Source organism: Cibotium barometz, chromosome 14 (assembly GCF_041138505.1).
Source record: "Cibotium barometz isolate CiBa-2024 chromosome 14, ASM4113850v1, whole genome shotgun sequence".
NCBI lineage: Eukaryota > Viridiplantae > Streptophyta > Polypodiopsida > Cyatheales > Cibotiaceae > Cibotium > Cibotium barometz.
The window spans coordinates 39,680,098-39,752,186 of NC_141059.1; positions in this window are offsets into that span (position 1 = coordinate 39,680,098).

The window sequence follows — 72,089 nt, forward strand, 5'->3', positions numbered from 1 at the left end:
ATGCAAAAATATAAAATAGACACACCACTTACACACCCAATATGAAATTGCCTTTTTTTCATATTCATCTATTTTCAAGATATAATTGGAATAAAACCACAGTGTTTCCATCATAATCCTCAATATTCCAGTTCCATTGTTTTAACAATCAGTGTCATCCAGACTCTCCGTTGTTGAAGACTAGCTAGTCAACCAACGAGATCCAATTTCATAGTTTCCAGTTCACTTAAATAATTTATCGCCAATCCATGAATATGTCCCTCGACATACGCATGGGTGTCCTAGCAGCCCGCGAGCCTATGCATTGCTTGGTTAGAACCCTCTAGGATCCTCCCCTTAGGTGTCCTAGCACTTCACTCAAAGACCGCTTCGTCGGCCTTTGCCCATCATACTGGAAGCGTACCATTTTTAACCGTACTGAGGCTGGTCAAGACCTTGGTAGGCTTCGCCGCGTGAGAGACATCCTTCTATGACTCCTCGCCAGCAGTTGCAACGTAAACTCTCCTTTAAACAATAAACCAAATGCTTCCTCCAGCATTCTGGCATAAGATAATCCTTTACAAAAAACAGAGTTTCTATGCAAATAAGATTTTCCCATTGAGTTTGATTTCCTCTCACCAAAAACCATTTCACGAGAAAACATCTCTACTATTGATTTAACAAGACCCTTTTTTTCAAACCTAGACTTTCTCTATGAAAATCACAAATCTCGTATCTCGGTGATCCATCCATCAATTACAAACAATTTTCTAACTTATTTCTAGATGATTTCGGGTCTTCGGGGAAATTCTCTAAATCAGACAGTTATCCCTTCGTACTGAAGAAATGGGAATGGTCACAAGTCTTGGCTTAATTTACGATTCAAGGGATGGGCAGGCATCTTACAACCCACCTTTGCTACGTGGTCATGGTCTAGCACTGAATTACTTGAATTTATTCCTAGATTTAATTCCTAAAGATAATTCTCCGTTTATCTAATAAAATAACTATGATTTCTAATCATAAGGGTAAACATCCAATAATATAAAAATTCCTTGTAAAAAGAACTATAAATAATTCTACTCGTGAATATTTAACAAGGATATTTCTTTTTCTAAATGATCCTTTAAAAAATATGCATACATCATTTTATTAAAATATTCACATAGAAATATTCTTAAATATTCTCTTCTCCATTTGAACCTGGGCATCAACATGCCATAATTATCTACATAGAAATATGATGAAACATTCTCTTTTTGATACCAAAGTTAATTATGCATATTCCTATTTAAAGATACGATGGAAATTCCTCTTTTGAAAAATAAAAATATTTATGTATATATACATACCATGAATATACATATTTAAAATATAACAAAAATTCCTCTTTTAAATATTTGGACATTTATGCATACATACTATAAATTGTATTTTCAAAAATGTAACCAAAATCCTTCTTTTAGCATTTAAAATGTTTATGCATGGAATATCATGAAAATTCCTCTTTTTACATTATTAAATTTATGCATAACATAATTACATAAAAATATGATGAGACTTCCTCTTTTAATATAAAAATTCTTTATGCATAAACCTAAGCATAAATATGAGCATAATTACACCTAAACATAAATATGAGCATAATTACATCTAAGCATCTTGTTTATTAAAAAAATATATCCAAATATAACTTCCTTATGAAAATAATTATAAGAATGTTAGCATAAGCTCTCTTTCATCTTAAAATGAATAAATATGAAATTTCTTAACATAAAAACAAGCTTAAATGAATTAACCTCATTTTTAAGTAGATTAAAAATCATAAAAATGTTTAATCTCCATCTCTAGCTTGTTAGGCCTAGAGTTTTGGGTAAGAAAATGAGATTAGAATTAAAGCTTATCCTTACAAGAAGGATTTAACCATAATTCATCAAAATAACATAAATGAATCAAGGCATGGTTTTAAGAAGAAACCATGAATTAGAATGCTTCCCAAGCATGTAGAGAGGTTACCATCCAAGAAGAGAGTAAAACACCATTGTTTTAGGCTTACCCTTGGTTTTTGGCTTGATTATTTAGGGAGATGTGTAGCCCTCAAAGAAGAAGCTTGGCCACCAAGAAGAAGAGGGTAATCTCCAAGAGAGGAAGAGGATTAGTGAAGCTCCAAAGCTTCACAATGGAGAGGCAAGGTAGTAGAGGGATAATGGAATTATAATAAATTAAAAATTACACTAGCATGTAAATACACTAAGATGAAAATACAAAGGAATGGGGTTCTATTTATAGGAGAGGGAGGCCACCAACCAAGTCCAACTGGGATGTAGAGGCTTCCAGCTTTAGTTTGATCCAATTTGGACAAGTTTTGGACTCGTTAGGCCCACTTTTTTGATCTAGTTTGAAAGAGGACAGAGGAGAGATGAAATATCTCATTTTTTTTAAATTAAAAATTGGGAGTAATGATGAGATTCTAGGCGCCTCCTTCATGAGCTCCACTCACCCTCCCCGAGGTGTCAAAATTTCTTTTTTTTACTAATAAATCCCAGTACTAGTCAACTCTTCATCTTATGTGAGAATTTACTCATTTTTGGTGGATTTTCTTTTATTCTTGCATTTTTCTTATTCAAACACTTGGATTAACCCCATTGGCCCTTTAGAACACTCTTTGGACCTTAATCCATAATTTTTTGAAAATGGGTACCCTTAGACTAAGGTGTCTAATGCACATATTTAATTAATTTATTAGAAAACTCTTTTTAAACTTTTGTTTAAGGGGAATTCATCTTAAATTTAAGGGATAACGTTATATCCAAAAATATCACAAAATTGTATTCTCTCTCTCTAGACCAAAAACAAAGGAAAACAATGTTTTCTTGAAACGCGAGATATCCTCATCTTGTAAGGTGGGGGTAGTCCTTTATTAAGTTGATCTTCTTTTTCCCAAGTGGCATCCTATAAAGTATAGAACTTCCACTTGACCAAAAATTCTCTAAGGACTTTGTTCCTAAGATCCTTCTCCCGAACATCTAGGATTTCTTCGGGTTGGAGCTCCATCTAGCCTTGATTCGAAAAAGTCAACTCTTCATCATCCAACACATGACTCTAGCTGGGTACATACTTTTTAAGTAAACTGACATAGAACACATTATATACCTTGAGATGGGGAGGTAGAAGAAGCTCATAGACTAGATCTCCTATTTTCTTTGTAATGGAGTATGGTCCATATAGGAGATAACTTTTTGTACTTCCCTAGAGATAAAGAACTTCTCTTAGGTCATACACAAATGAAGACCATATCTAATTCTTCAAACACTCTCTCCATTCTCTTCTTATCAGCATACTTCTTTTGTCTATCCTGGGCAGCCTTAATATCTTTGCGGATTGCCTGCATTTGCTGCTCCATATATCATCAAGCATCTATTTGGACATCTCGACCACCCTGATCAATGGGTCAGACCAAGTTAATGGTGTGAGGCAATCTTGTCCATACAGAGCTTTGAAAGGGCTCATCCTGATACTTCGGTGATAAGAGGCATTATAAGCAAACTCAACTAGATGTAAGTAGCTTAACCACTTCTTGTGTTCTCTGCCATAGCATGATCGAAGAATATCTTCTATTACTTGGTTCACTCTTTCTGTCTGGCCATCTGTCTCGGGATGATAAGCAGTAATGAGATCTAAGGAAGTTCCCGTTGCTTCCAAGAATGCAGTACATGTGAACTTAGGCTCTCTATCACTTACTATTCTTCTGGGTAAGCCATGCAACCTGAAAATCTCCTTAAGGAAGACTCTGGAAACATCCACTGCAATGTAGGTTTCTTTTACTGGAATCAGATGGCCAACATTGGTTAATCTGTCAACTACCACAAAAATGGATTTGTAACCTGATTGCACTGATGGTAATCCAGCAACAAAATCCATACTGACACATTCCCACTTCATCTGTGGAATGTTTAAGGGATGCAGCTTTCCTGGCATCTTAACCCTTTTTGCCTTGACTCTTTGACATATTAAATACTGACGCACATGATCAAGTACATCCTTTTTGAGTCCTGGCTAGAAGAAGCTCTTCTTTATAGACATGTAGGTCTTTATGAACCCTCGATGTCCAGCTATTGGGCTATCATGGGCTTCTCTCAGAATTTTTCCCTTTGTTCCCTCATCATTGGGAATGCATAGCCGATTATTGTAATACATGCATCCTTTGTCCAATTTGTACCCAAGAACTCGACTCATTTGCTGAGGAGTCTTGCTTTCCTACATCAGCAGGGTAGCAATATAGGGGCAAAGAATTTATCCTGCATGATTTTCTCTCTTGCTTCACTAATCAACGAATTTGACACCAATGTTATTGCAAGCAAGGAGGCTTTCCTACTGAGCGCATCAGCTACCACATTTTCTTTCCATGGCCGCCGGTACTTAATCTACAGGGTCTGCATCCACCTTCTTTGATGCATGTTGACATTATTTTGGGTGAAGATCTACTTCAGACTTTGATGATCTGTCATCAAGGTGAATCTCTGTCCCCAAGAGATAATGTCTCCATAACTTTAGAGCATAAATTACTGAGAGTAACTCCAAGTCATGGACATCATAATTTCTCTCATGCATTCTGAGTTTTTCGGATTCATAGGCTACTGCATGACCTTCCTGCATAAGTGCACCTCCTAGGGCGAAGCCACTGGCATCTATCTCACTACTTCAAAGGGTATGAAAAAATCTAGCAATTTTAGAACAGGGTTGGTTACTAGGCTGTCTTCAACTTATCAAAAGCACTTTGACACATAGCGGTCCAATGAAATACGGTACTCTTTTTGAGAAGGTTAGTCAAGGGGGATACTATCTGAGCATACCTGGGTATAAAGATTCGGTACCACCCAGTTAATCCCAATAATCCTCTGACTTCTTTCACTGTTTTGGGCTCTGGGCAATCTACGACTGCTTGGATTCTAGTGGGGTCAGGAGAAATCCCATCCTTAGATACTATAAATCCCAAGTATTTGACATGGTCAGCAGAGAAAGTACACTTGCTCTTTTTGGCAAAGAGTTGGTGCTTCCTTAGGATCTCTAGGACTTTACGCACATGATCTTCATGATCTGCTACATTCTTAGAGTATACCAGGATGTCATCAAAGAAGACAAAAACAAATTCATCCAAGTATTCTCTGAGAATGTCCTGCATGAGTTGATTAAATATTGCTGGGGCATTTGTTAATCCGAATGGCATGACTGTAAATTCATAATGCCCATAGCGAGTATTGATGGCTATCTTGGGGATATCTTTATCCTTGATTCTAATCTAGTAATATCCATATTTGAGATCTATCTTTGTGACATTTGGGTTCCACTTAGCCAATCCAAAAGTTCATCAATCCTATAGCGATAGGATATTTATTTTTGACTATCACCTGATTTAATCATTAGGGAAAAAGGGAGCTCATTTTGGGGCCATGTAAGAAATTCACTATTTTTTGATTTATTTCTCTCCTAAAAGACCTCAAAAATAGTAAAATACAGAAACGTGGCTTAGAACTGTCAGTTCAAAAAGGAATAAGATAATCTTTTGTCTAACACGATTTTGCATTAAATATCTCCTTAGTTTTTTTTGTTTCCCGAAGATTTCGCATCTCTTTTGACGACGTGTGCAGGCCTCTCATAAAGAATCTATCGCTGAACTTAATGATTGCATGGATACCGCCACACTTCCACGATTCATGTTACAAAAAGACTATGAGATTGACAAGCAAACTTTGCAACCTTAGAAGCACAAAAAATGGCCGATACTAGTGAGTCACAATCTCAGAAGAAGCGATTACACCATCTTCACATCGACTTAGAAGAACAATATGCTCCAGCACAAAAAAGACGAAAGGATACGGTGCTGAATGCTCAACAATGGGAAAATATGAGAAGAGAAGAGCTTTAACATATTGACTTATGGTAGTGCGATGGAAGCATATATCCAAAATGTTACACCTCCATTTGTCAATCCAACCACACTAATGAGGTTTACGGGCGATGGACAAAATGGACTTCTTGGTTATATTTCAGCACAGTCTGCATTTACAGAAACATATAAAACGATGTACCTACAAGAAAAGGGGGCCAGGATGCAAGAGATAGACATTCGTGCAAAATTGGAGCAACAAAATGAAATTGAGGAGCATTCAAAGAGTAAAAAAAGAGTTGACAAGAGAAAGAAGGAAGAGAACCGTGCTTGGAGACAGTCAACGAAGCAGGAAGATTAAAAACATTGCAAATTTGAAGGCTGGGACTGATGGATGCAAGCGAAGAATTCAGGAAGCAAGGCTAGTTTGAAATTTTTTATTTTTATACTCAAAAAGGCTCTCAAATGACTATATCTATTTTGTCAATTAACGCAAAACAAGAATGGAGGTGTTGAATAATATAGGCATATTGTGTTGTTACTATAGGAAACTATTGGAGCCTGCAAAAGAAAATATGGATCCCAACCTTCTTCCTGTTAAACAAATGAAAGGATTGCTTTCTTGTGGTGTAGCAAAAGGTTTGATTGAAGAAAAAAAATACAAAACAATCAAACGCAATGTTGTAGAGGGCTTTATATCCAATAATCAAGTTGATGGCGCTACAATCCAAGAGGCTCTTGATGTTAGTGGAGTTAGCAGGAAGGGATATAGTTTGATTTTCCATGCGATATCCTCAACTTTAAGAGATCAAAGGATTAAACGAGTTTTACTGCCAAATCCAGCAACCGTGTGGAGGATAAGAGGTCATTTGAATGAAAGTATAGATGAGTTTATTGGGCAATATATCCATATTGAAGAAATATTTCATGGTGGTAAAGGAACCACTGTGTATGACCCTTGGAACAATATATTTGTAGATCTACAACTTCAAAGAAGAATGGTCAAGTTTTATGGAATAACATTTGAGGAGTGCAAAGGCATTTTGAAATTTGTTATCAAACTGGATGAGTGTGAGGTTGTAAAGGAAAAGAAAATGGAAAGGATTACTATTACATTGATGAATGGAGCACTTGATACATCATTGACTGAAGCGAGTTTGAAGTATTTTAGTGTGCAGTCGGAGAAACACATATGGTGGTTAGGCTCGTTCCAGGTATGATCATTTTTTGTTTCGTACTTGATTTTAGTCATTGTTTTCAAATCTTTTATAATAAGACTTTTGTTTTCTATAATCACAGGTGAAGACAGAAGACCATGAAACACTAGATTGGGTGTTTCACCACACGAAAATACCAAGAATAATTAAAAGACAAGTGCAAGGAGAGAATCTCCATGTTGTAAGAAAAGGTGATTTTCAAGTAGAGTGGCACATGGCGGGGGATCTTAAAATACTTAAGTGCATGTATAACATTAGTAAAGGAGGCAACTCAAAGTCTCCTTGTCTTTAGTGCAAAGAATCAGCTCAAGTAATGGATTCCAAATGGTGGAAGAGAGCACCTAATAGAGATAAAGTTGACCCTGACTTCAAGGCCATTCTTGACATTCCACTATGTAATGTTCACATATGCACATTGCATGCTCTATGTCGAATTATTGAGAAATTGGTATTTTTGTATATTGGATTTGTTTGGAAACTCCGTCCCGAAAAAAATAGAAAGGATACTCTTTAAGCATTGGAAAAAGTGTTATCCGATATAGGTCTGCATGGAGGTGATGTTCATATCACAAAGGATTTTAAAAAGTCTACCAATGGCAAGGAGGTACCAATCAAGCCCTCTATTGGTGGTGTTAAGGCAAGAAGATTCTTGTCTCGACCCAAACACAGTAGTAAGCAAGTAAGGCAAGGTAGAACAATTTCAAGGATTAATTATGGATTGTGGAAGCAAGTCCATAATGCCGTGAAAGATCATGAGGCAAATGGGGAAGCACGAAATGTGAAGGCAGAGGTGTGGAGGTCTCTTGATCAACTCTTCATGTTCTATGACAATGTAACATGGACAAAGAGTGATTACAAGAACTTTAAAGAGGCAATTAAACTTTTTGGGAAGTCAATGAAAGATGCATGGACAGCCTGCAATATAACTCACTACATGGTAAAGTTCTGTCTTCTTCTTTTACTTAAGTGTGATCCTCTTTTTTTTTTATAACTTACTATGCATTCTTATGTCTCTGTGAAAACAGCATATCATCTACAACCACCTTCCCTATTTTGTCAAAAAGTATGGATGCCCAGCAATTTGGTCTACCCAAGGCATGGAGAAGTCTCACTACATGGCATGTAATGCATTTTTCAGACACACACAACACTACGGAGGGAGTCAAAAGGCAAATAGTCTGAAGGAAGTCTTCCAATGGTTTTATCGAGGCATTGTACAGAGGCTGCATGCTAAAAGAAAAGTTGCTAGTTCCAAAGTCAAGCTTGCTTTTATTCTAGCCCAAAAGCAAAGACGAAGACAAACTTTGGACAATTCAATGGCAGCAGAGAGACATAGACAATGGAGGGATTTGAAGATATTTAGAAACCATAAATGGACAAGTAAACATGAATAGCAGTTTGTAACTTATTGGTGTTATGTCCACATGTTTTCAAACTCAATCAATAGATTTTTATTTTGTGGAACAAGTGACTCTTGGTGTTATGCCTATATGTTTGAGACTCCATCAAAAGTATTTCTTTTGTGAAACATGTGATCTATATTAACAAGCATCAATACATCCATGAGCTACACACAAAAAATTCAATCAATACTACTTAATTATGCTAGACACACTATTGATCCTTACCAATAAGGTACTGAGTGTCAAACGCTTTTAGAAGCTACTGAGTGTGGGAAGAGTACTGAAGTGTTGTACGGTGATGGGACAAATGCAAAAGGGTACTGATCGTCTGTACGGACAAGAAACTGATGAGGATCAAAGACTTTGTACAAATCAGTTCAACTTCAACATAATGTTTGTGCTATATTTGATGACTAAATCCTATTACTCCCAGGGCCTGCCAATCAGAACTCTTTTTTTGATCTTGATTGGACTCTTTTTCTTCCTTGTTGGCTTGATGTCGACTGTCTGTTTATCAATGCTTGCCTCTGTTGCTTGTCTGGGAGGGGTATCCTTGTCTTCAGCTATCTCCACGTGTTCTTCTTCTTGGATTGTGTCGCCTGATGCAATCATGGGTGGCTCTCGAAACCTTATGAGCTTGTGTTTTCCATAGCCCTCCAGACATTTGGGCTCCTTAACACCACATGCTAATGCATAAGAAGTGTAAGACAAAAAGTAAGAGGCCCTAGAGGCCTGCTTATTCACATAATCCCCAAATATATCTATGGCACACAACCTCTCTATTAAAATGATCTTTTCCTTTTGCCATGAAAGATCATGTCCACCTAAAACCCTAGACAAACATTTAAAGAAGTAAACAATGGCTTCTCCATTGTTGCTCAACTGCCTATGGTAAATCAAGATCTTAGCACTGCCTAGATCATGAATATAATGAGCTAGGCTTGACATTTTGCCAAACCCAGTCGGCCTGCTTCCACTTGTTCTCTGGAAGAATGTGTCATCCTCAATTTGTAGCTGCCACATATCAAAAGATTGGAGTGAGACAATAATACACAACTACAAAACATTTAAACACAAGATAAAGTATTTGATTTGAAGTAACAAGATCATACCTTTTCATTTTCATCAGCAAGAAGTTCATCTTTCCAAAGATTTATTCCTCTCCCCTCCAGTCCAGCCTCTTCTTTAAGCTTTCCCTTGTATAGTGCTGAGAGATTCATAGCTTCCTGTGTGAGCTGGAAGGCAGCTTCATCTGGCTCTTGGAACTTTTCAGCCTCTTTGAAACAAATAGTAAGGGCCTCTACAGGATCAAAAGTTGTTTCCAAAGCCAATAGTGAATGGTCATCCTCTATGCCAACCTCCTTGTCAAGCCTTGAAGCCTGGGCAATAAGGGAAATGGCATAGTCCTCCCTCAAATTGAACATAAACTCTATATCATGGAGGAAAACATAATCTTTACCACCAATCAAGACACCTGGAAGCATGGGCACTGCATAGTTGCTGCTCTGAACATCAAAATCTTCAACTGGCTGTGCTGCCCTAAGAGTTTCAGTCCTCAGTTGAACAAGGTCAAGAGCAGCCACTTGCAGCCCCTCATCCTTGAGGTTGATATCTTCTTCCTGCTCTGCCATTTCTGTTGCCACAGGAACATCCTCTTTTTCCTCTACTACAGATGTGTCTTCTTCTTCAGCCTCCTGCCCTTGCTCTTCTAGAGAGCGCTGATGGAAGACAATGTACATAAGGAATGCCATGGTTTCCTCAAGCACTCTACACTTTCTGGTGTGCAAGTTACAGCTGAATTTATATTCCTCAGGCAGGCTGTCAAATCTTCTATTCACATGGTACCTCAGCCTGTCAATGGAGACAATATGATTTATATGCACAAAAACCTTTTCACCTTCCACAATTCTTCCTGCCTCTGTTAGTTGTTTGAAGGTATCCCAATGGTCTGAAAGAAAATCTCTGTGATGCTCCAGTACAGAGCTCATAGTAGTGAACTCCCTGTTGAAAATACTGTGGTATATGTGGAAGTTCCTCTGAGCCTTGCACTTGTGAAGAAAGTCAAATAGGAGCAAATCTGGAGATTTGTCCTCTTCTGGTTCCTTTTGTTTTGAAAGGGAAGACTCAGCTTTCTGCTCCAGTCTCTTGCTTTTGCCTGAACAAAAATTTATATATCATGAATTCTATATGCTGACATATGCAATCAGGGAATGTATAGGATATCACCAAAAACAACTCTCTTCATGAGCACACATGACTCACCTGGTGATTGCTGTGGTCTAAGTATAGCAGCAGAAAAGTCCAGCTTCCTCTTGAAAGGAGGGGCCTGAGAATCAATTGTTCCAAAGCAAAAACTTTTCTCATCATCAAGGAAGAAATCCCTAGGGCCAAAGAAAGCAAAACAATGAGGAAGAAGTGAAAACCAAAAGGGACACAGGAATTTGCAAGAAAACGCGATGTAGGGCCATTTGGAAAATGTCAAGTACTCTCCTCGCATTTTGTTGCAAATTCTCCATTTCTATTGATATCCATCTCCAATCAAATGCTAGGATCATCTCACAGTGTCTATCCTGGACAGTAGATGATACTAGGAAGAATTTCCCAGGGCCAAAGAGAGCAAAACAATGAGGAAGAAATGAAAACCAAAACTAATATAAGAATTTGTAGGAAAACGCGATATAGGGCCATTTGGAAAATGTTAAGCACTCTCCTCGCATTTTGTTGCAAACTTCTAGGTCCTATTGATATCCATCTCCAATCAAATCCTAGGGTGATGTACCAGATTCCTGGGCAATAAGATTCAAGAATTCTATGGATGGAAGAAATATATATCAAAAAACATTGAAAAGAATATAGATCTCTCACCTTTCTTTTCCTTTTCCATGCTGTTGGAGTTGCACTGGTGATTCTTCTGCTCTCTTCCAAACTTGAGCTACAGCCTAGGTATCCTAGAGATCTGGCAGTGGTAGTAGTCTTCAGGCAGGTTGCAGTCTGGATGGAGTGTGTTGGGTAGGAAGGGATCAGAGGGGGAAGGAAAAGGATGATGGGAGGGTCCTGGCAGGGATGAAAGACGGGGAGGGAAGAGTGTTTATGGATCTGATTATGAAATCATGATTGGCACAAGTTCCAAGGCAAAAAGTGCCATTCACACGTACCAAGTTTCAAACTCCAAGAGATCTGGGTCCCATCCACACGTGTGAAAAAACGACTCCATTCCACACGTGTGGTATTTATTAGCTGCTTTGTTTGTATTTTTCACTAATCTTTTCTCTCCTGTTTAATCTCTCCTGTCTAGGCCCTCCCCTCTCAGCTCTCTTGCCTCTCTACCTCCCTACTCTGCACCATCAGCATCCTGACTAGCAGCAAAGGTTCATCCCCAGCACAGGGTACTCATCACCAGCACATCACACCTACAGATAGCTTCCAGGTCCATAAGACTCTCTATATCCTTTTCTTCTTGTTTAATAGTATATTAGGATAAGGTACTGAGTGATGTGATGTAGCTTAGATATTAGGATAAATATTATATGCATTCCTTAGCTTTTTCCACTGCAACCACAAGCAGGAAGACTTTTGAATTGGGCTGGTTGAGTGAGAGATTGATCACTTCTTGCTTTCCATAGACTCAATCCATCTTGCACCAAGTTGCAAACACAGTGAAATGACTGAAGGCATGTTCCAGTATGCTGCCTCATGAATTTGTAGGAAAACGCGAGGAGAAGGCTTTAGGAATTTCAAATAGCCCAAATCGCATTTTGTTGCAAATATAAAACTGTTGTGTCATCCACCCCTATCATTGTGATTTTGTGTCTTAATAAGCTATCCAAGGCTGTACATTCCTTGCATAAACTCAATCCATATTGTTTTTAGTTGTAAAGACAGAGAAATCACTGTAGGAATGTAATAGCATGTTACTTCAAGTATTTGTAGGAAAACGCGAGAGTGAGCTGTTAGGAATTTCAAACTGTCAAAATCGCGTTTTGTTGCAAATTTATAAATGTTGCTTCATCCACCCCTATCATTGCCTTCTTGTATCATTCCATGTTCTCCATGGCTGTAATCTCTTTCCATTTCTTTGTATGCATCTTGTCAGAGTGATGGCAAGAATCAAGTCAACTACAAGGAGGGCTAGCAAGGGCCCAGGGCTTGCAGCAGCAGGCAGCAACTGGGGCAGGTATCAAGGAATTTAGTGTGCCTCCAAAGGGAAGAGTTGCACATGGCAGGAAGGGGAAGCCAATGAGCCTCCTCCAGCAAAAGGCCAAGAGATTGAAACATGGTGCAGGTGTGCTAAAGGAGATCAGGAAGCAACAGAAAGCTATAGGCTTTGCAATCCCCAAGGCACCTTTTCAAAGACTAGTGAGAGACATATATGATAGTTGGCACCTTGGTTTCAGGTGGAACAGGACTGCCATTCTTTCCTTACAGGAAATGGCAGAGGATTACTTGGAGAAATATTTTGAAGATGCAATGCTGGTAGCAACCCATGCTCATAGGGTAACTCTGATGGGCAAAGACTTCAACACTTTGTCGAGAGTGAGATGGAGGTATAACAAGCTGGTCCATCCTGTGGAATGGCAGGACATCAAAATTAGAGACATATTATTAATTCCACCTACAAGAAAGTTGAAGATCCTGCCATTTCCTTCAAGTTAAGAGATCCAAAGGATACTCCCATGGATATTTCTAATTGGTTCAGACACTGCGATTTTGATGTTGTCGATATTTTGCTACTTCCATACCATAACAAGTATGTGGGTGACTGCTTCTTTTGGGATTTTTCTTCAAGATTGAGAACTCTTGTAGCCTTTGATTTCTTAATGCTTTTTTCCTTACACAGTGACCACTGGAGTTTTGCTTCTATTGACATCCAGCAGAAGCAATGCTTTTTATTCAACTCTCTATTCAACTCTCTTAAAAACACACATAGAGAGCTGAAATTGTAAGTGGTGTGTGTGCTATTTTTAACTTTAAACTTCATTATTTTGATTTAATGCACACTAACTGAATTATATGTATTGTAGTTGTATTAAAAGGCTTCTAGATGCATTGGATCACTGTCCTCCTAATGTCAATCTTTTGGATTCAATAGAGCCAATAGATTTAGAGGTAGAAAGTCGTTCCCTCTACTGATGTCTATTTCATGCTATGCCTTTGAACTTATTGAATAATTTTGTTTTGTTTAGATATTAACAGTTTCTAACATATCTTTCCAACTGTACAGACACCACAACAAGATGATTCAAGTAGCTGCGGCGGCTGGAGAGTGCTGATCAGTGCCAAATATATACTTTCAAGCTATTTTGAGATAAGACAGCCAGAGCTTGTAATAAAAAATAATTTTCATTTAGCTTCAAAATAATTGATATTGGTACAAAGTGTTCTAAATCATCATATCTCATTGCAGATGAGAGAAGATAGCTTCAGCTCGAACTATGTATATAGTTTCAGAGCTGATACAATTTGGAAGTTTTTGAAGTATGCCTCCCCCAAACCTATTATACCAGCTACTGTCGAGTTGGGTGAGAGCTCTAAAGTCCGGGAAGGTGTCATACACCTTGATGACACAGATGATGCTGATGTGGTGCCACAAGAACAAGGACCTAGTGCTGATGAGGAGAAGCCACAAGAACAAGGACCTGCTGATGTTACTGCTGATGTTATTGAGGAGAGAAGATGGAGCAACAGCAAACAGATGCTCCACGGGTAGTAGAGGAGACAATGGAGCAGCACTAAGAGACTATACACGACAGGATGGAGCGGCAGAAAACAGATTCTCCAAAAAAAGATGATACGGTGAGCTTGGACCATGTAGAGCAGCCTCTGGATCAGCCTATAGATAAATAGAAAATAGTTGTCAAGAATATGTTCTACATATATAATTCAACACTTCTGTACAAAATTTTACTTTATTAAATATAATACCTTTGTTTATGGAGTCTGTGTTATCTCAATTTTTAAATTTTCAATGTCTTTACATTTTATTGAACTCTCTCTTCTTTTGAGCACCTGCAAAAAAGCAATATGAAACAATAAGATAAAGTAAACTAATAGCAGTGCTTAATGAGACTAGGATAAGTCAGATGGTGTACCTTCTTATTGTTGTAGATAAATAAAAAGTCCTTTGAAATATAACCTTCTATCTCAAACAGAATGTCATTGCGCAATTGAGCTAGGGAGCAACGTTGTCTTAATGAGATATTGACTAGCACATCACCATTCTCAACAACATCAATATCAAGAAGTTTATTTTATGCACCAAAAGAATCTTCATCTTGATCCATTGGGACTAGTTTTGTACCTAGCATTCGACTGCGCTTATAATAAAAAGGAAAAATAAAATTTTGTGATGCAACAATGTACTTCAGTTGCATCCATGTACTTCAGTTGCATAGAAGGTTGGACAACCTCACAAAACAGTGAACTACATGTCTTCTTATCCCAACCTTTATCCAAAAATTGTGGCATGCATGCCAGACTTGTTGCTTTAATTGTGAACATTGTTTTTGAAACCTTCACTGGAAAGGTATTAAACAAGTCTACAAAAACTGTGAGAGGCATGCATAAAGAAATTTTTATTATCCTTATGGCAATATTGGGCCTCAGAGCTTTCTGTACTTCTTTGAAAAGCTTAGCCCTATATGCCTCTGTAACACTAAAATGTGGGAGAGGCCAATCCACTGAATTCCATGCCGGAAGGTCTTGTTTTCTTAACACACCATGTGTGTTAGTTGGAAAACAAGACCTTCCGGCATATAGGGCCTCTGCAGGATCAAAAGTTGTTTCCAAAGCCAGTAGTGAATGGTCATCCTCTATGCCAACCTCCTTGTCAAGCCTTGAAGCCTGGGCAATAAGGGAAATGGCATAGTCCTCCCTCAAATTGAACATACACTCTATATCATGGAGGAAAACATAATCTTTACCACCAATCAAGACACCTGGAAGCATGGGCACTGCATAGTTGCTGCTCTGAACATCAAAATCTTCAACTGGCTGTGCTGCCCTAAGAGTTTCAGTCCTCAGTTGAACAAGGTCAAGATCAGCCACTTGCAGCCCCTCATCCTCGAGGTTGATATCTTCTTCCTGCTCTGCCATTTCTGTTGCCATAGGAACATCCTCTTTTTCCTATCCTCTTTTTCCTCTGCTACAGATGTGTCTTCTTCTTCAGCCTCCTGCCCTTGCTCTTCTAGAGAGCGCTGATGGAAGACAATGTACATAAGGAATGCCATGGTTTCCTCAAGCACTCTACACTTTCTGGTGTGCAAGTTACAGCTGAATTTATATTCCTCAGGCAGGCTGTCAAATCTTCTATTCACATGGTACCTCAGCCTATCAATGGAGACAATATGATTTATATGCACAAAAACCTTTTCACCTTCCACAATTCTTCCTGCCTCTGTCAGTTGTTTGAAGGTATCCCAATGGTCCGAAAGAAAATCTCTGTGATGCTCCAGTACAGAGCTCATAGTAGTGAACTCCCTGTTGAAAATACTGTGGTATATGTGGAAGTTCCTCTGAGCCTTGCACTTGTGAAGAAAGTCAAATAGGAGCAAATCTGGAGATTTGTCCTCTTTTGGTTCCTTTTGTTTTGAAAGGGAAGACTCAGATTTCTGCTCCAGTCTCTTGCTTTTGCCTGAACAAAAATTTCTATATCATGAATTCTATATGCTGACATATGCAATCAGGGAATGTATAGGATATCACCAAAAACAACTCTCTTCATGAGCACACATGACTCACCTGGTGATTGCTGTGGTCTAAGTATAGCAGCAGAAAAGTCTAGCTTCCTCTTGAAAGGAGGGGCCTGAGAATCAACTGTTCCAAAGCAAAAACTTTTCTCATCATCAAGGAAGAAATCCCTAGGGCCAAAGAAAGCAAAACAATGAGGAAGAAGTGAAAACCAAAAGGGACAAAGGAATTTGCAAGAAAACGCGATGTAGGGCCATTTGAAAAATGTCAAGTACTCTCCTCGCATTTTGTTGCAAATTCTCCATTTCTATTGATATCCATCTCCAATCAAATGCTAGGATCATATCACAGTGTCTTGGACAGTAGATGATACTAGGAAGAATTCCCCAGGGCCAAAGAGAGCAAAACAATGAGGAAGAAATGAAAACCAAAACTAATATAAGAATTTGTAGGAAAACGCAATATAGGGCCATTTGGAAAATGTTAAGCACTCTCCTCGCATTTTGTTGCAAACTTCTAGGTCCTATTGATATCCATCTCCAATCAAATCCTAGGGTGATGTACCAGATTCCTGGGCAATAAGATTCAAGAATTCTATGGATGGAAGAAATATATATCAAAAAACATTGAAAAGAATATAGATCTCTGACCTTTCTTTTCCTTTTCCATGCTGTTGGAGTTGCACTGGTGATTCTTCTGCTCTCTTCCAAACTTGAGCTGCAGCCTAGGTAACCTAGAGATCTGGCAGTGGTAGTAGTCTTCAGGCAGGTTGCAGTCTGCATTAGGAAATTTTTGAGGTCATTTTGTGGCCCTGTAAGGAAGTTTAACCGGAATATTCCCTCCAAAAAGGGGCACCGGATAAAATTTTTGCAAACAAACTCCAAATTTGTCGGACCTCACATATTTAGATTCTACTCTTCAAAAGCTAATCTTTCCTAGGCAAAAAGGAATCTTCTAGGTATCTATCTTGTCCCTTCTCCGAACCCTATCGTGTTATATATCACATATTTAGATTCTACTCTTCAAAAGCTATCCATTGATATATAACACGATAGGGTTCGGAGAAGGGACAAGATAGATACCTAGAAGATTCCTTTTTGCCTGGGAAAGATTAGCTTTTGAAGAGTAGAATCTAAATATGTGAGGTCCGACAAATTTGGAGTTCGTTTGCAAAAATTTTATCCGGTGCCCCTTTTTGGAGGGAATATTCCGGTCAAACTTCCTTACAGGGCCCCAAAATGACCTCAAAAATTTCCTAATGGATGGAGTGTGTTGGGTAGGAAGGGATCAGAGGGGGAAGGAAAAGGATGATGAGAGGGTCCTAGCAGGGATGAAAGACAGGGAGGGAAGAGTGTTTATGGATCTGATTATGAAATCATGATTGGCACATGTTCCAAGGCAAAAAGTGTCATTAACACGTACCAAGTTTCAAACTCCAAGAGATCTGGGTCCCATCCACACGTGTGAAAAAACGACTCCATTCCACACGTGTGGTATTTATTAGCTGCTTTGTTTGTATTTTTCACTAATCTTTTCCCTCCTGTTTAATCTCTCCTGTCTAGGCCCTCCCCTCTCAGCTCTCTTGCCTCTCTACCTCCCTACTCTACACCATCAGCATCCTGACCAGCAGCAAAGGTTCATCCCCAGCACAGGGTACTCATCACCAGCACAGCACACCTACAGATAGCTTCCAGGTCCATAAGACTCTCTATATCCTTTTCTTCTTGTTTAATAGTATATTAGGATAAGGTACTGAGTGATGTCATGTAGCTTAGATATGAGGATAAGTATTATATGCATTCCTTAGCTTTTTCCACTACAACCACAAGCAGAAAGACTTTTGAATTGGGCTGGTTGAGTGAGAGATTGATCACTTCTTGCCTTCCATAGACTCAATCCATCTTGCACCAAGTTGCAAACACAGTGAAATGACTGAAGGCATGTTCCAGTATGCTGCCTCATGAATTTGCAGGAAAACACGAGGAGAAGGCTTTAGGAATTTCAAACATCCCAAATCGCATTTTGTTGCAAATATAAAACTGTTGCTTCATCCACCCCTATCATTGTGATTTTGTGTCTTTCTAAGCTATCCAAGGCTGTACACTCCTTGCATAAACTCAATCCATATTGTTTTTAGTTGTAAAGATAGAGAAATCACTGTAGGATTGTAATAGCATGTTACTTTAGGTATTTGCAAGAAAATGCGAGAGTGAGCTGTTAGGAATTTCAAACTGTCGAAATCGCGTTTTGTTGCAAATTTATAAATGTTGCTTCATCCACCCCTGACATTGCCTTCTTGTATCATTCCATGTTCTCCATGGCTGTAATCTCTTTCCATTGCTTTGTATGCAGCTTGTCAGAGTGATGGCAAGAACCAAGTCAACTGCAAGGAGGGCTCGCAAGGGGCCAGGGCTTGCAGCAGCAGCAGCTGGGGCAGGTATCAAGGAATTTAGTGTGCCTCCAAAGGGAAGAGTTGCACATGGCAGGAAGGGGAAGCCAATGAGCCTGCTCCAGCAAAAGGCCAAGAGATTGAAACATGGTGCAGGTGTGCTAAAGGAGATCAGGAAGCAACAGAAAGCTATAGGCTTTGCAATCCCCAAGGCACCTTTTCAGAGACTAGTGAGAGACATATATGATAGTTGGCACCTTGGTTTCAGGTGGAACAGGACTGCCATTCTTTCCTTACAAGAAATGGCAGAGGATTACTTGGAGAAATATTTTGAAGATGCAATGCTGGTAGCAGCCCATGCTCACAGGGTAACTCTGATGGCCAAAGACTTCAACACTTTGTCCAGGTATAACAAGCTGGTCCATCCTGTGGAATGGCAGGACATCAAAATTAGAGACATATTATTAATTCCACCTACAAGAAAGTTGAAGATAGATGAGGTTAAGGTTGTTGAAGTAACCCACTCAAAGAGCACCAGAGCTGCTTATGAGGAGTCACTGAAGCAGCAAATAAAAGAATCCAAATCTGTTATAGATGTGGAGACTGTACAGATGGAGCTGCAGATACAGAGAAGGTTGTAGGAGCTGGGCCCTAACATAGTTGTCCATATTGAGGATGAATTTTTAGTGAATAATTTTGACTTGACAAAACCATGCTTGGCAGAATTGGCTCATAAGAATGAGTATTGCTTAGATACTATCATTCTTGCAATGCTCTAGTAAGTGTCTTTTCTTTTATCCTTCTTGTACCTCCTTTACACCCTACCCTAATTATTGTTTGGTCCAATGCAACATGATGAGAAGCTGGCTTAACCACGCTATACAGCATACAGTTCATATTATTGATCCTGCCATTTCCTTCAAGTTAAGAGATCCAAAGGAAACTCCCATGGATATTTCTAATTGGTTCAGACACTGCGATTTTGATGTTGTCGATATTTTGCTGCTTCCATACCATAACAAGTATGTGGGTGACTACTTCTTTTGGGATTTTTCTTCAAGATTGAGAACTCTTGTAGCCTTTGATTTCTTAATGCTTTTTTCCTTATGCAGTGACCACTGGAGCTTTGCTTCTATTGACATCCAGCAGAAGCAATGCTTTTTATTCAACTCTCTTAAAAACACACATAGAGAGCTGAAATTGTAAGTGGTGTGTGTGCTATTTTTAACTTTAAACTTCATTATTTTGATTTAATGCACACTAACTGCTTTAGATTGGCCATCTGCTCCTGAATGATGATGCATAATTTAAGGCCTTTGTCACACTTGTTTTGAGAGAGAAAAAGATTGAGGAGATTTTGTATATGACCAAAGGCACTGTTATCGTGACCCACGTGTTTGTCATCCCAACAAACCTGGGGTACTATTACATATGAAGCGCTATGAGGATATCCAACATCCCTATGATCCCACAAATACATTATTAATTGATGATACCCCTGAAAAGGCAATGTATAATCCCATTGAAACATGGATATCACCCCTTCCTTTCGAAGGTAACCCAGCTGATGTTTATTTGGAAGAACAATTGATTCCATATTTAGATGGATCGTACAAATCAAAAGACTCTGTACAAGATTATGTAATGAGAAACCCATTTTTGTAATGTAATGTTTTCAACTGTCCTATTCTCATTGAAGTAATGTGTCAAGTAGGAGTGTCATTAACAAGATGAACTTCATTAATTATGTGAGAAGAGTACATTGAAATGGGTAGAGTCAAGTAGGAATGATCTTGACTATGTTACCCAATTCTTTACATTATATTAGTCGTTTCCTTCTAAGGAGGGCCTTTCTTCCTTTGTGAATGAAAGTAAAGTGTACCGGCATGTCTTGCAACAAGGATTCTTCGACAATATCCTTCCTTAGCTGTTGTAGATTACATTTCTCCCGTATAGAAACAATTGTCACCAGTGTTGAAGCTTCATCAATCACTTCAATGTCTATGACTTTGTTGTCCATTGCACTTGCGGCTTCTTGATCCATTGGCACCAACTCTCCATTGATGTAACGGGACCTGCTATACCAAAAGGACAAGATAAAAGTCTGAGTTGCAATCATGTACTTTGTAACTATTGTCTCCAAAGCAATGTTACAATGGATATCATCAAAAACTTTAATCTGCCATCCCTCATCAAGAAGTGTTGCTAAGAGGAATGTATCCAAATATTTGTAGACGAGCATGGTTCTTGCTATCTTCACCTGGAATAAGCTAAAAAGCTCCACAAACACAGTAATTGGTAGGTAAACCACAATTTTCACTACACGAGTTGGAATGCTCCCTCTCATAGAGAGCGTTGCACATCCTTGAAGAGCTTGGTCCTTGGCTCACTCCATTACTGGTGAGTCTGGGATAGGCCAATCCATGTAGTTCCAGCTTGCAAAGTTATTTCTTCCAAGCAGCCACAATTTGTGTTTTTTGTTTGGTAGACGGTAGAAATGATCATAGAAAAAGATATCTACATCTACAAGGCTTTTGTTACTCCTACCCTCATACTATAGCCGACCAATGTGTGTGTGAACCACATTCATAATTCCAGTGATGCACTCAACTGGCTCCCACTCCTCATAGGATGAGGGATACACATTTGCAACCATAGAGCTGGAGAGTTTACATAGTTCATGAGACCATTATGAGAAATGAAAGATTGACAAGCGATATATTAACTTACAGTTTGGTCTATGTGAGGGCAAAGATATGTCATCTTGACTCTCAAGCACAAGCTTATTATGCATATATACATGCTGCACTAGGACCCCCTTGATGGTTGTCCTTCCACCAGCCTCTATCTTCTTGAAGTCTTTCACTCTTCCTTTCCATGACGCCTTGAAGATATTCTTGTTGCTTGTATTTCTTCTCTTCCTTGGTTGCATAAGCCAGGTGCCCTTGGTGATTAGCACTTCGGTCCACTGATTTTGTGCATTGATAGAGTTGGATACAAGTATGGCAAACACTGTTGTCTTGGTCTCCTTGCCCTAGGAATTGAATCATCTATGATGGCATTAGTGGGGCAGAATCAGGATGATAAAAAACGACCCATCGTTTCAAGAGGAAATGGAGTGCAGAAGGTAGAGGAAATGAAAAGAGCGCAAGAAATTGTTTAACCCAAAGAGGAAGTTTGAGAAGGAGGGAATTTTCCTCCTCTACAAAGATACGTGTATTTAATATATGGATAGGAATAGAGGTTTCCCTCTTTAGAAAAGTGCAGGTGTGTTTAATGCATTCGGGTGTGAAAAGTGACTATCAAGTGTAAGTAGAATACATTTTGAGGTGGAAAAGATGAATTTTTGGATTTAGGAAAAAGAAATAACCTATTTTTCAACATAACATTGCTTTCTTCCTGATTGGATGTGCTCCTTTTTCTCTCTCTACAAAAGGCCCTACGAATGACCTCCAAAATATCCTAATGTGTATTTTATTTTAGAATGTTATAGTTGTTGGATTAGATGTGACAAAAATGATGCATAAGCCAACATTTATATCGGTGTATATACCTTACAGTTATGTAATGACGATTTTGTTGATGAGATCTCGGTTGAGAGCTTTCAAACAAAAAAATATCTAATTATGTAATGTCACAACAAACGTCGATAATAAGTCAATTTGTAGTGTTTACAATCCACCTACAATCCATAGTAAACTTTCCCATGGTCAATTTGTAGTGTTTACAATCCACCTACAATCCATAGTAGACTTTTCCATGGTCAATGTTTAAAAATACACCACAATATTATACATATGCATATACCTGAACAAAAGATGACACTGTGCATAGTCATATCCAATTGATTTATTTTTTTGGAGTAAGATTTTGTTTCATATCACCTTGAATATCAAGAAAGAGATGACTATGAAAATAGCCTATTAATTTTAGAGTGTGGGATCACCATCTATAAGTGAACTTCATGCTTGTAGACTAGAAGATGGCTAAGTGGCACTTTTGCAACTCTAGTACAAGGTGTAAACATCACAAGCCTGGTACTAAATTTGATATATGCTTCCCACTGTCCTTCCTGCAATACCACTTCCATTTCCTTCTACATGAAGCACTACTTTCTTTATTAGATCATGCAATGATCCGGCAACCACAGCAAACCACTTGATGAACCTTCTGTAGTGAGAGCACAGTCCCAAAAATCTCCTAACTTCATGCACACTGATAAACTGTAATCATTCCATAATAGCCTTGACATTGTCTTTGTCCATCTGAATCCCATCTTTGGACACTATATGGCCCAAATAGTGAATTTTTTATAAGAAGAAATCACTCTTCTTGCTGTTCGCATAAGCTTGTGCTTTCTCAATTCTTGGAGAACAACATCCTTAATGCTCTTCCTCATCATTAAACTGTTGTCTTTTTCCACACTTACATTTGATATTATCTTTTTTCTACTCTTACATTTACCCTCTCAACCTATCGTATAGGATTAAGTATGGTTGTGATACTCACTTGGGATCCCAAGTGAGTATCACAACCATACTTAATCCTATACGATAGGTTGAGAGGGTAAATGTAAGAGTAGAAAAAAGATAATATCAAATGTAAGTGTGGAAAAAAGACAATATCAAATGTTAGTGCATATGTTAGTGTTGTATTGTGTGTGTGCGCGCGCGCACGTGCGAGAGAGAGAGAGAGAGAGAGAGAGAGAGAGAGAGAGAGAGTTTTAGTGCATATGTCAGTGTACTATTTTGTGTGTGTGTGTGTGTGTGTGTGTGTGTGTGTGTTTGGGGCGGGGGGGGGGGGGGGGGGGAGGGAGAGATATTTAAGTTAACTTAAATCTAAGTTCTAGCGTAAGGTTATTTGAGCCAATGTGCATACAGTACCATAGCATAATAAACACAATCTCAAGAATTTAAGAACCATTTAGTGGCTAGACATTCGTATTCATGGCATGTAGACTCTTTCCATTCACTAAAGATACTACACATCCTCCCATGTTTCTAGTGGTATACATACTAAATGCATGTTTTTGGCCATTTAGCTTGTTCATACTATATGAGGATGTTGTGAATTCGTTAGTAGCACAAGGTTTTCATGTCATTGTTCATGTAGTACTACCAACTGTGCAGTGGAAAATATTGTCGATTACGGATCACAAAAATGTGTGTGTGTGTGTGTGTGTGTGTGTGTGTGAGAGAGAGAGAGAGAGAGAGAGAGAGAGAGAGAGATTTAAATGAAATTTAAAGGTAAATTGGCTAGTGTAAGGTTAATTGAGCTAGGGTGCACACACTGAAACATAATAAACCACACTTCAACTATTCACGATAGCTATAGTTATATACAAGTGCATTGTGTTTCTATCTACGAAGGATACTAAGCCTCCTCCAACTATGGAAGCTCCTTTACCGATGAGCAGAAAGTTTATTGAACGAGAGATTATAAGTGATTGAAGCGTGCATGCATCATTTAGATTTTCGCTTAAAGGTAATTGTGAAGAGTTAAATACAGCCAAAGAGTTGAGAAATTGTGTTGCATATGTCAAGAGAACGTGTTATGTTGTGCATGGGGATGAGTGTGCTTGCAATGCAGGAAATCACGTTTGAATTCTGTTGCAGTGATCATAAGGACCATTAACACGAAAAGGGCATATGATGAGAGTACTAGGAGTAGAAACTTGCACTAATTACACTAATTAATTGTGCAGGAACTTACACTAATTACATTAAGTAATTATGCAGGAGCTTACACTAATTAATTATGCAGGAAACGCCATAGTACTAGGTTGATCAGTAGGTTGAATGTTGTCGAGAGAGTTGATGATCGGCTTAAGATTCTATAATGATCATCTACATAGCATCATGTCTCGGTGCATCTCACGTCTCATTTGCTGCCGGAAACTGGCAATGAAGTCATCCGCTTTCTTGTTGATCTCAGCACAGTCGGGGTATAAGTCGTCGTCTGCAAAAGCAGATTCTTGTCTTAAGAGGACTTGATAATGATCATGCACCATGCTAGCGTCTGCCGAGGGCACATTATTCATGCAGCTAGGCTGCTCGGTAGTGTATGTTTGCTGCTGTCGATCTTCCTGTAGCTGTATCACGCAGCTTCCGTCAACCTGCACATGGTGATGATCACCTGCGCCATTATCATCTTCACATTCCACGATAACCCCTTCTTCATCAGAACTGCGCACGGACGCATCATTATTGCTGCCTGCGCCATTCTCTGCTTCCATGGCGTAGCTTTTGCCTGGCTCTGCGCACCCGACATCTTGTGATATCAACTGTTGAGAGCCTGGACGGCTTAGCCCTAGCATCAACTCATTCATGAAATCCAGCGTGGGATTCTCATGATGACGATGATGGACTCTTGTTGTCTTCCCTCCAAGCAAGCCCAATGAGATGGCTGCCATAGCCATCACCAAGCAGACTGCATCCCAGGTGTGTTCTGCAGCGGCACGAGCTGTAGCAGCCACGATTAGCAGTAACAAATCACGGTTAGTGTAAAGGGCGACTAGACCTAGAGCAATGAGGCTCGCAACAGAGAGAAAACCTTGTTGGAAAGCCATGGATGTGATCAAGAGCACAGGCGCTCTCTCTCTCTCTCTCTCTCTCTCTCTCTCTCTCTCTCTGATCTCTCAACCCACCTTACAGTGCATGGGGCATATCAGCTAACTGTCGTTTTCTCATGGCACAACCGTTACTGTATCACGAGAATTAACACCACCCACCCCTATACTATCTATCTATCTATCTAATTGACACCACCCCTCTCTCATAGTAATTTGTTAATGATTGATGAACCTCACCCACCCTCATTATCCTTGTGCATTTCTTTTCAGCAGCCATGCCCTTCCCAACCTTAATTCAGACCTCCCTCTCCCATCACCTATTTATATGCCACCACAACCTTGGATTACACTAATCCTCACAACAATCATTCAATCCTTTATTAATCCATGATTGAGAACCTTAGCTTCATGCACCCAGGAGCCCAATCATATGCTATGCTTCTCTCCCCTACACCTCAAATCATTTGAGCGGTGGCCCCTTAATCTATTACTTCTCAACCAGCAATCTCGCCTTGAAACGTGATGAATACTTGATGTTCCCCAAACGCCCATTTGAAAAAAAAAAAAACAGCGCCCAATCTTTGGCTTGAAATCTAATCAAAACCGTTTACTCATTGCCCAATAAAAAAAATTATTCGTGGCAATCTTTATTTCTTGGGGACATGCGTGGACGCTTTTGGGTCGTGTAGCCTTGTTATTTGTGTACACCCCACTTGGCCAATTGGGAGTCATTTCCATTGCTAGGTTGCTTTCAGTTCCATCACCAAGTTTGACACCAACGGCTATGGTTTCTCCCTCCCCTCTCTTACGTATTAATGGAACTAGACTTGTATCTTGCCTAGGGCCCCCCTTGATTCCCATGTGGATATTTTATAGCTATTAACAGCCTCCAAGTTTCATATCTCTCACCTTTGATTTGCCACTTCTTCTTGAAAACATATGAAAAACTCATGATAATTACCAAAATAACCACTTCAATTTTAGTAAGAGCAATCATACCTTCAACTCTCTGCAGAAAAACCTATAAGAAATATCTCCATTTCACCCATATAAGAAACATCTCCATTTCACCTTGAGAGACAGCGATATCTCGGAGTTTTTTTAAATATAAATCGAGCATTATCACATTCAACCCTTTGAAACGACTTTGAATGGCTAATTACCAAGCATGATACCTTCTCATAGCCATTATGTCATTCCCATAACTCTTACAACCTTTTGCACATGCAATACTTTGTTTTTAATGAGTTTAATTTTCTTTTCTTTGTATGTTGCAAATAATGAATTCCCTATTGTGACAGCTAACATCAAAGTTCATTTATTCATCAAACAAAGGCTTCAAGATTCTTTGAATTGTTTTTAACCATCTATATATAAGTTTACAAATCTCCAAATGGACCCTTGTCTATTCTAGCTAGAAAAGAATAAGCTACAATATAGAAGCCTTCCAATTTCATTTTTAATTCACTTAGCATCTAATGTCCTTGAGGCACAGAACCCCACAGAGACTAAGAGATCATAATATTCATGCAATATAACCTTTAAATCATTGAAGTTTTCAATCAATGTCTTGCTCTCTCAATGTTTGAAGATGTATGTGTTGAATTCACTTTTTTCATTTCAAATGATTTCTTTATGAAAGCATGGGTCATTACCTAGAAGATTGATGTTTTTTGAGGGGGCAATCACAAGGAACATTAAAACCCGAGTCAACTTTTACACTTCATATTATATTGAGTCATGTAAAATATACATCAATATGAATGGCTTCATTTTCTAACTAATTTAATATAAACAAATACATCCAAAAAACTTTATAAGAAAACCCAAACAAGAACTTATTACAAAATAACTAGGTTTTTGGATACATAATAATGCAATAACAAAATTTAGTCAGAAAACAAAAGATCCACAACAAACAAAATAAAAAAATTATCATTATAAATTTGAATAGTTGAAGACATAAGATAGCTAAAAGATCTTCTATAATTTTAGTTTTACTACACACTAATAACAAGCCTCAAGAAGTAGGTGTTAGAATAGGACATAATGCATAATCTATAGAAACCAATTTTGATACATTTTTTTGAACGTCATAGTGGAGGAAAGTGACTAGGCTCCATAGATTGAATGTGAAATTTACCAAGAAAATAAAACTAAAACACAAAGAAAATTAAAAAATATAAAACATATTATGTTTTACATTTTGAAACATCCTTGGCTTTATAAACAATCACTATCACGTCATGAGCTTTTGAGAGTACATAAGAGCCTTATGCAAAAGCCCTTTATGCATGAAGCTCTTATGCAAAAATGCTAATGTATAGTTTATGATATGTTCAATGAGTTCATTGGTGATAAAATGCATATATTGGATTCAACAAAGTAATTATACACCTCTAATAGACTCAAATTTGCAATGTCTTAGGGGTTGTGAAATTTATCCAAAGGGGATCATTTGTATAATGCATAATGCATTATACAAAGTAATTAAACATCTTTAATAGTCTCAAATGTGTAGTCTTTAGGGTTTTAGCCTCTCTAGAAATTTATACAAAGGGGATCCTTTATATAGCTACCTCTAGCAAGTCAAGATTCCATTAACTAACATAATGACACCCTAAAGAGCAAGGTATGTATTATTCAAAAGCTAAGAGTGGAAAAACATGGACATCCCTCAAAGATTTGGTTGCATTATTCTAATATGGTTAGGTCTAGTAACTTTGGATGTGTGGAGTCAAAAAAGTTATGAGATTTACTACCATCAATCTCTTATTCCAAATTTGAGTTGTATTTTTCTACCCTCCCCCCTTAACACTTTAGCCATATTGGTCTTTATATCACTAATTGAAAATCTTAAAAGACCTCTCAATCAACATTTTATTGCTTGAATCTATGGCTTATAGTTTAGTCATCCACTAGTGATTTTCTAAAATTGTATTCATATAGATAGAGTTTTTATTATACTACTCAGTAATTTTCAATGTGGACATTATTTCACACCAACTATATATAATAACTGGATCCAATAGACAAGGGTATCACGTAATTACTTTATCTCATAATTATTAGAGGAAATGGTGCACTAAAAAGCATGGATTAAAAAGAAATTTCTAAGGCACTATTGACATTAGGATTTTGATCATGCTAAAATATACAAATATTGTTTTCCCACTTAAAATTCTTATTTATCAAAAAGAATGACATGTTCTTCAATAGTTTCATTTTATAGTGCTTGCAACAACTAATGAAAGCATTAGCACAAATCATGCATATAACCAATTGCATATTCAAAAATGTATGTTTATACTAGACTAGATAGATTTATACATACTTGTTTATAGGTCAATACAATAGTTTTCTAGTGCTAGACAAAGTCAAAGGATGTTTGGTAGTCTTGTCATTCCTCTCTCTCTCTCTCTCTCTCTCTCTCTCTCTCTCTCTCTCTCTTTGTTGTTGCTACAATGATATAAGTTGGGGCCTATTGTTGTTACAAAAATCACTCTTGTGTTATTGGAAATTACATTTGTTATTTATATATCGGGCACACCTATATGTGCGGTGCCAGTGGGTACATGTGGGTTGGTACTATGGTTACCTATTTCTCAAGACAGCATTGGGACTAATTGATGTGACTTTCACTTGATTGTTTAACTAATGTGGATTATTTCTATGAGTATAGGTGGGGAAGATATATGAGGATACCGATTGAGATGTCGCACTATGCAAGGGTACTGACGGATAGTGGACTTAGTGATGGGTTGTAGAAAAAGGTCATGTGTTAATTAAGATTTAATTGATTATTTTATAGGCTATCATATGGCTAGAGTTTACGTACGTGTGTGCACAAGATGGTTTAATGTGTGTGTCAGCACATTGAGTGACTTTGTAAGCATTGGTCCATTTGTACATGTTGTTGGGCCATTGTTTTATCATGTGGAAACTTAGACCTTTGGACATAGTTATTTATTATAAAACAAAAGCCCCAAAAGTGGAGTAGGTGCTATCTATGGCTCTATGGACTAAAAATATATAAATGATTAAAATATTATATGTGGGAGAGGGATCAACTAGAGCCACATATGTCATGGTGGGGAGATTACACCCAATGCTTTTGTTCTTGGTGTTGTTGAGTATTTTTCTTCCTTATGCTATTTTGCTATGGTGAAGTGTTACTTTTGATTGTGTAATTTACATGATTTTTTTAGAGAGAGAGGGCTTACGTAAATTCTTGGAGAAAAGATGCTATAATAGTGGAATCAGAGAGCAAAGGCCAAGTACAATAAGAAGGGTATGATCTAGAAAAACCAAATTCATGATTTTTTTCAATTATAATTTATAAAAAAGAAACAAGGTAAGCCATGGTAAGAAAAGGAGGCTTTTAAAAATTCTTTCTCTCACACTACTTGAAGAAGGTGTAGAGTCCGTTTATGAGAACTTAAGAAAAGAAAAAGCTAGTTTAATGATAAGCCAACAAACTAAGCTTGTTTAAGGCTTAATGATACACACCTTTTTAGGTGACAAAAATAAGAAGAAAGAAAACCAAGCCTGCCTAATGAAAAGTGATTTTCTCCTACCAATTATCTTCTTCGAAGAACTGGAGCTAATAGATGATCTCAACCAATTGTGTAAGCCTTGGCCCTGTCCTCAGAGCTAGGGAAGACCAACTTTTTCCTCCCTCTCTCTTTTCGACATCTATGCATGACATTCTCTTTTTGGTTATTTGTTTCTATGCTGATTTCTATAGGTGGGCCGGTTTCACTATTACAGGGGAGTTGATTTTTGACATTTTTGTAAAAATTACATAACTCTATCGCCGCACGACCATTTTTCCTATTTCTTGAAGTATTGTGTTGGATTCAGAGGTAAAGACTTCTCACCCCCTCCTTTTTTTTCATGTTTCCCTCCTTGTTGCCATGGATTTACTAATTTGTGTGTGTGTGTGTGTGTGTGTGTGTGCACGCGTGCATGCGTGCATGTGTGCGTGCATGTGTGTGTGCGTGCGTGTGTGTGTGTGTGTGTTAGTATGTGTTTGTTTTGTTTTGCAGGTTTTTTTCCTTCTTCTTCTTCTCTTGTCCTTCACTCACTACTCAAGGTAATGGTGTGAAAAGAAAGGGTCTTTGTTTCCTTTACCATCCCCAACTCTATAAATGGTCTGATTTGCACTTGTTGGTTTGCTTATGTTGTGTGTATTTGTAGGTCAAGATCTTTACACAATCTCGTCACTTCCAGGTATGGACCATAAACCCTTTACTGCTTTTGTTATTTTTTCTCTTTTTTAACTTGTATACAAGAGGCCCCGAGATGGGGAGGTGGATAGATAAAGCTTTTTCTTTGTATAGAGTTTATGCTGCAAAAAGCTCATGTATAGAGCTTGCATAGGCTTCTTGCAAGGTCTATGCATAGACTTCTTGCTGCATGAAGCTTATGCATAGAGCTTGCTGCATGAAGCTTATGCATAGAGCTTGCATAGGCTTCTTGCTGCATGAAGCTTATGCATAGAGCTTGCATAGGCTTCTTGCAAGATCTATGCATAGGCTTCTTGCTGCATGAAGCTTATGCATAGAGCTTGCATAGGCTTCTTGCAAGATCTATGCATAGGCTTCTTGCAAGCTATATGCATAGGCTTTCAAGCTCTATGCATAGCCTTGAAAGCTCTTGCTTAGGTTACCTCTATGCAAGCCCTATGCATAGCCTTGGAAGCTCTTGCTTAGGTTTACCTCTATGCAATCCTTCTATACAAGCTTAGGTTTACCTCTATGCATGCTTCTTGCATTAAGCTAGATGCATAGAGCTTAATGGTTTAATTTACGCTTACAAGTTGGTTTGCTTGTGTTGTGTATATTTTCAGGTCAATATCTTTACAAAATCTCTTCACTTCCAGGTATGGACAATAAAACCTTGATGCTTTTGTTGTTTTTCTCTTTTTTTACTTGTATACAAGAGGCCCCGAGATAGGGAGGTGGGTAGATGAAGCTTATGTATAGGCTATTTTCCTTATATAGAGTTTATACAAGAAGCTCATGCACATAGCTTATGCATAGAGCTTGCATAGGATTCTTTCAAGATCTATGCATAGGCTTCTTGCAATCTTGCATGAGGATTATGTAACTAGCTCTTGCATCTAGCTCTATGCAGACTCTATGCATCAGGCTCTTACATCTAGCTCTATGCAGGCTCTTGCATCTAGCTCTATGTAGGATCTTGTATCTAGCTCTATGCATCAGGCTCTTACATCTAGCTCTATGCAGGCTCTTGCATCTAGCTCTATGTAGGATCTTGTATCTAGCTCTATACATCAGGCTCTTGCATCTAGCTCTATCCAGGCTCTTGCATTAAGCTCTATGCATGCTTCTTGCATACATGCTTAATGCATGCATGCTTCTTGCATCTAGCTCTATGCATTAAGCTCTATGCATGCTTCTTACATACATGCTTAATGCATGCATGCTTCTTGCATCTAGCTCTATGCATCAAGCTTAATGCATGTATGCTTCTTGCATCTAGCTCTATGCATAGAGCTCTTGGGTGGTTGCAAGATGAGGGTACTCACTTTCGTTCACTCTCTCTAAAATTGGGACATCGACACAACTCTAGCGGAGTATCTCGATCGTGATATCGCCATCAATTAAAACACGACACATGCCTCCCGAGCCTAAAAGCACCATATCTCAAACGAGATACCAACTAACACCATGCCAGTAGGTCCGGGTTTCAAGTCACCATCCATGTCACCAGTACATGTCATCGTCACCACATTATCTCAATCGAGATATGCATGCCACTCGAAACTCGAATCCACGTCAATGCCACAATGGATCCCCCTCGACATGCCCGCTCAACATCAGGAACTTTTTGGACCCAAAAAATGGCCTCCTAAGGATTCCTAATTTTAAGGGATTAGAGCTTAAAAAGCTGGGCTTAAGGGAGACAAAGGCTATGATGACCCCTATTTTTTGCCTTGCCACATCAGCCATACCTCCCTAGTTTCACTTTTTTAAGAGAATATTCTCATACTCTCTCTCTTACTTTTTGACTTTTCTCATACTTTCTTACTTTTTGAATTTTTTATCTTCACTCTCTACAAATTGAATCTTTCTTGTCAGTTTGAAATCTCCTTTCTCATTAACTCCCACCATATCTCCCTTCCACATCAGCAAAACATTCTCATATTTAGGTGGGCCCCAAAAAGTAAAAACTTTTTATTTTTTATTTTTTTTACATTTTGAGGTGGAAAAACACTACCCAACCAATATGTATGATGAAAATAATTTTTTCCCTCCAAAAAGCTTGTAATTCAAGGGTCGTTTCAGAAGCCTATCAAGAGCCAGTACATCCATAACTAACTGTCAGGTCCCCACAACCCCATAAACATAACTAACTGCTGTCAGGAACCACTACATCCATGAGATCCCAAAATTATGGGGACCCAAAAATTATTATTTTTTAATTTTTCTCATAAATATAATTTATTGATAAAAAAACTCCATGTTAGTATATTTGTATATCAAAAATATTATTTTCTACTTAGAAAAATGGATTTGTGTTAAACCTGCAACAACAGCAAAGTTTTAACAGTCTCTCTCACTCACTCCCTCTCTCTCTCTCTCTCTCTCTCTCTCTCTCTCTCTCTCTCTCTCTCTCTCTCTCTCTCTCTATTCAAATGAAGCTTCTCATGAAGAAATTCTCTAATCTAGAAGTAATTTCTATGCTTGTCAAATTGAGAGATTCAGCAGAAGAGAGAGAGTTATGTTGCTGCTGCCTTGGGGCCCTGAGGAAGGGTGGGTGGGAAGAGGGAGGCGGAGGGACGGGGCCAGCCCATGGTGGGAAGAGGGAGGTGGAGGGACGGGCCAGCCCAGGCGGGAAGAGAGGCGGGCGAACAGCGGAGAGAGAGAGAGAGAGAGAGAGAGAGAGAGAGAGAGAGAGAGAGAGAGAGAGAGAGAGAGAGAGAGAGAGAGAGAGAGAGAGAGAGAGAGAGAGAGAGAGAGAGGGGGGGGGGGGGGGGGGCTGGCGGAAGCGAACAAAGGGAGAGGGGGGGGGGCATCGAGCAGGGGCGAACAGCGAGAGTGGCGGGAGGCTGAAAATGTAGGGGTGGGGGGAGGGATGGCGGGGCTCTGAAAACGCAGAGAGGGGGGAAGAGAGAGAGAGAGAGAGAGAGAGAGAGAGAGAGAGAGAGAGAGAGAGAGAGAGAGAGAGAGGAAGAGAGAGAGAGAGAGAGAGAGAGAGGAGAGAGAGAGAGATGGCGAGACTGAAATCGGAAGCGAACAAAGGGAGAGAGGGGGCGATTTTTTGAACTTTTTGGATTATGGTTCAATTAAGGTTCCTATGGACCAATAAGATTAATCCAAGTGTTGGGATGAGATAAATCCAATGAATAAAAGAAAATACCCAAAAATGAGTAAATGCCCACATAAGATGAAGAGTTGACTGAGTACAAGATTTATTAGTTAAAAATTATGAAATATTACTAAAAAAATGAGATATTTTGGAGTAATCGTACAATTTTGACACCTTGGTAAGGAAAGGGGGAGCCTTCAAGGAGGCGCCTATTTCACACATGTGAATGAGTTTTAAACTCAAAAATATTAAGATATTTTTATTTGTCCTCTCTTCTGGATCAAACCAAATTAAAAATAGAGCCAAACTGGTCCAAATTCAGCCAAACTGAAGCTGAAAAATTCTAGAACTTAGTTGGACTCAGTTAGTGCCTCCCTCACCTATAAATAGACCCTCATTCTTTTGTTTTCTCATCTGTGAACTATAGCATGCAAATTACCCTAAAATAATTATATTTTCTATTATCCCCTAAAAATTCTCTACATTTTGGAGAGATTGGAGCTTCTCTCTCTCTTCAACCTTCCTTGGAGCTTTCCTCAACACACTAGCCAATTGATTGGTTGGGGGCCTCTCCTAAGAATAGAGAATCAAGCAAAACAAGAGGTAAGGTGTGACTTTATGGTTTTTTCTTAATCTTCTAAATGTTTTTCACTTCTCAACCCCTCTCAAGCTTGAGAAGTATTCAATTGAATGTTTTTTCAATGTAAATGAAGCTCTCTAATGAATTTTAATGATTAATCACATAAAGTTTACATTTATGCTTAATTTAGGATGTTTTTTATGTGTATCTCTCTCTCCCCCAAAGAATGGTCATTCCTATGACCAATTCTCAATTCAAATGATGCTTCGCATGGAGCAATTCTCAAATGATGCTTCTCATGGAGCAATTCTTAATTCTAAAATCAAACTCTATGCTAGTCAAAAGCTAGAGGCCAAAGAGATGACTTTTTAAGCTTTCATGTTACATAAATTATGGTAAACTTAGGAATTAAGTCCATAAATTGGATATTGGTCCAAATGATAGTTACTCTATCATAATCCTATTACTAAGTCTTATTCTTTTAGAAAATAATGAAAATTATCAGTACAGCAACAGTGGAGCTATGGCAAAAAAATTTAAAAATTATTACATAAATCATTTTTTATGCATAATGTGAAAAGAGGACCTTTTTACCATATTTTAGGATTAGTCATCCTATGTTAAATGAATAATTCTCGTCATATCCATGGAAAACTAATTTTTAATGTTTATGTATAAATAGTTAATTAGAGAAAAAGAGAAATTTTTAGTAATTTCATTTTTATAATAAAAGAGGAATTCCCATCATAATGGAGATCCATGTATTTCAATGGAGAAAGAGAAAAGTTAGAATATTAAAATAATGGATATTCTATTTAAAAATTAAAGAAGAATTTTAGATAAATTATTTATTGCATGAATAAATTTAAATGATAAAAGAGGAATTTAATCATTTAAATGAAAAATGAGGAATTCTTGTCATATTAGGATTAATGGATATTTTTATTTAATTTTTAAGAGAATCTTTAGTTAAAATTATTTTATGCATGTATAAATTTAAATGATGAAAGAGAAATTTCCATCATATTTGGAATTCAATCATTTAAATAGAAATAGAGAAATTCTTGGTATATTTTGAATATTGAATATTTTTATTAAAGAAAAGAGAAATTTTAGATAAATTTATTTGATGATAAAAGAGGAATTCCCATGACATTTAGATTTCAAGCAATTAAATGTAAAAAGGAGAATTCCCATGATAATTGAGATCCAAGAAATTAAATGGAAAAAAGAAGAATTTTTTGTATAATTCAATTTATTTATCAAAAGTGGAAATATGGGTGGAATTAATTTTTATAAATCCCATGAATTCTTTTATTCAAAAGAGGAATATTGAATATAATTTGAAAAAATTGAGAAAGAATATGGAAATAGTCATCGAGAAAAAGAACCTTTATCTAAGCCAAACAATTGGCAGAAATTTAGAAAAAACCCCATTATCGGTATCGAAGTAGGAAAAGCTACTAAATGAGAATAGGATGTAATGAGATGTAAATGAGATGCGATAGGATGTAAATGGATGTGATAAGATGTAAATGAGATGCAATAGGATATGAATGGATGTGATAAGATGTAAATAAGATGTGATAGGATGTAAATGGATGTGATAAGATATAAATGGGATGTGATAGGATGTGAATAGATGTGATAAGATGTAAATGGGATGTAATAGGATGTGAATAGATATGATAAGATGTAAATGGAATGCGATAGGATGTGAATGGATGTGATAAGATGTGAATGGGATGTGATAGGATGTGGTGTGATGAAAATGAATGTGGATGAGTAGTGATGTGAAGTAAATGGATGTGGATGTGAATGATGAGATGAGAGGATATGTGAAAGAAAGGATGAGATGGGAAGTAAACGGATGTGGATGTGTATGTGAAAGAATGTGATGTGAATATATGTGGATGTGAAGTGATAGATGTGAATGTATGGATAGATGTGGATAGTCGTGCATGTGAATGATTGGATGGATGTGGATGAATGAGATGGGATGTGTATGAATGATATATGATGTGGATGTGATGTAAAGTGGATGGAATGAATGAGATATGATGTGGATAGGGCGTGATGTAAGGTGGATAGAATGTATGTGATGGAATGGGGATACAATGAATGTGATGAATGTGAATGGATGTGATGTGATGTGAATCGGGATAGATGTGAATGAATGAATGAGATGTGATGTGAGTGGATAAGATGTGATGGGATGTGAATCAGGATAGATTTGAATGAATGAGATGTGAGATGAAATGGATGTGATGTGATATAATGGATGTGGATCGGGGTAGATATGAATGAATGAATGAGATGTGATGTGATGAGATGTGATGGGATGTGAATCAGGATAGATTTGAATGAATGAGATGTGAGGTGAAATGGATGTGATGTGGATCGGGGTAGATATGAATGTGATGTGATGAGATGTGGATATGGATAGATGCGAGTGGATGAGATGTGGATACGGGTAGCTGCGAGTGGATGAGATGTGATGAGTATAAATGTGGAAAGATGTGATGAGATGGAAAATGATGTGATTGGATGAAAATGGATGAAGGACGGTGGAAATACATATGATTGGACTTGGATTAAGTAATGTGGATTGATGTGGACAATGTGGAAAGATGAGAGTTCGTTATAGAAACTGTATTTATGACCTGTTTCTTAATGACTGTTTTATGTCAAGAATGCTGGGGAAGCATTTTGACCGTCTTTTGCATGAGGTCGTGGAGACCTAAGTGATAAAGTTACAACAAGTAACAGAGAGTCAACGGAGGACGTCTCGCGTAGCACGGTCGACCACCGAGGTCTTGACCAGCCTCGGTTCGATTTAAATAGTAAGCTTCCGGTACGGTGGATGAGGGACCAAGGAAGCCGCCTATGAGTGAAGCACTAGGTGACCTGCGAAGGATCCTAAAGGCTGCTGACCATACGGTGCTCGGGCTCTCAGTCGCCGAAGATACCCACGCGTGCGTCGAGGAAGATATTGGAAATGATGGTTATTCTATCATTGACTTAGGTACCTTGTTTCATGGCCTATACAAGATGGATTTTTTTGAGAAGTTGCAGCATGATGCTTACTCAGTCTCTACGACTCGTGCTATGAGTGATGTAGAATTATGGCATGTACAATTTGGCCATCTAAATTATGGAAATTTGTTACGCCTTCAAAGGCATGATATGGTGTCTGAGTTACCAACTCTTGAGACTCCTACTAGACATGTATGTGAGGAGTGTATTCTTGGTAAAATACATTGAAAATCATTTCCAAAGGATGGATTTATGAGAGATGTTAAGAAATTACAGCTTATACATAGTGATGTATGTGGTCCTATGAGGACACCATCTATTGGGAGATATCTCTACTTTGTCACTTTTATTGATGATTACTCCAGATATAGTTGGGTATATCCATCAAAGCAGAAGTCAGAGGTTTTTATGTGCTTTAGGCACTTTGTATCCATGGTTGAAAATGCATGTGAATGTAAAGTTGGCACCCTTAGTTTAGATCGACCGGGGGGGAGGGAGTATATGTCCAAGGAATTTCATGCATACATGGCTGAAAAAGGCATAAGGCATCAATGTACAGTGCCATACACACCTTAACAAAATGGTGTGGCTGAGAGGAAAAACATGTCTCTCATGGAGATGGCACGATGTATGGTGAAAGCCTAAGATTTACTATATGGTTTTTGGTTAGAGGCAACTATGTGTGTAAACTATGTGTTGAACAAATGCCCTACCAAGGCCTTGCAATCTAAAACTCCTTATGAAGCTTGGCATGGCAAGAAGCCTTCTACAGCTCATTTGCATGTTTTTGGTTAGCTTGCTTATGCTCTTGTGCCTAAGCAACAACGCAGTAAGCTTGATGATAAGGTAGTTAAATGCATATTTGTGGGATACAGTTTAGAAAGCAAGGGATATAGACTCTACCATCCAGCCTCAAAGTGGATTTTGCTAAGTAGAGATATTGTTTTTGTCAAAAACTCAGTTTAGCCCATGCTTTCATGCAAAAAATAGCAGAATGTATGCTCACAAGACATGTTTGATTCGCTCCTACCTTTGTTTAATGGAGAGCGGCCATATGTAGAGCAATTGAATGCTCAGCCAAGTGCTGAAATTTAGCCTTTATAGGTGCAAAATTAGCCTGCAAATCAACCTTTTGATGAGGCAGTTATTGAGAATGTAGTGGATGAGGAGAGAGCAGCCAAAGAAGAATCTAGGTGTATGCCAAAATGGCTTGTGTAGACTTTAAGGGATAGCAAGTTGGCAGCTCTTTTACGCAGAATGTAATGAAAAGGAATCTATTTCCTTTGAGGAAGCATAGGATGATGATCATTGGATGCATGCTATGCAGGATGAGTATAACTCTATACTCATTTCAAGAATGACACCTGGTATTTGACAGATCTACCTCATGGAAAGAAGGCCATTGATACTAAGTGGGTTTACAAGTTAAAAGGCAAAGAAGATAGTAGCATTGATCGCTACAAGGCCAGACTTGTTAACAAAGGGGTATGACTACCATTAGGTGTCTCATTGCTTTGGTAGCACATCATGGGTGGAATGTACATCAGTTGGACATTAAGACTACATTCTTGAATGGTGATTTACATGAGGAGGTGTATGTATCATAGCCTCCTCGTTTTGTTATGAAAGGATAAGAGTCTAAAGTATGCATGTTGAAAAAGGCTCTTTATGGCCTTAAGCAGGTTCCTAGAGCATGGTATGAGAATATTTATGCATACTTGGTTGCAAATGATTTTTGCAACAACAGAGAGTACCCTCTATGTGAAGAGGATTAAGGACACAATTTTGGTCATCATTTTATACGTTGATGACATGTTGGTGTCCCATAGGACCCGATATAGATCAGATTTCAGCCTTTAAGACTGATTTGCAGTCATCGTTTGAGATATAAGATTTGGGACCCTTGCGTTACTATTTTGGGGATTCAGTTTATGCAATGCAATGATGGCATTGTTATGTTGCAGTCTAAATATATACAGAAGCTATTGAGGAGGTTTAGTCTTAAATACTGTAAACCTGTGGCTACACCTATGGAGATAGGTACTCAACTTAGTCTTCAAGATGCAGGAGACTCTTTTGATGCTAGTTTTTATCAGCAAGTTGTTGGATCCCTTCTTTATGTGTGCAACACGAGGCAAGATATACAATATGCGGTCTCATAGTTGAACAGATTTATGCATAGCCTAGGTACGAAGCATTAGCAAGCTGTTAAGCAGGTTTTTCACTATTTATAGGGCACACAATATTTTGGATTATATTATCCAAAGGGGGGTGAGTCACAGCTGCATGCTTTCAGTGATTCAGATTAGGCTAAATGTTATGACACACGAGTGTCCACTAGTGGGTTTTGCTTTCGCCTTGGTGATTCATGTATATTGTGGCTTATCAAGAAGCAACCTACAATGGCGACTTCCAACTATGAAGTTGAGTACAGGGTAGCTTTTACAACTACAGTTGAGTGTGTGTGGCTTAGACGTCTTATGGCTAATTTGGGTGTTGGACAACTGTTTAGCTCTACGATTTTCACTGACAGCCAGAGCGCATTAGCAGTTTGCGAGGAATCCAGTGTTTCATGCTCGCACTAAGCACATTGAGGTGCATTACCAATATATTAGGGAAAGACTCTCTGCAACAGAGATCAGCTTAGTCTATGTGCCTACACATGACAACATGGCATATTTATTCACGAAGGCTCTTCCTCGTGAAAAGTTCAAAGACTTTCGTAAAGCTTTAATCTTATTGTCTTTTCAGGATTGATCGGCCATACCCTATACATGTTCACATCATCACTCCAGGGGAGATTTGTAGCATTATATGATAGTGATATGTGAACACACTTAGGACTGCCAAGGCACTTTTTCCTGCACTAGGAGGTTTTTTCCCCCGTGCATATGTACACCCTCTTATCTACTCATGTTGGGCTGTGTACTTATCTTTTGTATCTGGCACACATTTGTTTATTCTAATCTAGTGAGTTTGTCTGCTCTCAAGCTTCTCTATCTTGTGTGTGTGTATTATGGCAACCCTAACCCTAATTCCAACATGTGTGTTATGACAGAGAAAGAAGTTCATGACTTGGGTTTAAAAGTGACACGAAAATCCATTTGTAGTGTTGAGATGGCCAACAGTTCTAAAGTCAAATGCCTGGGTGTGATTGAGACCATGGTGGAGATGAATGTATTGGGGCAGAAAGTAGCGATTGACATGCATATAATGTGAGCTGGGGTTGGGGCATATCTTATCATATTAGGAAGGCCTTGGCTCATTGCAAAATGAGATCCATACAAGATTGGTACAAAGGGTGTATAGACTTGTAGACTTGTTTGTTGATAGACCCAAGGGGGAAATGATAAGGTATGATTTGAAAACAGGTAAAATTTTGGAGATTGGAGAGAAGTTGGAGATAGAGAGGGAGGCTGATTCAACTTCTGCTGAGGCAGCTATGAAGAATATCCTACAGGTTCATTTGAGATAGATGGGGAGTAAAAATTGGACCAAAGTCTGTTAGAACTAGAGGTAGACATTTATGCTGTACAGATGACTAACCATCCAACAGAGTTAGCTTGTAATCAAATCGTGAAGCCAAATGTTCTAAAAGATGAGTTATTGTAGATGCTAGCAAAAGGATTTGACTAAAGAAGAGAAAGAGAAGTATGAAGAGCTATTGAACAAATACCCCAAATTCTGCATGCTGGCTGAGTTTGTTTACCCTCTGCAAAAAGCTAGTCTCAATAGGATCCATTCAAGTGGATCCAGGTTGAAGAGGATGCTTTTGATAGCCTTAAGGATAAGCTGTCTGCTGCTAACCCATTTCTAGGGTTAACAAGAGATACTACCATTATCTTATATTAAGGAGTCAAGGTAGATACACCAAAAGGTCATACATTCAAGATATGAAGCAATAACGTCCAAATCTACAACTTGGACGGGCGTCTGTAATGGTTTGACGAAATACTTATGGTGATTCCTGCTTCAAGAGCATGTGGAAGTAATCTAGGATGAAGTCTTAAGTGATGTACTTCATGGATATTATGAGAGTAGTCATTGTAATAGCATTAGGCCTCTTATGAGCCTAAAGTGCATGGCCATGTATATAAGTGAATTTCTCTCATAATACAAAAGGCACTCCCATTGTGTAATAGAGTCTTGCTCTTGCTAGTCCTCTTGCTAATCTCTCTCTCTAATGCATGCTAATGAGTGTGTGTGAGTGATGTGAGGTGAGATAAGGGACGAGTATACGTACTGCAACACGGTAGTGTGACAACGCTCATGGGAGGCACGGTGGAATTGCTTCTCAACGCGTTGTAGAGATTGGAGACCTCAAGGGTTACAAGCTCAGCCATTAGAAAGATCCTCACAATAGCTGCGGTACACTAGGTAATATCTTATTGGATGTGCCTTAAGGAGGGTTGGAGTGAGCCATTAACATTTTTGGCATCGCTGCCAGGGAGTCATCCCTTGGCTTTTTCCATGGTTTTCCATGAAAAAGATGTGGATTTTATGGAGATTTGTGTGTGATTTTGTGAGAAATAGCTCGCTTTTTTGTTTTGTAAAGAATGCTTTTAGCTTAATTTGTTGTTTTTATTGTTTGATAATGTGGTTTTTAATGTTCCTAGGACTTGCACATAAAGTGTATTAGGCTTAGTTTGCATCCATTGCATCAAACAATGCAATAGAATATAATTTTTAGTGGTTTTTAGCGAGTCTCTTTAGAGTTAAACATAGAACTAGAATCATGAATTTTTGCTTAAATTATGTGTGTTTTATTTGATTTTTATGCATTAGTGTTATCAAGCATTAGGAGTAGCTTAATCATTTAAAAATTTTCTCAAAACCATAAGAAAACCCTTGAAGATAGATTAATTTCTCGTAATTGATTGGTTTTGTCATTCAGAGTAATTAATCCAATTCAAGAGAGGCAAAACATTTAGAAAATGTATTTTTTGTGGTCTAATTTGATCATGTAAAAAGTCAAAATTAATGTTTTTGAGTGTTTTGAGAGCATCTAGATGCATCAAAACATCTAACTACATCAATTTCTTCATCAATTGGATGAATTTTCTTCTTTTTTGTTTATGAAGGGTGTAAGGGGGTGTCATATAAAAAGGTTGACTTTTTTATTTCCACTTACCTTTTTGGGAAAACACCCATATCTCACCATTTTAAAATTTAAAAAATATCCCCCCCAAACAAGGGAATTCGAATTTCCCTCTAGACTCCAAAAATAAAAAATAAAAATTTTTTGCGTGAGACACGTGTCTCATGTTGTGAACCATTTCTGCACCTTCACGCCTTAAGGTCACACTTCCTAGGGGTCCACGCCAAAAAAAAAAACTACGTGAGACATGTGTCTCATGCCATGAATCATTTTTGCACTTTCACGTCTTAAGGTCTCACACCCTAGGGGTCGGGTCAAAAAAAATAAAATAAAATCTACGTGAGACATGTCCTACGCCGTGAACCATTTCTGCATCTTCACACCTTAAGGTCTCACGTCCTAGGGGTCCGTGCTCAGAAAAAATAATAATCCACGTGAGACACGTGTCTCACGCCGTGAACCATTTTTGCACCTTCATGCCTTAAGGTCTTACATCCTAGGGGTTTGAACTCATGCCGTCAAACAGTCCGTGCGAAAAAAATAAAAAATAAAATCGTGTGAGCCAAGTGTTTCACGGTTCACTCCTTAAGGGTCTCACGAATTAAGCATCTCACGAATTAAGGCCTCACATAGTAAAAATAAAAATAAATAAATAAATAAAAATCAAATTTGATAAAATCCATAAAGTTCGCTTTACACTGTGAACTGCACCCTGCTAGTTCATGTCATGAAAGGGGGGCCGTGAACTCTAGAAAACAGCCCTTTTTGGAGGCATATAGCTCCTAAACCGTGAATCCGATGAAGGCACTTTAGTGCTCATCGAAAAGCCGACATCGAGATCTTCGAAATTGGTCTTGACTGTCCGAGGGCAAAATCCATCATTTTGGCTTCCGACTAGCAGTCTTAAAATTCAACCCGGAAATCGAGGTAAAAAACGATCCTTAAAGCACTAAAAATCGCCCAAAACAGCACAAAAATTATTGTGGACCGTATTCGGGCTACTTTGTGAGGGTCTAAATGATAAAATCACGAAAGACACAGAGACAAAGTTGTACTACTCCAAAAATACTACAACTCTCTCATACAAAGTTTTACCAAATTCCTTTTGAAACACCTTCAAAACGAGCTGCAAAATAGGAAAAAAAAATCATAAATTTTTTTTTTCTTGAGACAATGATGGAAAATAGGTTTTAGGACATCCTCGTCCATCTGGGAAGCTACTAACATGTACCTTTTCTGCCAAAAAAATATCTCTAAGAGATCGTTCACGTGCGTGTAATAAATTACCTAAGCTAATTAGGGCAAACGGACACTCGTTTGACTCAACGAAGAGTACGTCAGGCCTCCTGAGGCTGTAAACGGACTATGAGAAAATATAGAAAGCAAAAAAAAAACGTGTGCTTACTTATTAAAGGAGAAATTAGTAATGTCAAGATATGGCAACGATAGAAGGATTACGAGGGCTCACACACGGGGACTAAACCCAATGGCTAACATCCTCGAGCCATTGAGATCTATGCCCCAGTTGCAACTTCCAATACCATTTGCCATGCCAACAACAAGTGTGTTATCGGATTTTACACCCCCTATCACTTCAATCCCACTGAGCTTTGGTCCTTTACCTAACATTTCTACAAATCCTATAGGTACTAACCCTTTGCAAACCCTAGATGCCCACACCTTGGACTAATCTAGAAATGGGGGGTTGCCCAAAGACTAAGTGAGTCCCTACCCACAAGAGCACTCACACACGACCTCAATGACTCATACAAAAACGTCGTATAAATTTTCAAAAATCATGGATAAATATAATGGAATAACTAATACTGTTCAATTCATTCAAATGTTTGAACAGAGATGTGAAGCCTTTAGAAATCCAAATTTTCCCACCAAGGTAAATGCGTTGAACCTATGCTTAGTGGAAAAGGCTAGTCGATGGTTCATCACATTGATGTCGGGCGATCAAGACAAACTTCAGGACCTTGAAAAAAGCCTTCATCCATGGCTTGTCAAGGTGATCGGTGGAGCGCCATGACATAACTCTATTCAATTGAGCGAAAACAGAAAATAATTTTATCCTTCGAATAAAACTCTTACTCACAATGTGAGCCATGGAAGAAACTAAATGATGCTCAAATAAAGAGATATTTCATGATGGGCTTAAAGAATAAAAAGATTATACAACTTGATCATTGTATCCAATCCGGAGAAAGAAAGCTCATTCTCATCGCATTGCACAAACATAATGAAAACCTGACAATCCAAAGAAACTCAGAAGATGAAACAAGTTCTAGTACGTCATTAAGTGAGGATAAAACAAGTTCTAATTTGGCACTAGGTGCACCTCCCAAACCAATCCAAAAACTAGAACCCGCCCAACCACCCCAAATTGAAAATCATGATGATCACATGACGTATGTGGAACTCAAAAAGCAAGCTCAGGAGAGCATGCGTAGCATTGTTGAGTGTCATATAAGATCACCGATTGTGATTAGACCTAATAATGCCAATCCTAAAATACAACCAAAATACAAAACCGAGAGGAGTATCGCTTTCCCTTTCAAGAGGAAGACGTACTCTCTACAGAAGAGTAATTAAAGATAGATTGCACGAATTATGCGGGTTAAAAATCACATGAGGAATTTGATGAATCCCTTACAAAATGAAAGCAATCTCTCAAATCCTCATTTGGAGGAGTGCTCTTCTCTCATGGTGGTGAAGCTAGCAGAGCATCAGCACTTGCACCTTTAAAGGCTAAACACGAGTTATACCAAGACATAAAGAGCTCCATAGAACAGGTATGTGAGGATTCACAAGTTTCCAAATAGACCTCAGTTAGAACTGTCAGAGGACCGAGTGTACCATTATACACATTGGGTACAATGGTACACATTGGGAATGGGTACTCTTAAAAAAGCTAAGAGACAAAAAGAGGATGAAAGTGAATGGGAATATGAAACCAAAATGGGATCTGAAGCTGAAATAAAAACTGAAACATCCATGGTTCCACTTGAAGATCCTATCATGGTATGGTTGGATTTCCCTACAAGCAATGATATTAAACGCAAATGCGTGTTGATTGGCCCTCAAGCTAGTCATAACATCATGACATATAGTAGACACTTGGGTGTCATTGGGACAACCTAAAATCATCCTTAAAGACAATGGTCTTGCAAGAGGAGTCAATGGTCAAAACATTGAAGTTCCATGTTACTTTAGCTATGCTACTCAAACAATTGGTGGAGATCTCCTTGAGTATGATGTCATCCTTGGTGGAACTTGGATATGTGACTCATTGTATTCAATTGATGAATCCTTGCAAACAATCACCCCTTGAACACTCCTGCAGGCATTGTGCAATTGCTATTACGAGAGGAAGAGACCTTGGAGGAGATGGAACTTCTAACATACCTTACTGAGAATATTCCAAGAATTATGGTTGGATTAGAAATTTCCAATAAAATCACCACAATCCAAGAATAGCTTTATCCAACATGAGAACACAATATCTTGACCCTCGCGTTATGGGATTTATTAGGTCAACCAACACTCAATGCTCATCCTGAAAGAATTCCATTCACACAAGACTTGAACATGCCATGTTTAGGATACTTTAAACATACAATGTATATTGAAACTAACCCCCTTACTTGCAAGTTTTTTGTGGTTGAGTATGTGTTAGAAGTACCACTATGATTTACCAATGTATATCTTGGGGCATAAATGGACTATTGTTGCACAAGCACGACTATGCTTTACCAGCGAACGATAGGTTCATCATGATGGTCAACGACATAGAGTTGACAATACCATACTGCCACAAGAAGAGGATCCAACCCTAATGGATTTCTATGATGCTGAGCACAAAAAGTTACAAGCCTCTTCCTTGGAAGCCCCTCTACACAAAGACCGACCATTTGTATCAACGACTCTGATAAAGCATCTACCCCTTCCACTCCATCCTCACTAACTAAGTTCAATGCCAAAACCTCGCCAATCAACAGTTATTCCTGAAAAAGTTTCCCATGTGCAACCATCTATCTCTAGCAAGGAACTCAAAGAAAAAACCCCGGAGCTAATGCCTCTTCATCAACAAACCTCACCAATGGAGATGGCCGCATACTCAAAAACCTCATCATCAACAACCACTCCACAAGAGACTCTAGCCTCATCATCAACAATGCCCATGAGTCTCAAGCCCGCAATCTCTGCGCCAACCAATGTGACAGAGGGCCCACAACCTTCCACTACAACCAAAAAGAAAACTCCACCAAGACAGCCAAGATCAAGTTATCTTAATGGTATCAAAATGTGGGTGGAGATGCAACTGCTTGTCGCTCAAGGCTACAAATTTGGGTGCCTCGACAGTCAAAGCCTCTTCCTCAACACAATACTCAAAGGCCAAGGAAAAGTACTCCACTATACCATCCACAAAAGCCTATGCAAGTTCCTCAAAGAACTCTAACATATCAACAAGTGTGGGTACCGAAAAGATTACTGCAAGCACAAGGGTACTACAAAGGAAATAACGAATCTTGGTTTCCCAAGGAAACCAAAAGGTCCCCTAAGCTTGCACAAAGAAAGAAACCTTAGCACCCAAAAGCATCAGCCACCAATTTATAATGTTCATCAAAGATGGGTGCCTATGCATGTGCTTCAACAACAAGGATACTATGATGGTAATCCCTTCATATGGTTGCCAAAATTGAACAAAGTGAAGATAGCCTTGCCCCCGACTTTAACCCAAAAGCTTCACCTAAAGTTCGACAAGAATGGAAACCCAAGCAACACCAAGCGAGTCACTCAACCCCTCTCATGCATACAGCACCTACATAAGAGCTTGTGTGTTCATTCAACCCCATTGGCAACCACCCAGAAGCCTTACCTACCGCCTCTATAACAATTGAGCCACAAATTCAAGAAACAATAACTATGTCCGCAAAACGAAGACTTATGAGTGCATCAAAGATAAACTCACAATGCTCTTTTCACCCCTCTGGATGTGAAGCATAAGTGCACAAGAACCTGTTGCTCGTAAGTCATACCCTAGTTGAGCCATAAAAACATTTAAAATAAAAAATCATCAAGGTAAAACCTTGCAATCTCATGGCTAAAACCCTGTAATCTCATAGTGGGTTAAGCCTTCTCACGGCTTAAGCATCTCACGGGTTAAGCCATCTCACGACTTAAGCATCTCACGAAATAAGCCTTCTCACGAGTTAAGCATCTCACAAATTAAGCCATCTCATGGTTTAAGCATCTCATGGGTTAAGCATCTCACAAATTAAGCCATCTCACGGCTTAAGCATCTCATGAATTAAGCCTTCTCATGGGTTAAGCCTTCTCACGGCTTAAAATTCTCACAGCTTAATCCATCTCATGGCTTAATCCTCTCATGAATTAACAATCTCATAGGTTGAGCACTCTCATGAATTAAGCTTCTCACTTATTAAGCCTTTCACATCTTAAGCCCTTTCACGTTTTAATCCTTTCACGACTTAACACTTCACGGCTTAAGCAACTCCCAACGATCTTCAATAGCCATTATATTTTTCTTAAGCTTATAGCTTACTATTCTTTTAGCTAAATTAATGTCGCTGATACTCCATGAGTACATATCCACGCTCATGCACTGGAGAACATTTACACCAAAGCCTCACCATCAACAAATTTCTAGGTACATCTCTGGATGGGGGGGCTATGGTGGGCAAAAGCTTGGTCAATGGTATAACCCATCACCTAGAATTTTCTTTCAAATTACAAACTTCTCCAAATGATGCTACTATCTTCACAAATCAATGATCTCCAATCCTTAGCGAAGATATCTATGTTAGCCTCGCAAGTCGACGTAATTCTTTCAATCCTCACCAACACGTGACTACTTCAACAGAGAGTAGTTCAATAAGAGTCTATATGACTCAATTCTTGTACTTCATGCATATCTAGTTCATAAGAGCACTTAAATATACATAAAAACATAAAAATCACATGGGAAGAAGCATCTAGGAATAGGCCCTACGAAAAGAATCCTACCACACAAAGGGACATCATCGAAGGCCAATTTCTTCAAATGATGAATGTCGCTTCAATGAATCAACTGAGGAGCTGAGAAACACAATCTCATTTTAATGATTTTTTCTACATTCCTCTGGATCCTTCCTTCTCTTCTCCCCCATCATTAACAACTCTTAGCTTCCCCACTCACACAAATCACATGCAACCTAGATTTTGATTGCCAAAAACAAAGTGAGAAAAGAAATCATGCTCACAAAAATATAAAAAATGCAATCATTTCGCAAAAACCCCACCCCCCGAACCCGTTAGGAATTCCCAATAAACCACTAAGGTTTTACTAACTAACCCTTTATATTCCTTCCGGAGGAACAAAATACCATTGAATGTTGATCAACATCAAAGCCATCTACAAACATGTCAATTCTCTGCACACAAAGGTCTTCAACACGATCATGTGTAAGGACACAATCGCCATCAGGAAGGGGGGAATGTTAACCCATTTCTAGGGTTAACAAGAGCTACTACCATTATCTTATATCAAGGAGTCAAGGTAGATACACCAAAAGGTCATACATTCAAGATATGAAGCAATGGCGTCCAAATCTACAACTTGGACGGGCGTCCGTAATGGTTTGACAAAATACTTATGGCAATTCCCACTTCAAGAGCGTGTGGTAGTAAGTTAGGATGAAGTCCTAAGTGATGTAACTCAAGGATATATTATGAGAGTAGTCATTGTAATAGCATTAGGCCTCTTATGAGCCTAAAGTGCCTGGCCGGCCACAGTTTAAGTGAGTGTAAACACTTATGGCCATGTATATAAGTGAATTTCTCTCATAATACAAGAGACACTCCCATTGTTCAATAGAGTCTTGCACTTTTGCTAATCCTCTTGCTAATATCTATCTCTAATGCATGCTAGTGAGTGTGTGTGAGTGATGTAAGGTGAGAGGAGGGACGAGTACACATAGTGCAACGCGACAGTGTGACAATGCTTCTGGAAAGCACGGTTGAATTGCTTCTCAAGGAGTTGTAGAGCTTGGAGACCTCAAGAGTTACGAGCTCGGCCATCAGAAAGATCCTCACAATAGTTGCAGTTCACTAGGCAATCTCTTGTTGGATGTGTTTCAAGGAGGGTTAGGGTGAGCCATTAACATTGTCCACCCTACCAGTCATAACGCCTCGAGATTGGAGCCAACTATTTTATCTAAGTCTCGGTGTTGGGAAACATGCATTAGGGGAACTATTGATGCAGAAAGGAACCAAGCAGTCATATATGAGACCTATCGTCTACATCAACAGGGCAAAGGGTGAGGTTGAGAAGACCTAGCATGAGGTAGAACTGCTGGTCTAGACACTTGTATATGCTACCAAGAGATTGAAGTCCTGTCTGATTTATACACCTTTTATTATGCTTACCTCCTATAACCTTCTACCACATGTAATAAAGTATCCTAGGGATAATCCAAAAGTGCAAAAGTGGATCATGGCATTGCAGGAATTTGATATGAGCTTTATTACGGAAGATAGTGTAAGAGCCCATATGGTAGCCATGTTCACCTACAAAGAGGTACAAGTGAAGCCCAAGCCTATTAAGGATATTGAAAAACAGGTGGTTCCTAACCATAGGTTGCATGAAGAACTGCAAGATGTAGATGGAACTCTCTACTTTGATGGGGCTTTTAAGACAAGTCTAGGTAAAGGGGGTGTTAAGTTTGTATTTGTGAGCAGACATGACAAGGAGGTGTTAAGTTTGTATTTGTGAGCAAACATGACAAGGAGCTGTGGTTTAGCAGCTAGGAGATTCAAGTTAGAAGCAACAATGAAGTTGAGAATGCAAGCCTCAATTTGGGTCTAGAAGAGTGCAGATAGGAATATTAGAAGATTGGTTATAAAGGGGGAATCTTTATTGGTTATAAGGTAAGTGTGATGATCTAGGGCGTATGAGCTGCCTTATAATTGGAAAAGTCATCTTCAGTTGAGAGAATGCTGTCAGAAAGGGTTTGAAGGATGTCAGCTATACTACAGGAAATTGTATATCTAGGGGCTCAAAAAGGGTTTTTTTTAATCTTTTTGGATACAAGGGAAGTTATTAAGGGTTGACTCAGAAGAAGGTTGACCAAGCCTTGAGGTTATGGCTATAAGGTTGGCTGAAGCTGAAGGATTAAAGAAGATCCATGAGGACTCAGAAGAAGGTTGACCAAGAGTTTAGTAAGCCCTTGAGGTTGTGGCTATAAGGTTGGTTGAAGCTAAAGGATTAAAGAAGATCCATGAGGACTCATTTTGGGATGGGGATAAAAAGAGAATTTTGGAGGCAGTTTCTTGTCATTTTTGCATCAGCAGCACAACTGAAGTGAATTCAGGTCAGCAAAGGAGTGAAGATGAGTGCTTTGAAGTTCTTAGATAGGTTTTGAAGTTCTTAGATAGGTTTTGAAGTGTGTTGATGTTGGCATATAGTTTTCTGCCTGGGGTCACCAGCTAGTGTTTGATTTGGGTGACAGTCAATATCTGATTTGTTTGGGGCAGTTGAGAGAGATTTAGGTCAGCTACTCATCATCTGAGCTTAAATTGAGGCTTTTAGGCTAAAAATCTCAAGTCTTGGAGGTTTGGTAGTATGACTATCAAGGATAGTTGGAGGTGGTAGCCTAGCCATGGATTGAAGGTGTATAAGTGTTCATTTATGTCACCAGGAGGTTAAGGGATAGAGCCTGAGTTGATTGGTGTCATTTGAGCTGGGATCCTAATGTCCCCACGTTTTGATCCCTATACATTTTCCTCTTGTGTGTCTACTGGTGGTGTTATAGAGGCCATCACCCACAGCCATCACAGAACGTGTTTGGCTCAGCTTCACAATTTACTTCACCATCTGGGCAATGTCTCTTACTTGGAGGAGAGTTTTCCTCTACGCTACATGATGCAGACTATGAGATGTTCATTGATTATCCATCTCTCCTCTTGTTTTTTTTTCAAGGTATATTTATCATGTACAAAATCAAAGGATCCCAAGAGAATCTCATCACCTTCAATTTGTTCTCGGACATGGGAGCATGTGGGCTGAGCGATTTTTTCCTCACTCGGACAAATCCTATTTCCTCCTTGGTATCATTGTCAAGTATTTAAATCTTGAAGAAAGATACTATGCTACCAACACTGTAGATTGTATCTTCAAGCTATAATGTCCGGCTTCAAAATAAGAAAACTACTACCTTGATTATTAACCAAATATTAAAACATCTACATAATGATTATAACCAATAATGTTACAAGTTGTATTCAAATATACATTTCCTATGGATTTCCTTGGCTTTTGTACATGATGGCTTTGATAAATAATGGCCACAAAACCTGCTAAGAGGTGTACATCTATGGCTGAAACTTAGCTAAAGCCACACATAAATCAGCTCTGTAATTTACCCCTTTTAGGACCTAGCATCAACCTCTTGCTTCCCCCTTTGGGCCACCCTTCTAGATATAGTTCTCTAATGAAAATTTGCAACCCCACTTCTCCTATTGCTCCCCCAACGTGCCTAAGTTTTGCCTTTGTAGATAATGCATGCTAGATGATAGCCTTGCTTAAGTATTGCTTGCATAGTGCTCACACTCGTTGATTGATGCTCCATATGGGCTTTGATATTCACCACAAGTCTAGCATTGGAAAATTGCATGGCCCCACTTCGACCCTGGAAAGCATACCCTAATAAGAGCCTTTTGCAAGCATTTAGAAGCTAGTGGGCACTCAACACAAGTTCTCTATTGCATTCACAATGAACCATACAATGATATAGGCCTTCTGTTGAAATGTCAAGCTCGTATACAGCTGGAGGATAGCACATGGGTGCTGACAGAGTGACAGTATGGTAGATGGATATCGTGTGGTGTGTTTATGACCGCGTCCAGCTAGTCATGTGTGATGTGGACATTACATTAGGTTTACTTTGTAGTGTGGACAGAACACTATGTTGTGTTCTCTTTTGTGTGTGAGAGAGAGATGATGACTATGGCTTCTCTCCTTCTTTATGATTGATGGATATGTATTAGGGTTTGATTCTCTTGTGTGTGCTACCTCCTTTTGTTTTTTATCATGGTATCAGAGCCTAGAGCTCATTAGTTGTGTTGTGAGAGTGAGTGAGAGAAGAGGGAAGAAGAAGAAGAAGCTGTGAAGATTTCCATTGAAGCTGTGGAGCAAAAGAAAGTTGTGGAGCTCACCTCGGTTACAGATCTGAAGCTTGGCCTAACTGGTAAGAGTAGCAAAACTCCCTTGAGCGGATTGCAGGTGCCAAAGAGCAGGTTCAGTGAAGATTGAAGTGCATAAAGCAAGCAGAAAATTTCTGTTTTGAAGCTTTCATGGAAAGCTTGTGAATGAATGTATTTTGGCACATGTATTTGGGGAAATGCAAGCAAAGAAGTGAAGGTCTCATGTATTTGGAAGGGCACATGTACTAGCAACTCAGGAGCAAATCATTCATGCAAAAATTGATGCATTTCAAGTGATGTGTGAAGGAAAAATTCTGGTTTTGTGAACTTCTGCAAAACAAAGAACATACCCCCCGAATGCTAGAGGAAAAATTGAGTCAAACCCTTCAAGCACATGTTAGCTTAGGTCATTGCTAAGGTGCTGGTGAAGTGAATGTACTAATGCCCCATCCCTAGAGCCCTCTGGAGTAGGCGGCACTTTCTGGAGCAGGTTCTTGGACAGTTTGAAAAGTTTTTGGTCTAATTCACTCATTTGAACATCAAACTTGGTGCTTTAAACCTTGGAGTGCTTAGCAAAAGTGTGATTGAGAGTTGTATTACAATTGGGGCATCTCATGTGATGTATTTGAAGCTCATTGAAGTCATTAATCAGAGATTTGCAGGTTTGCAGAAGTTCTGTCCAGAAACAGAGCATTACTAATCAAGGCATTAATCCTTGTCTATATCAAATTGAACTAATTCCTTTGGTACAAGCAAGGAGCTATGAGTTGCTAAACTTTTAATTCAAAAAGTTTTGAATTTGGATGAGATTTGAAGAATCTATGAGCTTTTTAGTGACTATTGGTCACTGACATATGCAGAAATAAGCAAACCAGAGAGTCACATTTTTTATTGTAGCTCACTCAACTTGAAGAATTTGGTCATTTCCTCTTAGGAGCACTTGGAGCAAAGTATTGGGAAGCTAAAGCATACATCAAACTTGGATTTCAACAACTTTTTGAAGAATTAAGGATCATTCTTTGACTGGTTTTTTACTGGTTCTCTGGCGAGAAAAAACCAAAAAATTTCAACTAAACTTTTTTGAAGTGTAATGCCTTGGATGGTTGAGATACATGCATTGGAGAGTGTTTGGAGGTAAATGTGTATGCAAAACACATATTTGAAGTATTTTACAAAGGATTGAAGTCTTGGACAGCATTTGCAAGTGTGACATTACAGGGTACATTTAGTACATTGTTTCGAGTACAATCTGTAAGCAAACATGGGAGATGGTCCGATACAAATTGTTGGAGAGAAGCTTGACAGAACTAACTTTCAAGTGTGGAAGTTTCGAATGAAGAGTTTTTTGAAAGGCAAAGGTTTATGGAGTCTCGCGTCGGATGAAGACCCGGAGCCATTTCTACCTCCTCAACCAAATAATGCTCAGTTGGTGGCTCACAAGCAATGGGTAGAGCGGTCTTCGAAAGTGTTGCATTACTTTTCAATATGTGTAACAGATGCCTTGCTTATTCACATCCAAGATGCAGATACACCGAAAGAAGCATGGGATATATTGTGCGGAATGTATGAGACAGACACTGGTGCAAGGAAGATACAACTAAAGCAACAGATTCACAGTGTAACACGAAGGAATAGGAGTATACATGAGTATGTTCAGGAAATCAAGGGTTATGCAGATTCACTATCATCAATTCATGCCCCAATGGATGATGATGATTTGGTTGCTCTCACAATGCGTGGTTTAGGTCGGGAGTACAAATCTTTTGATACTTCCATCTCAGTAAGGTTGGGAGGAATGCTAGACTTTAATGAGCTTGTGTCATTGCTCATTGTGGAAGAATTAAAGCTTGGACTTGGTGGTATGAATATTACAGGTGGTGCATCCTCATCCAGTAATGATGAGCATGCAAGGAATCAGGCTTTTTACTCATCTAGAGGCTCTTGAGGCAGGGGGAGATTTGCCCCTCGAGGCCGGGGAGGACATGGTTGGAATGACAGGTCTACTCAACCACAATCAAATCAGAATTTTCAGAATTCACAGTCATCATTTGGACCACGTGGAGGTCGTGGATTTCAATCCCATAGGGGGAGAGTTGGAACAGGTGCTCGTGGTAGAGGACGATCGCAAGGTCCTCAACAAAATTTGAATGGGATTGAATGTCACTATTGTGGCAAACTTGGACATATGGCAAAAGATTGTTACAAAAAGCAGAATGATGTCAGGAATGGAAGACCACAACATGGAAATTATGCATCTACTAGTAACAATGATGGGAGTTCAAATCATCTTTTTGCAATGAAGCACATTATGGGGACAATGGATTCTCGGAATGCTGGAGATGAGTCATGGTATATGGATTCGGGTGCCTCAAACCACATGACATGTCATGGTGAGTGGTTTGAGAAGATGCAACCATTGGGTACAAATGGTTATGTGGTCACAGGAGATGATACTCAGCATCTTATAACACATGTTGGCAGTGTGCCTTTGAGGATGCATGATGGAAATGTGAAGAATATGTCAAAAGTGCTATATGTACCATCCATTACAAAGAATTTGGCATCAGTAGGCCAAATGGTTGAGCAGGGACTACAAGTAAGATTCAATGAGAATGGCTGTTTTGTGGAAGACTTTAAGCATGGCTGCAAATTGATTGCCAAAGGTAAAAAGGAAGGAAGGTTATTCAAACTAGATACAGGCATACCAGAATTGAGCTCAGCCATGTTTTCTAAAAGCAATGGGATTGTGCAAGACATTGATATGTGGCACAAAAGGTTGGACATGTCAATATACAGAGATTAAAGAACATGCAAACAAGAGGCATTGTCAGTGGATTGCCTAGATTCAAATATGATGGACATATGCATGTTTGTGAAGCCTGTCAGTTTGGAAAGCAGGCAAGGTTGAGGTTTCCTAGAGAAGGAAATATGAGTAGCAGGCCACTTGAGATCGTACATAGTGATGTATGGGGTCCTGCACAAAACCCATCTATCAAAGGCAGTCTATACTATGTGACATTCATAGATGATTTCAGCAGGATGACATGGATATACTTTCTGAGAGAGAAGAGTGAAGTGTTGGAAAAGTTCATGGATTTCAAAGCTCTTGCAGAAAAGCAATATGGCTGTTGGATTAAATGTTTGAGAACAGATGGAGGTGGTGAATACACCTCAAAAGCCTTTGAGCATTTCTTGAGGAAGCATGGAATAAGAAGATAGTTGACTTGCAGGTATACACCTTAGCAGAATGGTGTGGCTGAGAGAAAGAATAGAGTCATATGTGAAGTGGCAAGGGCAATGCTCAATGAAAAGAGCATGCCAGATTACTATTGGGCAGAAGCATGTGCTGCTGCAGTGTATATTCTGAACAAAACACCTACAGCAGCCATTCATGGAAGCATGCCAGAGATGCGGCTTATACAGGTTACAGGCCAGACATTGGATGCGTAGCTTATGTACATGTGCCTGACGAAAGAAGAAGAAAGTTGGATCCTAAGACAGAGAAATGTGTATTTATTGGATATGCACAGGATCGAAAGGCATACAAATGTTATAACCCTCAAACTAGACAAGTGGTCATCTCACGAGATGTGGTGTTTGATGAGCTTGCTAGTTGGTACAAAGCAAAAGATGAGGGAGTCATTGAGTCACTTGAGGCAGATGTGCCTGTGAACTTGCCACAAGCAAGTTCTAGTTCTACTACTATGTCTGGGCCAGCAGCAGAAGCTGAGAGTAGCAGTGTACGTCCATGGTCAGGACGTTTGAGGCATGAGAGTGTGAGCACTGGGAGTAGTGCTATGGATAAAGGAAAGAAGAAGGTCGAAGGAATTGGAATCACAGGTTATGAGTCATCTAGTTCAGAGAGTTTGGATGAGGAGCTTGGCATACCTGTTTTACGCACACCTGGTGCTAGGCAGGACAGATATGTGCCACCACATGCTAGAGTTACAGGTGTACAGAGTGACCCGCATGCATTGCGGAGATCCCAGAGAGTCAGATATCCAGTTGAAAGATTGACATATCGAGATTTTGCTATGCACTATGCATACATGACATCTATGGTGAAGCACGTGGAACCTACATACTATACAGAGGCTATTGGAGAGCATGTATGGGAGAAAGCCATGGATGAAGAGATGGATGCTTTGGACAAAAATGATACATGGGAATTGGTTGAGTTACCGCAAGGAAAGAATGCAATTGGTTGCAAATGGGTGTATAAGGTAAAGTGCAAGTCAGATGGCAGCCTAGAGAGACATAAAGCAAGGCTGGTCGCTAAAGGATATGCACAAACTTATGGTCTTGATTATGATGAAACTTTCAGCCCAGTGGCTAAGATGGCTACTGTGAGGTCTATCATTGCACTAGCAGCACAAAAAGGTTGGGCTTTACATCAAATGGATGTAAAAAATGCTTTCTTGAATGGTGAACTACAAGAAGAGGTGTACGTGGAACAGCCAAAAGGATATGTACATCCAGAATATCCTACTTTTGTTTGCAGGTTAAAGAAAGCAATATATGGTTTGAAGCAAGCACCTCGTGCTTGGAGTGACAAGATCAGCAGATATCTTGTCAGTATTGGATTTGTGGTTGGAAATGCAGACTCTTCACTTTATGTGAAGAAGACACATGATGGTATCGTGATGATAGTCATTTATGTTGATGATTTGATTATCACAGGTGATTGTGGGAAAGACATTGATGAGGTTAAGGCCTCTTTATGCAAACAGTTTGATATGAAAGACCCTGGTGATTTAAGGTTCTTTCTTGGCATTGAGGTGATAAGAACAAGCAAGGGTATATGGCTAGTGCAAAGGCAATATGCACTTGACATGCTGGCAAAGTATGGTATGACAGCATGCAAACCAATGTTGACACCATTAGAGCAAAACATGAAGCTTAGGGCTGATTTGGGTGATGAGCTTGATGATATCACCATGTACAGAAAAATGGTTGGTAGCCTTATCTACATGACCATTACGAGACCAGATCTCAGCTATGCAGTTGGTTTGGTAAGTCAGTTTATGCAGAGTCCTCGTAAACCTCACTTGGATGCTGTGAGACGTATTCTGAGATACGTCAAAACTACCGTGCATTATGGTCTTTTCTATGAGGCAGGAAAAGACATGCATGTCTATGGATATACAGATGCAGATTGGGCCGGTAGTGCATATGACAGGAGATCTACCAGTGGCTATGTTTTCAGCCTTGGTAGTGGAGCTGTGAGTTGGAGCAGTAAAAAGCAACCTACAGTTGCTTTATCTACCACAGAGGCCGAGTACCGTGGAGCAGCCATAGCTGCTCCATGTGAGGCTATGTGGTTGAAGAAGTTGCTAGATGATGTCAGGTTACAGAGTGATATGAGAGTTGTCATTCATTGTGACAACATGAGTAGTATTCAGCTTGCTAGCAACCTAGTTTATCATGCCAGGACCAAACATATTGAGGTCCACTATCATTTCATCAGAGAGAAAGTGCTAGATGGATAAGTTGATTTGACATATGTACAGACAGATGAGCAGGTTGCATATATTTTTACCAAAGCACTTGGTAAGGATAAGTTTGAGTATTTCCGTACTAGATTGGGAGTCCTAGAGATGGACATGTCGAGCTTGAGGGGGAGTGTTGAAATGTCAAGCTCGTATACAGCTGGAGGATAGCACATGGGTGCTGACAGAGTGACAGTATGGTAGATGGATATCGTGTGGTGTGTTTATGACCGCGTCCAGCTAGTCATGTGTGATGTGGACATTACATTAGGTTTACTTTGTAGTGTGGACAGAACACTATGTTGTGTTCTCTTTTGTGTGTGTGAGAGAGATGATGACTATGGCTTCTCTCCTTCTTTATGATTGATGGATATGGATTAGGGTTTGCTTCTCTTGTGTATGCTCCCTCCTTCTTCTGTTTTTTATCACCTTCTAGCCTTATCCCACTTTACACATCATCATCCATGTGGCACACTCTTTTCGGCACTTTTGGTCAACACTCACATACTATACAATATTACATGTGGCATTATTATCTTACCACAATATCTTGCACCTATAGAGTACTTTCCCACATACACACAACACCGTGATTACATCTCTCAATACCCCCTCTTAATTGAGGTGTTCCATATCTCACCCATCACCCATATCAATGTAGCATTGCACAACTGTAACGCTCTTAGCACTCCCCCTCAATGATACATTGGAGTGTCCATCAAACGTGGATAGACGCATCTAGACCCACTTTTGCATGTGTCAACGTGCATGTGCCATATCTACCCAATGTAGACACCAAGTTCATTTGAGCACCATTCGCTTGGGTGAAGCCACCCTTGTTCTTTTTGAATTATCGTAGTGTTTGGGAAAGGCACCAACCCCCATGCACACCACCACTTGCAAGAGCCAGCTACTCTCACAACCATCTCGAAGTGTATCGAGAATCATACATCCAAATCCACTCATTTTGAGCTACTTGGTGAGCTTTGGTACGGCTACCCTCATACCATGGGAGAAAAAATACAATGCCTTTTGGCCAAAGCCGGGCTGGGAACCTTGTGTGTGTGATATTTCCTTTTGACATTGTCAAAAAATATGAGACCAAATTACAATGGTTTCAAGTTCCCCTTCTACCATGTGAACAAGGGCTAAATACTGGATGTGTGAATGCACCCTTTTATTTGATAAAGGGTTAAAATGAACACTAAGGGCTAAATACTGGATGTGTGAATGCACCCTTTTATTTGATAAAGGGTTAAAATGAACACTTTTAAGGGAAAAAAGGAGGAAAAAAATGATTCACAAATCTCCTTATCTCTGAGCTACAGTGCACTGAACCTTGCTATGCCAACTCAGCGAACCCTGCTACATGCCAGATGCTCCAAAAACTGCGCATTGAAGGTGCTTGATAGAACAACACTGATTTATCCTCTTTCACACTGGTCTTATGAGGTCCCTCATTCCATCACCTTAAGAGAGGTTTCTTCCCTTCCATCAACTAAAAGTGTGGCCAGGTGTGATTGGGGCAACCTTTGGCCTTAACATACAATAAGATAAGAAGTGAGAGTTACAAGGATGGCTACAACCTCCGAGATAGGGGAGTTGACAACACACAAAGAGAAGAGAGCACGAGTTGCTTGCTTGAGGTAGGAGAGATGGAAGGAGGACAAATATGTCTTTTTGGTGCAAGTTTTGGGAAGGGAGGAGAGGCACTAAGGTTGTCAAGCCAAAAGCTAGGCTACACCAGCACGAGAGAATCTAAGTTTTTATCTTAGTATGCTATGCACATGGCTATAGCTACGTGCATAGCTGCACCTATAGTCGCATCCTATAATTCAATACTCCTGTAGTATTAACTCACTATAGTTGCCACTCTCTCACTATATTCTGGCCCTAGTGGCGCATCTACATCATGCGGCTATTCCCCCGATTGGTAGTAGTGCAACTAATAGAAGTTACAAATATCCTCTACCATACATATACAAACATGGTTTATTGCTAGTCTCTGCAGCCTAGGAGGTGATCTACCATAAATTTGAAACAAGCATGTACATGCATTAGGGCTACCGTTTATACATTATTAGTGCTACCATCTATGCATTAGAGGGATACCCTTAGGGCTCCCCTATATGTATGCCCATATGTATGGTGTGCATAGAGGACAACCCTAAATATGTATAGAGGGGAGTCCTCTATGCATTAGGGCTACCCCACAACCCTCTATGCATGGCATACATAGAGGGCATCCCTAAGGGTAGCCCTAATGCATAGAGAGCAGCCTTATATGCATTAGGGATACCATCTATGCATGCCCATATGAAAAATAAAAATAAAAATAGGGAAAAGAAAAAATAGAAAAGAGAGAAAAAGGGGGTACCTAATAGAGAGAGGGGGTACCTAAGAGTAGAGAAACCTGCAACACACCATAAAAACCAAAAAAATGACATTAGTATTCCAAAAAAAAGAATATATAAAGTAGAAAAACAAAACAGGAAAGAGAGATAAAGGGGGGTATCTCACACAAAGAGAGGGGGTACTTGACAGTAGAGAAACCTGCACCATACCCAAAAATATATATTATTATTATTATTTCAAAAAAAGATAAAATTATTTTTAAAAAAATTTATGTAAAGTAGAAAATCATAAAGAGGAGAAGGAGGTTGAGGGGGGTGTAAGGATGGGTGGGAGAAGGAGGGGGGACTGAAAGAGACATACTTTTAAAATGCTCACAATAGTAGAAATAGGAAAAGATGTGGGTTTTTCATGATGCACCATTGTACATCAATTTAAGCATCGATATTCAATTTATTCACAAGTCAATATAGTTGTCGATATAAGCAATAGTATCCATGTTGATATTTTTATCGGTATAAGCGTAAAAAATATACCAACAATGTTACCGATGCCACGACTTTTATCCAAAAATTGGTTCATTTTTTTCTTCCTTTGCTTGATCGACTCAATTAGAATAACCCTATTTATCATTTATACTATAGCCACTTATCGAACACCAATGTATTTTGAAATACGTGATAAAGAATCCATGATGTATTTATACTATAGTCACTTATCGAACAATGTATTTTGAAATATGTCATGGACAATCCATCTAGATGCAATAATAATAAGGAGCCACATATAAATGAAGATGAAATAGAAGAATGATTGACACATTTTTTCAAGGAGCCACATATAAATGAAGATGAAATAGAAGAATGATTGACACATTTTTTCAAGGCGATCAAATAAATGAAGGATAAGATACATTGTTAGAAGAAACATGAGTCCAAAATTTGGCATCAACTCCTTTGTATGAGGGATCACAAACATCAACTCCTTTGTATGAGGGATCAACTCCTTTGTATGAGGGATCACAAACATCAAAACTTTGAGCTTGCCTTTCTTTGCTAAACTTATAATCTGCTTATGTTTGGTCAAACACAAGTGTCTTTGCATTATTCAGGTGAAAAAGTCAACTCTTGTTAATGAAACAACCACTTGCATATTTTTAGGTATTTTACTAATACTTTTGTATTTTGCAAGATTGTTAAAATTTACGTTATTTTCCAAGAACAACATTATGCCTGAATCATGAGATGAGGTAAAGAAGATGTTGAGTTCTATAAGCATGGATTGCAATTATATCCATGTATGCCTAATGATTGCATTCTATTTTGTAAAGATTACGAAGAATTCTCTGCATGCCCAAAATGTGGCACTCAGAGATATAGGCAAGATTTACAAGGTGGAGAAATACCTTGTAAGGTTTTACGAAACTTTCCAATAGTTCCAAGGATAAAACACTTGATTAAATTCAAGTCTATAGTAGAGCTAATGATATGGAATGCTAAAAATAGAGGAGACATGGCCAACATTTAAGTAGGAGCCTCACCACATATGTCTTGGTATATCAATGGATGGTGTTAATCCATTTGGTTTGTGTTCCATAACATGGAGTACAAGATCGATGGTATTGGTAAACTACATCCTACCATGGTTGACGATTAAGAAGGGACATCTCTTACTTGGTTTAGTAGTACCTGGACAGCACGAAGTGAAAAGCATGGATGTTTATATGGAACCATGAATAGATGAGCTCCAAACCTTATGTGGGCAGGCATTCCTACACATGATATATCTAAAGTACCTAATTCTCGGTCAGCCAACATTCAAAGCAAATATTGATGTAATACACCAAAATATCATGTGACATTGGGGATATGGGCATGTGGTTCTATGGTCTAAAGGCCTGATGATTTGGCACAATGTTTCTAGGCATAACCACACCTTCAGGAGAGCCATAGCATGTGTGGAAATAGTCTTAGGTTGCACTCCATTCTAGGCAATGGGTTCTCTTTTTGATGCACCCATTGATTATATAGAGATTATCCCTTAATCACCTTTTAATTACTTTTACACCAAGCCTATAAATATGCTGGCATCATCCAGTGAATATTTACATGTCTTTGTATTCTCTCATTTTCTCTCTCACATTTGTGTTGTCATTATGTTGTCATTAACCCTAATCTCATTTTCTCTCTCACATTTATGTTGTCATTAACCCTAATCTCATGTGATTGGTTTTAGCCTCTTTTGCTTAGCCTAATGTTGCCTTCTCCATGAATTCAATCATTGTGTTTAATCCACCATGAATTCCAACATGGTATCAAAGCCCAAGATTCTTACTGTTTATGCTTACCTAATCTCTGCTCATCATCTACACTAATCACAACTAGAGATTAATTATTTAGTGATTATTACTTTTCACTATGATTTAGGGACTTTTCCTCTCCTTCGTCTCTACCCATGAGTAGTGGAGAATTGGTTGCTCTCTCTCCACACCATGATCAACTAAGCCACAACTTGAGCCCTCTCTTTGGCTCAAACGGCGCAATGTCGCAGCCCCTTCAATTAAAGGACACGCACAACAGCCGCCCACCGAATCTGCAAGAAGTTGCATTGTTGGGGGAAAATGTAATGGCAAGATATTCCAAGAATTTTTGCCTAATTTAATCAACACCCGAGGGATTTTTATATGGAGAACATGACTCTAGCCTGAGATGTGAAGAAAAATGTCACCTACTAGCTCCTCCAACCTTGGGCACTTCTCAAAAGCATTGTTTGGTAAAATAGAGATTAAGTCTTATTTATTATATGCTTAATCTTGTGTTTATGACCTTGAAACATATCTAGACCCATTGCTATAATTGCATCTTGCAGCTTTATTGAAGAAGATTTGTGGAAGGCCTTCAATTTACACTCCAAGTTGACCCATTCTTTGTAGTGCAAATAAAAATTTGCCATTACTAATCAATGGATTAATCAACACTAATGTTAGTTATTTTGGACCATTGAGGGATCATCCCTACCTTTAGGGACCTATTATAGCTTGCTAAAGCTTCATATTCAAAATTCCCCTTGATTTGTCCCTCCAATAGTGCTCTATAAGTCAAGGTATTTTTTGCACAGTTAACAAAAAATTTCTTTCACTAGTACCTTGATTTGTACTAATCATCTAAGATTTTTAGAGCTATTAGAGGTTCATATCTGAGGTTTTTGGTGCCATTACAGGCTCATATCTGACATTCAAGTGTTGCTAAACCTTTGTAAATCATCAAATAAAATTTCCCCCTTGATTTGAGTAGTGATTTGTTAATCCAAAAAAGGGTATAAATATGCATTATCATTGCTTGCGAGACAAAGAGCTTGTATGCTTCATGTAACTCATCAATCATGCTCATAAATCAATTGTCAAAGGGAAAGACACTCGACATTGATAAGGCTAAGACTCCCTTATGTATAATTATTACATTATCATCTGAAAGGGGCATGCATCATCATCATGTAGGACTTCATGAACACATTGAGAAAATGATTTATCTTTGCCTGAATTGATTTCAAATCATAATGAAATCAAGGATGAAGAAGACCAAGATCTACAACCACGTCAAGATCTACATTGACATGAAGAAGATCAAGAGCTACATCGACATGAACTAGATCAAGAGCTACATTGACAAGGTTAAGATCAAGAAGGAAGCATCTTTGAGAAAAGAAGTAGAGACCTCAGTAGAGGTCCACTATGCTCAAGATTACTAGGCTTTCTAGACTCGCTAGAACTAGCCCTCACCTGTGGTCACTCCTCTATCCTAAGTGAAATGCATGTAATCATAACTAGATGTCTAGCATCTGTCATCATAATTAGCATTGTAAACCTCCATGAGTAAGACCTATGAACACTTGGATGATCATTAAAAATGACATTGTAAAAGTAGCTAGAGCTAGCATTGACATCATAGCAGGCGAGTGTGATTTTCGAGGGAGATTGGTGGAGCGAGATTTTCTTGGATTTCCTCTCTCTCTACTTGAACAATATCTCTCTAACTAATGCCACCACCATCTGTGCCCACCACCGCCTAGCCCAACCCCAGCCCAGCCCACACCACCCTCTCTCTCCTTCTCCCACCCTCTTTCCTCCCCCTCTCTCTCTTCCCTCCCTTTCACTCTCCCACCCTCCCTTTCTCACTCTCTCTATCCTTGTCTCTCTTTGCTAACTCTCTCCATCCTTCTCACTTGAACAATATCTCTCTAACTAATGCCACCACCATCTGCGCCCACCATCGCCCAGTCCCCCCAGCCCACACCACCCTCTCTCTCCTTCTCCCACCCTCTTTCCTCCCCCTCTCTCTCTTCCCTCCCTTTCACTCTCCCACCCTCCTTTCTCACTCTCTCTATCCTCCCCCTTTCACTCTTTGCTAACTCTCTCTATCCTTGTCTCTCTTTGCTAACTCTCTCTATCCTTCTCTTTCCTCAATCTCTGTATACTCCCTATCTCACTCTCTCTATCCTTCTCTTTCTTAACTCTCTCTATCTTTCTCTCTCTTTGACAGCTCTTTCTATCCTCCCCCCCTCTCTCTCTCTCCTTCATTTCCCTCTCCCTCTCTCCCTTTAACTCTCCTATCCTCCCTCCCTCTCCTTCTCCCGCCCACCCTCCCTTCCTCCCTCCCTCTCTCTCCTCTCACTTCCTCCCTTACACTCTCCTGCCCTCCCTCTTCTCCCATGCCACCCTCTTCCCTCTTTCTCTCCTTTTCCCACCACCACCAAGCCCAGCCAGCCCACCCTCTCTCTCCTTCTCCCACCCTCTCTCTTCCCTCCCTTTCACTCTCCCACCCTCCCTCTCTTACTCTCTCTATCCTTGTCTGTCTTTGCTAACTCTCTCTATCCTCCCCCTATCACACTCTCTCTATCCTTATCTTTTCTCACTCTTTGTATCCTCCCTATCTCACTCTCTCTATGCTTCTCTTTCCTAACTCTCTCTATCCTTCACTTGCTTTGGTAGCTCTCTCTATCCTCCCCCTCTCTCTCTCTCTCTCCTTCATTTTCCTCTCCCTCCCTCCCTCTCCTCTCCCACCCTCTTCCCTCTCTCTCTCTCCTTGTCCCACCCTCCCTATGCATAATCTCTTCTTCCCTCCCTTTGCCCCCTATGTCTCTTTCACCTCGTCTCTCTCTCTCCCTCATCTTCACATGCATTTGCATAGTGGCATGTGAGTTTGTTTTCTACATTTGTATTTTTGCGTTTGCATGACATTGCCTGCTCTTTACTATCCAATTTCATGTCAATGCATGTATGTGCCATTACAATGCATGGCATGGCATGGCATGGCATTGCATCTAGATGTTATTACATGTGCATGTCATTTCATGGTGCTCCATGCCCTTTGCATAGTGTTGCATGTCATTGCATGCCTTTATTATCCAATTGCATTTTAATGCATGTATGTGCTTTACAATACATTGCATTTGGATGTTATTACATGTGCATGTTATTATATGGTACTCCATGCTCTTTGCATAGTGTTGCATGTTGCATGTCCCTCTCTCTCCTTCTCCCAACCTCATCATTTCTTTCTCCCTATTCCTCTCTCTCCCCTTCTCCCAACCCTCTTCCCTCTCTCCTTCATTGCCCTCTCCCTCACTCTTACTATGCATAATCTCTCCTTTACATAATCTCTCCTTCCCTCTCCCTCACCCTTTCTATGCATCATCTCTCCTACCCTCTTCCCTCTCTCTCTCCTTCCTCTCTCTCCCCCTCTCCCACCCACTTTTTTGAAATCAAGAGATTCCTTCCCCCCTCCACCATGAAGAGAGAGAAGGGTGAAGAGAGTGGGAGAGAGATTCATGACATAATTATTTGAGAGGGAGAGGGTGAGAGAGTGAGAGGGAGTGAGAAAGAGAGAAAAAAACATGACAACATTACATTCTCAAGATTGAGGTTACTACTTCCAAGTGGAAATAAAACCAAGTTCATTCACATAAAACTTCAAAATAGAACTACTTCCAAGTGGAAATAAAACCAAGTTCATTCACATAAAACTTCAAAATAGAACTACTTCCAAGTGGAAATAAAACCAAGTTCATTCACATAAAACTTCAAAATAGAATTCTTCTATAACTGTTATAAACTGTCATCTTCACTTCTATGGGCGTCGCTTGTCCTCTGGGGTGAATGCACAAACTAAGATAATGACGTTCGTTCCTTTTTGCACTTCCTCAAGCAAGAGATGCTCAGACGCATCATCAATAAAACCATGGGCTTGCCATATGACAATTAAGTCCACCACTTTGGTCTTCACTTGAGAAATATCATCATCACTACCAAGAAGCGGTAAGGATGTGATACCTTTCCATGCTTGTGCACCATCTATTGTATTTTGCTTGACCTCCGCAAGGGAGAAATTCCTAAACTTGAAGGATGAGTGAGTACAAGGGACCTATACAATCTCTTCGAATCAAGGGGATAGCAACCCATTCTAACACCTTGCTCTATTATTTGTTTTAACATATTTTTGAAAATATGTCCCTCGAGATACACACCTAGTCCCTGTATTGCACTATAACCAATATAACACGCCTCACTTATAATACCAACTCTTTTGCCACCACTGAATGAATTCCATCACATCCAACAAGAACCTAAATACATTCAACAATTTTTAGGACATGAATAAAGGAAATACGTATTCTCTCATCAACAATTTTTAAGACATGAATAAAGGAAATACGTATTCTCTCATCAGTCTCTGCAACACCTTGTTCTTTAGATTACATGGTTAGACATGGTTCTTTATAGAGAGCAAGAGAGAGACCTCTGGAGACCAGAACATGGAAGTCTATGGATTTATTCAATAAGTACACATGTGCATAAGCAATGCTGTGCACTAGTGTGCTCTGTGCGTGCGTGTGTGTGTGTGTGTGTGTGTTTTGAGAGAGAGACCTTTGTTTGTATAAAAGAGCCACTTGTCAGCTCAGCTCAAGTGTAACCTCCATCCACATTGTGTATCTTCTTCACTCAAGAGCCATAACAAACATTACCAAATGGGAGTGTATTCACAAGGGTTTCAAGCAGCACACTTCTATCCATCCTATGAATCTCAATATTCCTATGTCAATACATCAATATTTCACGATAGACTCACCTATATCAAAAATTTTGAAGATAAATGCGAAGTTTCACTCCCCAAAAATTCCAACCTACCTATTTTCACTCGATAAGTCATAGTGTGATAGGAATTTGTCATGAGGTGTGTCAAACATGCACCTAGCCAAAGGTAGAGAATAAGATTTAGAGTTACATGCTCCTTGGCTAAGTGAGTAACGAAATAAGCATAAGATGGGGTAGGACATGCGGCGTGTATGTACCCACAAAGTTGCACAAATCTCTCTCTCACACTATCTATAACTCTGAGGGCTTCAAGAGCATGCAAACAATTTATCCACATGGCAATAGTCGTCCCTACTACCTCAGCGTATGGGCTTGCTCCAACACTCTGGACTTGATTCCCAATCTTTACATTTATTATTGTAGAAGCAACACCTCACCTATCAATAAATTGGCATGCATGTTGAGATATAGAATGTAAAGCTTATGCGATATGATGCTAGCGTTATGCAGCATAGCATTTACACTTGTATATAGTTATGGATACATCACATAGACATGTATGGGATGCTTACTTAAGAACAGTCATGCTAGACATACAGCTTGAAAAGGCTTCAACATGGCCCATATATGCATGGGTGCATTGCTTGTGCGGCAATCGAAAAATATGATAAGGGATCTTTGTGCATACTTGTGGACACCTCACTCTCTACCAAAGCACAAACTCTCTCTCTCTCTCGCATCCCTATTGTAGGCTGCCTTAAAAAAATAAGTAGTCCTGGTCACACTATTGTAATGGCAATCATACCAATGTAATTTAAATAAAAGGTAGAAAGGGTGAAAGTACATGTAAGAAAGATGATTGATCCTATATAATTAAGTGAAGGTAATGGAAAATGTACATTAAGGTGTACACCATGCCAACCCAGGCCCTCAATGTCGACTCCACACACTTTCTACTACTACACCCCACACTGTGTCGTAGATGGCGATGACATCTTGCACACTTTGGACGGAGTAGTCCAAGAAGACTTGCCCATGGAGGAAGCACGAGAGCCCACACGGTCGAGTTGTGGCAAACATGAAGCACATCAGCCCCTCATTTTCTTCTGTAGTGTGAGACCATGACCATGAAGAATAAGACCTGAGACCATTCCTTACAAAACAAACAGGAGGTCGGCCGTCAAGAGTGGATATAATCTGAGGCCTTGGTGGCACCGAGAATAATATGGTTCTTAGCAAGATAGTGTGGGGTGGGACCAACAAGACGGCGTGGGGTGGCGAATGGCACACACGCAGTGCATGGGGATGGGGGAGGAGGTTGATAGGGATTGGCAAGGTCGTATGAAGACGAGTAGCGGTGTCTGTTTGGCAGAGTTAGCACAGGGAGACGAGCAGGTGATAAAGTGAGTGGTGGTCATAGTCTCATGGTGGCATGGAAGCATGGAAAGGTTAACATTTATGAGGGTAAGAATTTGGGAGGTGCATCCCACCCCCACTATCACCTCCCCGACTAAGGGCGACGTCGCCCCTAGTGAGGGGGTGTCCCCCTCACTAAGGGTGACATCACCCTTAGTGAGAGGGGGGTGTGGGGACACCCCCCTTCACTAAGGGCTACACCCTCTCTCCCTCGCTCTCTCACCTCTCCCCCTCTCTCTTCTTTGCTTATCCTTATCCTTTGCCTCTCTCTCTCTCTCTCTCTCTCTCTCTCTCTCTCTCTCTCTCTCTCTCTCTCTAACGTGCACCTCCCCTCTTCCCCCTCCTCTTTCGTGCCTCTCTCTCTCTCTCAAACTCATCCCCCCTCTCTCTCCCTCTCTCAAACATTTGCCCCCCCCTCTCTCTTTCGCCTATCTCTCTCTCTCAAACGCCTCTCCCCCCTCTCTATCTATCTACACCTCCCCTCTCTCAATCGTGTCTCCCCTCTCTCTCTATGCCTCCCTTACTCTTTCTTTTTCTCTCTCTTTCTGTCTGTGTCTCTTCTTTTTTGCTTTTCTTTTCTTTCTTTCCTTTTCTTCACTTCTCTACTTTTTTTTCTTTTCTTTTTTTTCTTTCCTTTTCTTTTCTTTCTTTTATTTTCTTTATTTCCTTTTTTCTCTCAGACGAGAATAAAAAGGGTTAAGAGTCACAGAGATAAGGAGGAGGGAGGAAAGAGAGAGAGATCAATGAGAAGGATATGTAGAGAGAGAAGGAGGATAAAGAGAGTGAGTAAAGAGAAAGATAGATAGAGAGAGAGAGAGAGAGAGAGAGAGAGAGAGAGAGGGAGGGAGGGAGGATAGAGAGAGTGAGCAAAGAGCAGGATAAAGATAGAGAGAGAGAGGGGGTAGATAGAGAGAGTGAGCAAAGATATATATATATATATATATATAGAGAGAGAGAGAGAGAGAGAGAGAGAGAGAGAGAGAGTAAAGAGCAGGATAAGGATAGAGAGAGAGATGGTAGATAGAGAGAGTGAGGAAAGAGAAAGATATATATATTTAGAGAGAGAGATAAAGAGAGGGAGGGTGGGAGAAGGAGAGAGGAGGATATAGAGATGGATATAGTCTACACCAAACTCTCTCCTAGAGACAGTGAGAGAGGGAGGGTAGGAGAGGGAAAGGGAGGGAAGAAAGAGAGGGGGATGGAATAGGGTGGGAGAAGGAGACAAAGGGTGGTGTGGGTAGGGTTGGGCTAGGTGATGGTGGGCGGAGATGGTGGTGGTAATAGTTAGAGAGAGATTGTTCAAGTAAAGAGAGAGGACAACCAAGAAAATCTCCCTCCACCAAGCTCCCTCGATGACCATCCCCCATAGTAGCCATGGATATTTTGTTGAGGAAGAATGCTAAAATAATATACCAAAATATCATGTGACATTGGGGATATGGGCATATGGTTATATGGTTTGAAGGCCTAATTTGGCACAAGCTTTCTAGGCATGACCACACCTCTAGGACATCCATAGCATGTGTGGAGTCTTAGTTGCAGGGTTCTCTTTTTTATATATTTTTGGATTAGGTAGATGGGATTATCCCTTAATCACCTTTTAATTACTATTTTACCAAGCCTATAAATAAGCTGAAATTCAATGAATATTTACCCAAGTCTTTCTACACTCTCATTATCTCTCTCACAATGTCATTATGCTACCATTATGTTATAATAAACCCTAATCTCATCTTATTAATCTTAACCTCTTTTGCTTAGCCTAATGTTGCCTTCTCCATGAGTTTAATCATTATGTTTAATCCACCATGAATTCCTTCGGCCTTGTTATTACAAGGTGGTATCATGTATGTCCTATTTGTAGACTTCACTTAGATGCATGCCATTCTCAAGCTTTAAAGAAGATGATATATGAAGGCCATATTAGATACCTTCCAAAGGATCATCAACGAGAGGGGAATCTTGGATGACCACCTCCAAGAATGAAGGCTAGTGATTGGTTTAAATCATGGAGAGCAAATGAAAATTTGGTAGCAGATGGGATGAAAAGACTCTCTATCTTTCACCAACTCTCATGTTGGAGTAGTTTACTAATTAACCATCTCCTAGACTTAATACACATATTTAAAAATGTGGGTACTACTCTTTGGTAGCACTTGATTGGTGAAAAAGATAGTAAGGCTACACGAGATGATCTCATACAAGTTTAGAGGATGGAAGCTCTATGGCTACAATCTATTGATGGCAAAGTAATCCTACCACATGCACCTTGGATTTTATCAAATAGGGAGGAGATAAGAGTGATGAAAATATTTACATCCTTCCGCACACTAACAGGTCATGTGCATTATCTTAAGAGCGCCTTCATAAGAATAATAAGCTTAGTGGCTTGAAATCTCATGACTGGCATAGGTATGTATGAATGGTTTAGATTATTATTGTTTTGTTCTTTAAGTTTTACATAGTTACACATCAATGCTTTTTTGTTGATGGCATTGCTTTATAGTTTGTGCTTCCTGTTGGTGCAATCAAAGATTGTGTAATTGAGGACATTAGGACTTCCATTTATATGGATTTATTCAAAGGAGATCAACTTACAGTCCATTAGGTAAGCAAGACGTAACTGTATAGAAGTTCTATGCTTGATATGTATACACCATATCCTAGAAGTAGTATTGTTATTTCTAGTTAGACAGAAGAATTTTTTAAAAATAGTGTATTATTTAAGAAAAAATATTACCTGATTATATTGTTATGGTAGCACAATGTATCATGAAGTTTTGTCCACCATTTTGTTGAGTCTATAGCAAAGAATCCACTTTTATCTCTTCTCATTGTTGCATTTGGAGCATTGTATATTACCTTGAACCATTTGACATAAAAAATAAACATATCAAAATGTTTGAATCGGACTTTTATGATGTCTTGTAAGATTCCACAATAATCAAGATTGGACACAAGAAGATTTGTACCACTATCAGTTGCTCTACTCTCTTGAAGGAAGTTTCCATTACTCTAGAATCAAAAGTTGTTCTTCTCTAATCTATGTGAGCTCCATGCGTGATGACCATGTGACCATAAAGCTCAAAATTTACAATACTAAAATAAACATTTTACCAAAAATAATAATAAACTATAATATAACAAAAGTAAATCAAATGGATCATCTACATACTTCAAGTTACTTACATGCTAATCGCATCCTTTTACAAGCTCTATCTCTCCCTCACTAATTCTTTCATTGTTATCCCTTGCTTACCTAAGAGTATCATCTACATACTTCAAGTTACTTACATACTAATCACATCCTTTTCCAAGCTCTATCTCTCCCTTGCTTACCTAAGAGTATC